At 33.4% G+C, this 72,089-nt stretch overlaps 2 protein-coding genes and 2 pseudogenes across 5 annotated transcripts; 2 read left to right on the top strand and 2 right to left on the bottom strand.

Moving 5' to 3' along the window:
* Nucleotides 1-18,065: 18,065 nt before the first annotated feature.
* Nucleotides 18,066-22,369, bottom strand: LOC143594309 (inactive poly [ADP-ribose] polymerase RCD1-like). Of its 2 annotated transcripts, XM_077073646.1 has the most exons (8): nt 22,282-22,369; nt 21,235-21,349; nt 19,489-20,604; nt 19,147-19,388; nt 18,826-18,926; nt 18,595-18,753; nt 18,395-18,507; nt 18,066-18,265 (listed from the first exon to the last, which is right to left on the bottom strand). In XM_077073646.1, the coding sequence occupies exons 3-7, from the start codon at nt 20,502-20,504 to the stop codon at nt 18,403-18,405; spliced, it is 1,623 nt and encodes a 540-aa protein (XP_076929761.1). In that variant the 5' UTR covers nt 20,505-20,604; nt 21,235-21,349; nt 22,282-22,369; the 3' UTR covers nt 18,066-18,265; nt 18,395-18,402. The 2 variants fall into 2 exon arrangements, with proteins under 2 accessions (XP_076929761.1, XP_076929760.1); XM_077073645.1 differs by lacking the exon at nt 22,282-22,369 and having other exon boundaries at nt 21,235-21,563.
* Nucleotides 22,370-38,794: 16,425 nt separating this feature from the next.
* LOC143594305 (dolichyl-diphosphooligosaccharide--protein glycosyltransferase subunit DAD1-like) lies at nt 38,795-40,178 on the top strand (annotated as a pseudogene). The gene is made up of 4 exons (XR_013146314.1): nt 38,795-38,974; nt 39,582-39,669; nt 39,764-39,807; nt 39,940-40,178. The product of XR_013146314.1 is annotated as a dolichyl-diphosphooligosaccharide--protein glycosyltransferase subunit DAD1-like (transcript).
* Nucleotides 40,179-47,184: 7,006 nt separating this feature from the next.
* LOC143594308 (cellulose synthase-like protein D3) lies at nt 47,185-52,429 on the top strand. The gene is made up of 2 exons (XM_077073644.1): nt 47,185-48,038; nt 49,897-52,429. Exons 1-2 carry the CDS (start codon nt 47,197-47,199, stop codon nt 52,427-52,429), a joined length of 3,375 nt encoding a protein of 1,124 aa, XP_076929759.1. The 5' UTR covers nt 47,185-47,196.
* Nucleotides 52,430-52,885: 456 nt separating this feature from the next.
* On the bottom strand, nt 52,886-56,240 carry LOC143594307 (heat shock factor protein HSF8 pseudogene; annotated as a pseudogene). Its single transcript, XR_013146315.1, has 2 exons — nt 56,001-56,240; nt 52,886-54,186 (listed from the first exon to the last, which is right to left on the bottom strand). The product of XR_013146315.1 is annotated as a heat shock factor protein HSF8 pseudogene (transcript).
* Nucleotides 56,241-72,089: the final 15,849 nt, after the last annotated feature.

The following is a 72,089-nucleotide window of genomic DNA, read 5'->3' as shown; positions in this document are numbered from 1 at the left end:
ATTTTGATGGATCAAGTTTGGTTAGATGAGAATCTTAGGAGATTAAAAGAGAAACTGATATATAATTCAGCATTGCAAGTTGTGAATTTGAGATGAGATGAATTCAAATTACAAAATTAAAATATTAAAGTACACGGTAAATAGTAATTGAAATATTAATGAAAATGCGAAAATGTACGTATTTAAACAAATCGTTAATGATTAAATTAGGAAGCGGATAATCCCGAATTACCGTAATAGTCCTATTCCAAATAAATCTTTAAAATTAGATATAATATAAGGTGTGTTATTGGAGTATCCACGAATTACGAGAATCTTCCTACATAATCGTTATAAATAATATAAAATAAGTAAATTGACTTATCCATGATTTATCATGGAAATTTAAGTAGATAACAAACATAAAATTAATAATGATAACAAAAATGAGATGTGAAATAATATGATAAAATAAGAAAAACGCGGATTAGAATTGCATGAACCACCATGACTATTCTAACAACTAACGAAGTAATCATCGAAACATTCAAAATTCTCAAGATGTATCGAAAATCGAAGTGGGGAGTTGAAATATTTACGAACCACTGTGTAATTTCAACTAAATAACAAAACTTAATAAAAATGGGTCATTGAGATACCCGCGAACCACCGCAAGTTTTCAACAATAATCGTGAAAATGTCAATAAATGAAATTGGTGATTGAGTTATACATAGATTTCCATGGAAATTCAATCATGGAGGAAAAAGTCAATTTAATAATAGAATTAAATTAATTGAGGGAATATATAATTTAATGGTGGAAATTAAATTCAAATGATGAAAGCTCAATTTAATAATAAAATTACAATAATTGGATTTTAATAATAAATACTTATAAGACAGAAGGTAAAGTAACATGAGATTAATGAAAGCATGAAGTACGAAAATGTTAATAGGTAAAGATTGAAAAGTGTATGATAGTTTGAGAATATGATAAAATGAAATAATTGAGAGAAGATAATTTAAATGGCATAACAAAATGATAATTGCACTAGCAAACTATGATAAGTGTGTCTGGAGGATTGTGTCGAATCCTATGAATTAAAATACTTTGATTAATTGGAGTAAAGTGAATAAATTACATCATGAAATTTTCATTAAGTAAAATCTATTAAATAAATAAATAAACAAATATCCTTCGATGGGTTAGGCTTTCCAAGGGCTTTTCATGGCATTTTATTGTCCCAACTTGTTATCATACCAAAATAAATAAATTTGTGAGTTGGGCTTTCCATGAGCTTTCCATGGCATTTTATCAGTCCAAGCATATTTCTAGGACATTTCTAACCATCTATCTTATAACATTCGGCTCTAATACCAATCTGTCACACCCCAACCCAACCTTTCCATGAGCTTTCCAAGGCATTTTATCGGCCCAATTTAAAATAACGAGTTACAAAAAAATTGAGTTGGTCGGCCCATGAGCGTTACATGACATTTTAACTGACCCAACTAAATAATGAATTATCAAATCAATGTAGTTGGCCGGCCCATGAGCGTTACATGGCATTTTAACTGAACCAACTAAATATCGAATGAACGGATTTAAATATGAGCAGTTGGAGTATCTCGTGAACCACCACGGATGATACGTTCCAACCAAAAATCAAATTAAAAACGGGTTGAGAAATGAATAGTTGGAGTGCCCATAGATTTACATGGATTTTTTACCCAACTAAACATTTAAAACAATAATAATAATAATAATAATAATAATAATAATAATAATAATAATAATAAAATATTGGACAATTTTTCCGAATTTAGCCATGAAATCACCATGAATTCGGCTTCTATAAAAAAGAATGTAACTGTCACATTGGTTACGTTGACCACTAAAGTTTTGGTCGTATGATATTTGTTTCGCTTTGGCCTATAGGATCGAGTACTGTGGTCAGGTAATCCTCCAGGTAAAGAATAGCGTCTTACCTTGAGTTCTCGCAACCATTTTTCCGAAGGCCCGACTCATAGTTCTCTCCCCCTTACGGTTACTACAAGAACATGCCATACTCCCATGCTTTAAGGTGCATGAGTAAAAAAACAAAACTAGGGCATTCTTAAGGAATTTCCAAAAATAAAATCAATCTACTAAATTTATTAAATAAAGGAATTTAAAAATATTTTGAGAGTGAGGCATAGCCTAGGAATTTGTGTGTTCACAACATTAAAATAATAAAATAAACAAATAATCAACGTAAGCTGTAAACACATAATAATAAGCATATAAGGCAATCAAGTAGGCACGTATAGGGTCCTAAGCATATTTCTAGGACATTTCTAACCATTTATCTTATAACATTCGGCTCTGATACCAATCTGTCACACTCTAACCTAAGCCGGAAATGCCGGGGTGCGAACAGTGGTTCACAGCTCACAAGTTACTATCATACAATATGAATATGACAAAATATATTTAATTTATTTATTTCAAAATTCAAATAAAGTGCACAAGTTTCAAAATATGTCAATAACAATTCCAAACAAATAACATTTAAATATTCTTTATTTTATTTTCTAAGGTCTTTCTATGCGTCCTTCACTTAGATTCAAATCAACTGTTACCTGAATATGCGTAGAAAATAAAGAGATTTGTCAAGCACATGTTGAGTGAGATGATCACCAGTTTTTATGATACAATAATAATAAATATATAATAAATAATAACCGCGCAAACAAAATAATATGAGTAATGATCAATCAAAACGTGAGCAAATAGTGTGTCAGTTGACCATGCCTCACGAACACGGGCTATGGCTACTATGACTAGCATACAAATGTGATTGCCGGTTGACCATGCCTCACGAACACGGGTTGTGGCTACTAGGACGGTGTATGATCATACTATAATGTGACTATGATGGACCTCTCCGAATATGATAGAATGCAAGCACATAAGCAAGTAACAAATAGCATTTGATTGACCACACAAGATCATTCGTTTGCTAGTTTGAATATTAGTAATAAAAAAGAAAATATTGGTACGCATATGTCCCCAAAACATTTGAAAAAATCGAGTATTAATGACAAAATCAAGCCTTGTAATCTTCGATATATAGTTAGTATATCAACTTGTAGAACAAGAAATTGACTTGATTTGGAAAACAAAAAACGTATTAATGACAAAATCGAGCCTTGTAATCTTGGATATATCGATCTAAATACAGAGAATGAACCTAGACATTATCCCCTAGTAGATTAATTAACTTGTTGCTTGAATTTCGTGATTTAGGGAAAGATTTAGCATTAAACGAGAATCGAACCCAAATTTGGCTGGTCTAAGCGCTCTTCGCGCCGCGCGAGGGGTGGGGGTTTACCAGATTTCCATTTTTGATAGTTTTAGCCCCTGAAGTTCCAAAAATGTATTTTTAAGCGATTATAAGAGTTTCTGAGGACTATTTGACATAATTGAAAGTTATGGAATTATAAAATAAGTTAAAGCAAGATATACAAGTTTTAATTAGTTTGAAAGATCCGAATTACATTCTCGAATCGGTTTAAACAATTACGAAAAATCCGAGATGTTACACAGTGTCTCAAATCTCTTGATGAGGTCACCAATAGTGTCCCCTTGTATGTGATTGAACATGTTAAATTCCTCTTTTAACATAGCCTTGCAGCTATTCCTCATCTCAGAATTTCCTTTAATCTTTTCACCAATGCATCCCACAATCCCTTGGCAGTTGTGTGTTCCCTAAGTGTCTGAGTTACTTCATTTGATAGACACACAGTCAAGGTAAGGAAAGCCCTTTCATCTTCTTGCAAGATCAGTTTATCATTCTCGTCATATGTATCAATCGGTTTTGGCTCAGGTTCTGTTATAGTTGCAACCATAGGAATGTGAGGACCAACTTCAAAAGATCTCAAAAGGCTAGCATCCGTCAACTTGATAAAGTTTTTAAACCTCCATTTAAAATCAGTAAAGTTACCTTCCAAGGTCATAAACTTTGGAGGCTAGTGGTCGTTCCAGCCTTATTATCAAGAAATAAACAACTCTTCAACAACTCAGCATCATTAGCCATGGTGTAAGTTAGTTTGTAGTAGCAAGAACTCTTCAAAAATAGAAAAAGTGCAAGTCCAGAAGAATCAGATCGCACGAGAATGCCATTGAAAATTTTTCTTCAAACGAATCACATGGACATGCGATGCGATTTGTTTGAAAAGGACATTCGATTCGGATTTCTAAAATGCGATGCAATTGGATTTTGAATGCGATGCGATTCAAAAATCCAATGCGATGCGACTAAAATTTTCAAGCGATGCGATTTCTTTTCTTGTGCAATGCGATTACTTTTTTCAATGCGAAGCGATTCAAATTTTGAAGCTATGCAATTCAAATTTAGATGCGAAGGGATTATTTTTCAATGCAATGCGATTCAAAACTGATGCGATGCGATTGAACTTTTCTGGAAACTTAACCTTTCTTGAAACTTGTTTTGTACGTTTTTACCAACTTTTGTCAGGTTTTCATAGGCAAGTCAAATACTCTTTTTTGGTGAAGCGATTAAAATACTTGAACACACTCTTTCAACCCTTAAACACACAAATCACACACAATCACCTGTGAATCTTTTAGACTTTTCAAGGAACCTGTAAACACTTGAATTTCTTTTGCAACACCCGTAAACACTTAAGATTCTTCACAAACACACTTCAAAACTCACAAAAAAGACCAAAATCCAAGGTTGTGATCGAAGAACCTCAACTAGTAGATCCGAAAGCTCTAATACCAATTGTAAGTCCCGAAACCAGATCTAACAACAACTATTCTTGGATCAATCTCTTAGTGCTAGAGGAAATCACACTAAAGTAACCGAGATCTCAGATCTTATTTGGAGTTTGTTTATTTTGGCTAGAGAGAAGATAGAGAGAAAGTTGGAGTAGTTAGAAGGATAAGGTTTTTAGCATAAGGTTGGTTTTGCATGACCATGCTTCCCTATTTATAGGAGAAGCATGGCATTCATCTAATATATTATTCACGGCCCAATGGGCTATTGTTTACAAGGCTTCGGCTCTCCATCTCTAGGAAGATTGTGTCCAGGATCTGGAAATCTAAAGCCTTGCAAAGACGATAAAATACAAATGTAAACAAGACAAAAGACTTCTAATATACAAAATAGGGCCTAACACCGACGAAAGTCAAATATTGATCGAATTTCCCGTCATTGTTTGGTCGGGTTCAAAGCTTGTTATTTCTATATTATTTTCAATGTGTTCAAGAAGTTGGATCTGTGATGTGAACTTTGAACAAATTGGATATGGATTTGGATTTAGAGAGGAATTAATAAGTTTTGTCATTCGACCATTGAAGCCGGTATTTCGAGAACAATATGTGGATATTCGAGCTCATCTCAACATATATTTCTTAAGATCCGAGAGAATACTGAAATTAGGTGGGTCATACCTTGAAGGGTGAATTGAAATGAAGAGGCTTCAGTTTATTGGGTGATTTGTGAAGATGCGAGATACGGTTTAACAAAATTTTGATATCACAAGTCAAAGAGGTGATTGTAAGGCCAATAATTTGTGACTTATGATAACAATATGGCGAAACTCGTAATATATTTATGGTCAAACTAATAATTAAAATGGGCGTGAATTCCGGATCCGAGACGAGAGCTTCGGTGCACGCGTTTAGCTTCAGCGAGGAAAAGGCTTCTAGAAGATTTGTGTTTTACTATTAATATGACATAATTTGTCATATATATGTGTGTGTTTGTATGGTGTAATCAACCACCCAAGGGGAGCTCACCTTGGGTGGAATCGGTTCGTTTCATATTATCAATCGTTTAAACCGATTGATTTCACCACACCGGTCTCGATCGCTTATCAAGAACAAAATATGTTCGTTTGTCGGATCCGGCGTTAGGGGACCTGCAAATTCTGTCACACACTTGGACATCAAAATGCGAATACAAAAACATCTCACTACGAGTATCACTCCAACGTAGAACCCCAATCATTTGAAACGATAGAAATAATATTAGCAAAACATAATAAACCTAAAGAAATTATTAAACTTTATGTAGAGTAACCCTATTAAATATCATAGTCAATGATGTAAACTAGATTATAGTTCAGGGATAATATTTAAATATTTTTATTTTGAAAAAAGAAAAAACTCTAAGTCGACTTCCACCAAGACTCGAACTCGCTTCTCACACACAACCTGCTTTGGTTGATTCATATTCCATTTCACCTGCATGTAAAGTAAATATACACAAAGAAAAAAGTTAATGGATGTCATGTAACATCCACGAGTTGGTCAACTGACTCCCTCCACCAATCAAATATAAGAACTTTAGTCTTTAGTTTTTCTTCTATCTATTGTATAATTTATACTTGATTATTAATAAGTAAATGTGTAAGAAAGTTTTCTTTTTATTTCTTTGGGAATTCATTGTGAAATAATTTTACAGAGTTAATTACATGAATAGTTGAATAGTCCATTGGTATAATCGTATTCCAATTTCTAAGTTTGATTTATTACATTCTTGGTTCTTCATTATTCACTCAAGCATAACAGGAGTGATCTTTTACACTAAAAGACGTTAAAAAGTTTATATTTATTTTATAAATAAAAATTATCTCTCTCTATAAAAAAAGTTCAAATAAACCTTAAATCCCCGTCCTTCGTTGATATGCTTTGTTACCCCACCATGTATGTTCACATGCACAACACCACAAGCACCACACACGTTAAGTTGATCTAGAGAGGAGAGTAACCTTGAAATTTGAGTCCCCATCACGCCCCACCAACGACGTTTATTTCATAATCACAAAGCCCTATCCCACGTCATCTCAGATCGCCAACCTCAATTCTAGATCGCCACCTTTCCCGTTATTATTTGTGTTAACTGTAATGCTAGTTGTTTATCGTTCCCTTTCGATTATGCCTCCTTGGCTCCTTCCTTTGTCATAAGTTTTTTTACCCACTAACTCACGCACTCTTTAAATTTACCTCACTATCTACATCTTTTGCCCATTATGCTACTCTAATCATCATCCCCATGGACAGATGCATATTTTTCATACACTTTGGTATCACTTAACTACAAGCCCGTTTTTCATACACCTTGAGTAGATTCACATTTTTCATACATCCTCATGGATAGATGCATATTTTTCATACACATTTTTCACTATCTACATCTAATTAATGATCTAATGCAAAATATATGCATGACATTACAAGGAACAAAACACCTTGTCTAAATATGAGCTAATGGAGAAGACTATATGAAGATGCTTGTTGAAAAAGTATATCAAAAAAATAATTCCTACATTCTAATTCAATGTTTATTATCCTTTTATTAATGGACTCATAAAGGTTTGTTAGGTGTTTCTCTCAATGTTTTTAAAAACTAGTTCATATTAGCCGGTTGAATCAGTAAAACCGAATTAATTCCATACAAGGGCGCGGAGATTTTTTGTAAAATACCGGTTTTAGCCTAAGAGATTTTTTACAGCTTGTAGTCCATATTTTTTAAAAAGATATCTTTTACCCTAGCGATTATAACCGAAGATGATTCCCATTCCGTCCTTCTTGATAGGCGATTGAAAGACCTATTATTAAAGTATATGAGTAAAGAAAAAGCAATCGAGTAAACAACTTTTGACGCTTCAAAAACTTTGTTTGCAAATAGATTGCTTTTGGGTTATTTTTTGTTATAGTTAACTTTGGGATTATTGTTTATTATGGAATCATGTACAGTTGGGTTATTTTTTGAGTTAAAGTTGCATTTATATGAAATTATAGGGTAAACTATTCAATCCGTTGAATTTTCCGGTACAACCTAGTTGAACCAGTTGTACCATTTTTTAGCTTAGTCGATACAAGTAAACTTAAAACATTGGTTTCTTTTGTAAAAGAACTTGGTTATTTGTTTCTTGAATATTAAACTAATACTCAAGAAAATGTAAATCAATACTTCGAAGAGTTTGCATTATAGGTTATCTAAGAACATTCCCGACAGCTTCTCTATCTCTATCTCTATAATTACACTAAAAAACACTACATTTTTTCTCTCATATACAATTAAATAATATTTTTTTACATCTTTATCATTATCTTTTCTCTCTCCTTTACTCACAGCCACTTTCAAATATAATAAAAATAAATAGAGAATGAACAGTGTTCCTCCAAATTTACTCATCTCTTTAAAAATATTTTGAAAGTGAGGCGTAAACTCGGAATTCGTGTGTGTGTGCAATACATAAATAAGATAAACAATAAAATAATTAATCTAAGCAAGCTGTAAACAATTTTTTTTAATAGCACATAAGGCAGTTCAGATAAGCACGTATAAGGTCCTAAGCATATTTCTAGGAAAATTTCTAATGAACTATCTTATAACCTTCGGCTCTAATACCAATCTGTCACACCCCAACCTAAGGCGGAAATGTCGGGGCGTGATCCGATTGCTCACAGCTCGAAGATACTATCATAATATATAAATGTGACAATATCTATTTAATAATTTTATTTCAAATGTGCACACAATATTCAAATACAACAATACAATTCAAATAAATATATACAACAATTTAAATTCATGTTTGTCTTCAATAAAACCCTAAGGTGTTTCTAAGTGTCCAAACTTCAACTCAAGCAACCTGCATATGTGTAGAAAACAGAGTTTATCAACAACACATGTTGATTGAGTTTATCACCAGTTTTGCAATAAAATAATGTTAATATAATAATTATGAGAAATAAGCAAAATGTAATAAATGCGGTAATGAAATCAAACTATGAGCAAATAAGTTGTTGATTAAACCATTGCCAAGCGAATCGGGCGCCGGTAAGTCAACCATGAGCAAATAATGATAAGACCGTTGCCAAGCGAATCGGGCGTTGGTCAACGAGAACCCTCCACAAGGGGATATGTCAAACGATTGCACATAAACATGTAAGCACGTAACAAGTATATTTGATTAATCACACACAATTAAACGTTTGCTATTATATATCTATATATATATATATAGTATAATATACGCATATGTCCCCAAAACGTTTTAGAAAACTGAGTAACATAGGGGAATGATAAAACTCACCTTAGATTAAAGGCAAGTGATTAATAATTAAGATAAACGAACAAAAGATTAAGCGAGTCGTCCAATACGCGTCGAACGAGATTAATGATCAGAACCTAAAACTTTGAGATGTGATAATATAAGTAAAAAACAAACTTAATGCCGCTAGAATCAATCCAAACGGACATCTAGAACTCCGGTTACGTTATATTTAAGATTTAAGCGAGCTGGTACTGACCAGAATCCGAACAGAGAGTCGGAACTCTGGTTATGGTCAGTAGCCTTAAAATTTCTTTACGAGAATAAAAGTCTTCTGGACCGAACGTTGAATCCGGTCAAAAGTATGAGAAAACGTAAAGTCAAACTTGTTGACTGTTTTGCCCTTTAACGGGTTTTAAGCGAATTGCCCAGTCAACACCCTTCAACCACTGAAATTGATTGAAGGCTATTGACTAGGGAATATGTATGAACGATTCCTATGTTACAACTTACCCGGAAAGTGAAAGAATCAAGAGGAACGATGAGTCAAAGGTCGATGCTTAAGCAAAGTCAAACTTCGAGTCTTGTATCTTTAACAAATAATCAAAACCGAGCAAGATGATGAAGGCCAGAGGATGATGACGGCTGGGAGATGAATATTTAGGGTTTAGGGAAGTTTGTTGCAGAAGAATATGATCCTGTTAATATAGGAAACACTAAAACAAACTATATTTAGTTACTTTACTCGTTTAGGAAACCGAATAAGCATTTAAAGACGAAATCAATATTATGTGCAGTAAATTTCATGCTTGATCAAGGGGTAATGTATATGGACATGTATCTAGGCTTTAGGGGATTTCTTAGGGCTTAATTCACTTGATTATGTCCTAAAATAAGCGATTTTTATGCCAAAAACGAACTAGGAAACGAAATCGGGTATAGGATCTGTGCAGAGGTGTCACCGCGTTGCGTGGCCAAGATGGGGAAGACCATCGCACGGCGTCCCAGTCTATGGGAGGTCAGAATTTGGTTTTTGACATAATTGGTCCCTGAAGTTTGTTTATTGGTTAATTATTGAACTTTTTATGATATAAATAAAATTTTGAACATTCTTGAAAGTATAAAGGTATAAATTAAACTTGTAATCTTTAATTCTTATAAATATTAATTTTTTGATGAATAATAAAGATCTGAAAGTGTTCCCGATTCGGGTTAAACGTAAACGAAAGTGGGTTTGAAAAATCCGAAATGTTACATATACATTTTTATAAAAATAAAAATTTTAATATTGTACTACTATACGTTGTTACAATATATTCCACAACACATTTGGTGAAATCCAAACATTAACAACAAACCAAGTTTGTTAAATATTGAAAATAGTATACTTTCAAATGTTATAATTAATATATTATACTATGTATATTGTTGAAGATTGTAAATAAAAAAAAAACTCGAATATGCTTTTATTTTATGAAGCAATTTTTTTAATCATTCAATTATAAATATATGCTTAAAAGTTGATCAATTTTTTTTAAATCAACCCATTTATCTATTCACTTTTTTGTACACTGTCATATAAATTTATAAATTATAAACATATGCTTTAAATCTATCCATTTATTTTTTTCGGTTAATTTAGTAAACTATGTATGTGTTAAAATAAAAGGATAGTATATACCAATCATTTTCATATATAATAAAATTTACCTATTTAGTTTCTTGGTTTTTTTTATCAATGATTGTTTCAGGGTTTTTGTGGAACTTAAATTTGATTGCTACGAGTCAAAACTTAGTAAATAGATTTTTTAGTACAAATTAACTATATTTGGCTCAAAATTGGTTATGGACCAAAAGGGGTTAATCTGAATATTTTTAAAAGTTTGAGAATGCAACAGATTTATCGTTTGTTACAGGTTCAAAATTTGACTTGAAAATGTCAAACAAATGAAATGTAGAATTTTAAACGTGGTTTGGGTTTCGAATTTATTTTCAAGAACATTTTTGAAAATAATCAAAAGATTCTGGATTTGACAAATTGAGTATTTTCCTCACGACTATTAAAATTGAAGAAAAGATGGCGAACACTTCCGAAATGTCATCTTCTGACCTATCAATGATTCTAACTTTTATCAAATTTGAAACATTTGTGTTAGGATTGAATTATCTTTCAATGGTGATCAAAATGTTGTATGTGAAGCATGTCATACAAAATTATGCTCAAGTGAAGCAAAACATTCACAAAATTGAACGAGTTAATGTGCTATTTTTTATTTTGTCATTCTTGCAAAGTCGAGAAGCCCTCTCAAACTTATCAAAATCTTTTTTACGGTATAGCTCACAACTATTATTGTATGAGAAGTTTTCTCTGGAATTGGTTCATAACCAAAATTCTTTCAATTATACATATATTACTGAAAATGAAATTTTCAATAGATGGAGCATTCTCGGGTACGTTTTTGCACGTTCATTACTTATTTTATTAAGTTCTTTTTTTGAAAAAAAAATCATTTCGTGATATGAATAAAAGCAATTTACGTACACATAGTATTGATATAAATATAGATGTAATACATTTTTCCATATATATTATTTAGTTATATTTGATTTATTTGTAACTTTTTTTATTTGGATCATCCCTTGTGTTCACGGGCTCTAAAGCTAGTATGTAATAAGGGAAGTTAGGAAGGAGATATATATAAATGCCCCTTAAAATAATTATGCCGAAGGCGTTATATTGTACTTCACTAATTTTATTATTATAATAAATATTAACTAACTAACTTGTGTTGTGTTGTCATATGCCAACTTCTAATGAAGTCTAAATTTTATTACTGTCTCTCAATTACTCTTATTGAATATTAATAATTTTAAATAATCAAATATTTAAAATTTATTCTAATAGTTTATTAAAACTTACTAAATCATAAGATGATTTCAATTATCATATTTAAATATAAATTTATAATTCTTAAACCTTAATATATTAATCTTAAATCTTCATTGTTTCTTTTTTTCACCAATGACAGATGACGACATACAAATCTTTTAGAAACTGCTGGTTTCGTAGGTCCTTATAATGGATCTCACAGCTAGTTCTTGGATCAATCCTGTTATAGGCGGAAATCACCTGCAACAACAACGACTCGGATCTTGTTGTGTTTGTTTATTTGCTAATTTAGGTAAGAAAAGAGTTGGTGGAAGGATAAGGTTAAATAGAGAAAGAGTTTGTGAGATTGGTTTTTCAATAGGTTAGTGTGTGCATGAGAAGCTTGCACTATTAATAGTGCAAGTCTCATGCATTTCTCTTTATTTCCATTGACCCAATGGGCTTGTTTACAAGAGGCCTCGGGACCAACATCAAGGAGGCTAAACGAAAACAAGTAAAATACAACTGATAATTAAGCTAATTAATACAACAGACTTAAACAACATAAATGGGCTCTACAATTTTTCTCTAGTCTTTATTATTATTAGCTACTTCCGTCTCTAGTCAGTCTCGTACTCGAAAGTGTTGGGGTTATCAATTAGTTGGTTTTCAACAAGATGACGAAAAAACTTGTTGAATTTCTCAACTATTTGATCATTTTTTACCCGAGCTGGGTCTTCAAGTGTAAGTAGAGGAGACTTGTACAGCTTCATGATGTCTACTCTAATGAACCGCATCAATTCATGCTCTTCAAAGAATCGGAAGGACCACATCTGCTTGCAGGGGATGACTGCTGAACTGAAATTTCGGCAACAACGGTAGTAGCAACAATAGTAGCAGCGACATTATGAGCTGCATCATCGGCCTGAACAATCTCAGCTCATGTATCTTTCATAGGATCTTGAGAAGCAATACAGATAGTCAACATCATAAGTAGAATCCAATCTTTTTTCCTTGGCAAGCGATCCTAAACCTGCATTTAAATCTACACCAAAAACATCATTAAAGTCGCTCTCCAACTCAGCATCTAGGTCCCTTGTTTCCTTAGAAGCATCACCGGTAGATGGATCATCTCGAGCAGTATCATCAACGTCACCATGTGGAGTAGATTGATTGCCTCTCCCATCACCACCACCAACACTTTAACCACTATTACCACCATCATTCGAGTCATCATCATCATCTGACTCGTCATCATCGTCTTTGATCTCACTTTCTTCCTCCTCCTCATCAATTCTTCTTCACCATCAACATCATCACCAACATCATAACCACCACCACCAGAACCACCAACATTACCAACATCGCCAGCATCACCACCACCAACTCCACTCGCACCAGCACCATCACCAGGTTGACTAAGACCAGCCGTATTAGAATGTCCAACTTTCTTCTTTTCTTCCTCTTCATCGTCGGAGTCTTCGAAACCTTTAAACACTTTCATAACTCTCCTTTTCAGATCAGCAGTTTCATGATCTGACAAGGCAATGAGTCCAGAGCGGCTTTGTACTTGGCTACCAGGTCTTCATTGATCTTGAGCTGAGCTTTCAATCCGCTTTGTTCCTTGTTCTCAGCTTTCAACCTCTCGATCTCATACCTAAGCTGGGCGCTCTCTGTCCTTACTTTGTTTTCAATGTTGTTTGAGGACACAAGATCATTCTCCAATGTCATAACCCTGAACTTGAGTCTTCCAACCTTAGTAGTTCGTTCAGTAAGTGACAAGGATTGATCATTCATCAAGACTTGTTGATTTGTCAACTTCAGCTGAAGGGATGCGATCAAGACTTCATGTCTTGCAATCTTTTCTTTGTCTTCTGCTATTTCTTTAGCAAATATCTCCATCTGTACTTTATCCTTTGCCCTCTCCTTCTCAAACAACTCCATCTACTCTTTCTGCTTTTTCCAATGCCATGATCCTTTGCAGAATTGGATCCGTGAACACTGGAGACTTTTGAGAGTTGCCTATGGACAGAGGGGTTGGGAATAGGATTTCAGGTCGGGTGGTGGAGGGTGGAGTTTCACCCATTTCTCCTAAGAACTCTAGTTTCACTTTCCCTCTCTCCAAAACTTCATGTTTTCTTTCTTTTTGTGTTTGTAAAACTAAGATCCAAGATCCGAATGTTGTTAGTGATTTCCACCAACTAACAACACAATTTGATCCGATTAAAGTTTTGAGATTCATCAAATAGGACCTACATAGTGCATATGTCATTATCATATGACTATCTCCCTGAAAGATTATTGGATTGTCATTAAACTTATTCCTTATACAGGGAAAATCATACAAATCATCTATAGAATATAATTATACTACTGCTATGATTACACAATATTTTACTGATTTATACATCATCTAGAATAATCGATCACTCCCGACCCTCACGCTGAGATTTACAATGATATTGTCCATTAAAGGAAGTCATTATACGGATGTCCCACCTCGAATACTATCATCGTGCATTGGGTATGCGGGAGTGGAGAATTTTACGCTTAAGTATGTTTGAGTGAAAGCAATCCAAGATGGATGCGTTTTGAAAGTTTTCACTAATGCGGCCAAAAATGGTATGTAAACTTATGGATGAACAATATAGATTTATGTATATAAGGCGTGCAAACTTTATGTATTTATGAAAACTTCTCACAATGGCCTTTTCATACATTAGTGTATATGATTCGACCGATCGATGATTAGAGGCTGGAATATTAAGTATTGAAATTCAAACTCAAAAACTTGGAAAAGTTTTACGCTAGAATATAATGCTACTTTGCTAAACCCACATTTCAAAACGCTTGACATGAATAACCAAAAGTTGGGGAACATATTGAATCTTTCTCAACGACTTTGTGTGAGGGATATCTCTATTTAGAGCCTACAAATCTTTGGAAACCAGCAAGTGACCCATTAGGCCATTAACTTATTTGCCTTTTGTATTAACGTTATATTCTTCAATCTAATATATTTTGTTCCAATCTTAGTAATTGTGTTTTTGTTCTCTAGCTTGATTTCACTTCTTTTTTTCAATTCCATTATGTTTCATTTCATTTAGAGTCACGAAAAAGTATATTATTTCAAGTTTAAACTGTTTTATTTTAAAGATTTGTGTAATGAAGTCATCTAAAACAAGTTGAGATGACGTTTACCATCTACCTCGAGTTAATTTTCTGTGCCTAAAAGGAAATGTCGTACTATATAGCAACGAAAGGTCATAAATATTCTACTCAAGTTGTTCAAACTATTTTAGTATATATTTACTCATCAAAGTTTATTAGAGTATTCTATATTTCTATGTTATTTGCGTTTAACTACTATATTGTCGTAGTGCCAATGCCAATATTTCAATTACATTTGAGTAAGCTCACAATGTTGATCTCATGGTAAAAAGAGAAGGCTTTTAACAACATAGAAAATATTTTCTAGCTCTTAACAAAATCATATATGAACCAAACAAAGCTCAACCTACACCTCAGTACACTAGAAGAGAAGATGACCCCTAAAGTTCATCATTCATTGTAACCAACAGGCCGAGAGAAGTTAGGGAGTGATTTTTAATAGAAAAGCTAGAAAAATAATAAGTAATAAGTAATAAATAAAACAATAATAATAATAATAATAATAATAATTGTGGTAATTTCTTATGAAGTTATCGGGGAGGTCTCTTTTGTCATGGGAGTATTGATGTAGATATACATTGTAATTAAGTGTATTGATATGGTGGTGTCGGACGGTTTTCGTGTGTGGGCTAGCTCCTTGCTAATCGGCCTCTCTTTGTACTTGTTCTTTTAATATAATACTTTTGTTGGCTGTTATTAAAAAGAGAAAAAAAAAAGACCTACGAAGTTAGAGCATTCCCAACTTATTCCTTATCACCATCTCTATAATTATATTAAAAAACACTAAATTTCTCTCTTCTGTTAATTAAATAATGTTTTTTATACTTTTACTATTACAGTTTTCTCTCTCTACCTTATAATTTACAAAAAATCATTACCTTTTCCCCAATTACAAAAAATCACAACATTTTCTCTCTCCACCCTATAAATTACACTCACCACCACTCAAAACCTCACCATATAATTTACAAACTCCCCACATATAAATTTGAGGGATAGGATGGGAATGCTATTACACTAAGGCCCTTCAAATTTATATATTACAAACTGAGTCCTTCTAGATCCTAAAGCCCATGAGCTACTGATCACTATCGGCCCAGTGCATAGTTAAGGACCAATAATTAGTATCCTCAACTAGAGGTGTACAAAACCGGTTTTAAATCCAAACCAAACCGGTTTATAAACCGAACCGGTTTGGTCAATGGCTGGTCAAAACCGGTTTGACTAAACCGGTTTGGTTTATAAACCGGTTTAGACACAAGATGAGCCGACCTGGTCACGTCGGTTCGGTTCGGTTTATAAACCGGCTAAAACCGGTTTTAACCGGTTTTAAACCGTTTTTCTCAAACCGGTTCGGTTTTAAAACCGGTTTGGTAGATCTTAAGGAGAACCGGTCCTGAAACTAGCGCTTTGGGTCGGGTTGGGAACCGGTTTGGGTAAAACCGGTTTTAAACCCAAACCGGTTCGGTTCGGTTCGGTTTGCCTAAAACCGGTCCCAAACCGGTTTTTTTGTACACCTCTATCCTCAACTACATTTAGCCCAATTAGTATTAACAAAAGCCCATAGCCCCATATGACTAATTAGGCCATCAGCCCAGCGCCACCAAGCTAGAGTTTAGAGGTGTACAAATCGGTTAATTGGCCCAATCCAACACAAAATCGTGGAACATGTGGACTTATTTCATGTACGTGAATTATCTTCGCATATTACCATCAAACGTCACTTGTACAATACCATGGCACCAAGCCACGAAATATGTGGAGTTATTCATATATCTTATTTTTATTCATTACCATCACCAAACGTCCATTCGAAATTCAACGGTGGATACGTGAAACGAGTTTGCGCGTTCGTGTAATTCCAATATGACAATTCAACCTTTTGAGTATATCAAATAGGTGTGGCAATACAGCCTTTTGGGTTAAAAGACCAAAAGTTTTATTCAACGAATAAAAAAAGTAAAAATATAAGAAACCTCATTACATTTTAAGCAAAAAGCTATTGAGTTGGTTAGTGGGTGTGGTGAAGCATACATGGAAGTCGCTTAACAATATTAAAGGTGCTATGAATCACAAGATTAATTGTTTGTGAATGATTAAGAATGTTTTGATCAACCACTCATGTGATTAGTGTGATCGATGCGGCTGTAAGAACTGCCACAGTGTAGAAAGGCATGTTACATTTGTTAATGGTCATGCGGTAGTCGTTTCAAGTGTCCGATTCACAGACGTCGATGTTCTACTAGGTATGCTATAATTTGAAATATGTGTTCGAATATCTGAAAGGGCATAATATATGTTGGTAAATAGTTTGAAGATGGATACATGATACATCTTATACGCATGCTCGTGATTACGAAATGAATGTTCAACCAAGTGTTGTCTAATTTGTACTAGGAAGGCTATATTGCTATTGGGTGACCCTTTTGTGACTTACCATATGCATGGCGTTCATATGATGACATTCTAGCCTTACCAATTTTGGTCTTAGATGTTTTTAATGTCAAGAGTTGTTGAATTGGACTATTTAAAAGAAATTGAACTAAGAATATAAAAAACTAATTACGTATCTATATTAATAATGCATTTTGAAAATTTGTCTCAATAAACCACTTTTTCATATAAATACCATTTGAGGTTATAGCTTACAACCACCACCGATACATTGGTTTTCTTTCATGTGGAACTGGAGTGTGTAGGTCCAACCAACTCCTGTCAGGTCTCCACCACTATAAGAGGGTTGATTGCAACTAATTTCTTTCAACAACAAAGAAACCAATTTAGATGGTAACAATATTCAATTGTGAAATCAAGGCTAGCCTACTCAAATACCAAATATTATCCCAAAAACATAACTCATGACAATTACTTTGCAAGATCAATATAGACATATATCCATCCTATTAAGGATAGCTGAAGAGATTGCCAGATTGATATCTCACAGTGTCACTCTTTTGGGAAAAGACTAATATGTAAATCCTTAAAAGTTGAACCTATCTAAACACAAAGCAAACTCAAAATACCATTCTAATTGGAAAACAACCCAGATTTACAAAGATGGAACGCCAAAAGCAAACCGACATCCAGAGTTCAGAATTATTTAGCACCTCAAAATACTTGAAAATACTTCTTAGCTTCTGCTGTCTTGCCAAATACTGATGATTCCAAGACCTAAAGAAAACAAAATTTACAAGGTGTATTTATTTGATTAGGGAATGTTACTAAGCTCAATATAATAGAGCATGTATAATTTTCAATAAAGAATTATCTAAAATCCAGGAGCAACAATTTTGACATTACCAATTGACTTAAGCCCTCGAGGAGTGGAGACTGGATATAGTAGACCTTAATATCTTATCCCCGACTATCGATCTCAATTTCCTAATAAACTCTTCCCTGGTTGTTTTCTTTCCCTACAAAATCACCAACAAAGGTAAGCAAACATTTTGAACACAATACACATTCATAAAAGACGTGCCAGCAGTCAGCACTCAGCATACCCTAAGAGACTCATATAAGATATGCACCAACTTCATGTCATCAGGAGCTACTTTATCCGAAATAGCTTCAAACAGCTTCGAGAAAGGCATCCAAGGGGATTTAGGAGCCTTAGAAGAGCTTGATCCAACACACGGAACATTTTCAACAGACATGTGCCCCTAAAACTCATTTTTAGCATATAATCAGGTAAAATTATGCTTTAAATTAATTACCACATGAAGAAAACTCACCAATTTGCCGGTAGAGGAATCTACTTGCACGGGTCCCTGAGGATCTTCGGTTGTTACCCTTGTTGGCAAATCCGCCTTACTTTCCTCTATAATTGGATTCCCTGTGTAATTAGGAACATGGTGATAAAAAACAGAAAATTGGAAATTAGGGTTTCTATTTCTTTGTAGCATGCTTGAATAAGTCAATTCAAAATGGTTCGGGCCAATGAACTGCCCTACCAAGTACAACTTTCCATGTGAGTAATTATGATGTTATAAAATAGGATGATAAAAGTGAGTGAAGTTGGAGTTGGATGATAGGAAGACATGAACTACTACTACCTTCGTTGATTGGGGACGTCTTGACAGTGACAGCATATTCAGGATAAATATGAGTATTCATATTCATGTTCCAAACAATATAATGATTTGGATTATCCAGATTATCAACTCCACTGTCAAAGGACTCGTCACTTGGATAAAATTGTTTAGATCCAGGTAAAACAAGTTCCATATTTCCCAATATCACTCGGCATAATATCATGCATCTTATTCCTTTTTCGTCAACATCACAAATGCTACCACTGTCATCACAGCATAAAATTAAAAACTCCACAAAAGCATATATATAAAAACTTTTAAGAATACTAAAGTTTCAAAACAACATAAAGAGCTAATTTGTACCTGTTGTAGGCAGAGCCAATAGCTGTAAGGTGGACCCCATACCCATACCTTCCAAGTTTGGGCCCGTCATGTCCGAGCCCATAAACAACAGTGCTAGAGTTTGCATCTGTAGAAGATACAAACCAAGCATATTTCACATTTGCATTTCCACGAATCTTTTGTGTAATTTCAAGTTGCTTCTGAAAAAGCTCTAGCTTTGATTCCATAACATCACCCATACATTTCTTGATATCAACTATATCAACTTTCAAGGCGGGATTAAAGTCCTTGATAAACATATTTCTGACAGTTTCCATGTTCAAATTATTGCATGAAGTTGGAGAAACATCTTCATCCATTTGTTTGCAGCTATCATTTATATTGTGTTCAGCTTTGACCCTCTTAATATTTGACCCTTGAACATTTGACTCGCCCGAGCACTCCTCAAAGTTATTGTTACTTAGTCCGTTAAGATCAATCTCGACATGCAACTTAATTTCAGGAGTCATAGAAGACTCTAATTCAACAAGTTCTAAATCATTCTGTACTTGATGACTTTCATAGCTAGAATATGATTCAGGGAAAAAGCAACTACTTTTGTCATCAATCCACGCTATAGGTTTCTGTACACCAGTTTTCAAATCTACTTCAGTCATATGTAACATATCTAACAGTAGATGACGCCCGTTAAACTTCACTTCGATTGCTGACTTCTTTGCCAAAAAATCTTCCTTGACCAAGTCAACAACATCTTGGGAAAAGTCATTCCATTGACCGTCTTGAGAGAAAAGCATATGTTTGGGTGCTCCACTTTTCATAAAATTTGAGTAGTTTTTGAGTAAAGTTTTTCTAGATGAGAAACACTTTGACTTACAGCTTTCATGTCTCTTTCTCTTCCCGGCCCTGTTCAATAGTGGGCTGGGCTTCAGAGCCAAATTCTGGTTGCTAGCTCTCACTACTTGAGATATTCTTTTCCTTTTAGGATCAACAATGATCCTACCACCATCGTCTGATACTTTCACCAACCTTGATGCCATTTCTCTACAAAGCTAAACTGTATTTACACTAAAACCTAAGAACCACCAACCGGGAGTAACCTACGATAATGAAAACAAGGGATTGAAGAAATTGCAAGTCCTGCGTAAGAATTGAAAAAAAAATAGCAATCAGATATCACCTCACGCGTTACATTCAAAATCAGATGAGAATTTCTTACAGAACATGAAAACAAAATAAAATTGACAATACCAATGTACTTTTGAGAGATGGTTCCTCGCCTGATATGATTTGAAGCAAATTCCAAATCATATAAAGCATAATAATCCCACTTCTAATCCATTAATCCTTATATTAATGAAATTCACCGACTATAAATATAATCTTTTCTTTTTATCGACAAAAATATTTACACCATGGACATATTGACCAACCAGGAGAAATCTTGCTTTACAAGAAACAGGGGTTATTAATTACAGATACAATGATAACCTTATTAAGTAAATATTTATTTCAATTCATTCCCTCTATCTAAAGATTATTATTTCCTTTTAGTTGATAACTTGCCTAAGATTAGATTACCTTCTTTATTTAAAGTAAAGTACACAGTCGTGGTTCCGGTAAATTACGGATTCCATCCTTTTAAAAGTTGAAATTGCACGAATCATTGTTTCTTTCAAAATGTGAGCCCCCAATAATCAAAAAACTTAAACTTCAGCAGGCTGAGATACAAAAACATGCTCAACAGCCATTGTAGTTCAGGGAGCATACCAATTTTAGAAACGGCTTCCCTTCTGCATATTGTGGCCATTTCCCTTCTACTGCTTGAGATTGACAAATTTCTTATCTTTATCATTAAGTAATTACAGCTCTAACGAGTACTAGGCTAAAAACAAAAAACATGTGTCAGAACTTGTAAAAAGATACAGTTAATAGAACATTGTATCTTTTCCATTAAAAATCTATATATTATCACACATGCATTACTCGTTTCCCAAGTAGTTAAAACATAAAACATTTTGCAGCTATCAAAAGCATCACTAGGGTCTAGGGCTGTAAGCGAACAGAGTCGACCAAGGCCTTGTTCATCTTCATCTATTAAGCTTCTATCTGACAAGTGAACGGTTCACGAACACCTAACCGAACGAAATTTCTTGTCGTGTTCATTCATTAAGAAAATGAATTTGTTCGTAAACGGTTCACGAACACAAATGAATAACCATAAATGAACACAAACAATCTTATATTTAATTTCGCTAACTGAGAATGATCAGTGTACTGTCAAAGATTCGATCCGGCTACCAAGTTTGTGTTCGTGTTTCTTTTAACATTTCATATTGACATGTTAACTTACATATAAGTTAATCACATAATACTTGTATATATTTGTTTTAAAGCAACAGTTTTGTTTAAAAATACATGATAAGATTAGAAAAGTCAATTAAAAAAATATTAAAAACCTTTAACGAACAACCATAAACAAACACAATTGAACGAACACGGGCTATGTTCGTGTTCGTTCATTTAGTTAATCAAACTAAACTCCTTGTTCATTTATTCCTGCCAAACAGTAACAGAAACGAAAAGAAATGAAAACTTATTAGCATAAAAGCATTAAATTCACAAATTTTAATCTTCCAAACCCTAGAAACATCTTACACAAAATCAACCACGTATTTGTTAATCAATTCGTAAAACCTAACGATTTAGTAACGGATCAAACCAGAGCGTCAACAAACGACATAATTCAACACCGATCTGTTAAAAATGAAAACCCTAGAATCGGAAAGAAACATATTATCGATGAAAGGAACTCACCAACACGAGAAGAACTGATCGGAAGCGTTCTGCTACACGATCAATAGCAATCGATTGATAAAGAGTCGTAACTAATTCGTTGATTTTGCGGAAGAAATCAAAGTTGAGGGTTGAATTTTGGGGGAGAGAGTACGAAGGACTTGTAAAGATAGTGACGTTATGAAGAATTTTGTGTGTGTGAACCGTTTGGTTGAACCCAGCCCACTATGGGGTACCGACAATGCCATCATATACTGTACCCCCATTCATCTCGCTATCAGTTACGCATCATGATTCACCTTCTCGTATTCGGTCGGGACCACACTCACTAACCTTATGGTTATTCACATCTGTAACATTCGTTAATTTTTCAAACTCAAAAACTCGACATGTTTAAATTTGAGATCTTGTAATTTCTTATTTTGATAGTTAACCTTATTTTACGTATTTTATAATTTAATCAAAGTCTGGAAGTTAAAACTGTCAATTTCTAAGCTTTCTGCGAAAACTTGTTCTTTGCGTAATCGCATGATCAAATTTAATAAATTTATCATTCATCATCTATATTATTATTTTTATTACTAGGCTATTGACCCATGTACTATACGGGTGGAAATTAGTAAAAATGTCAGGTAAACATGTATGTTTATTTATTTAAAGATATATACAAATTTGTATTAATATAAACAGATAAATTTACATATATATATATAAGTAAAATCAGTTTCTAAGTAATCATAATTTTGAAAGAATGATTAATTTATATTTATATAACTCTTAGTAAAATAAGATATTATTATACTATAAATAATGTATTTCATAAATAGTTAATAAAAAAGAAAAGTGATTCAGAATTTGAAAATAATACTAATGCAATAGAAAAGAAACAAGTCGCCATCTTTATTCAAACCACATAACTGATCCCAAACCGAATGACCAAAATTTGATTTTTTTTTTTCGTCCCATACTATTGAAAAAAAATAAACTTAGGGTTTTGATTCATAATAAAGAGACAAGTACAAATAGAAAACGGTTGGGTGAAGGGAAGCATCTGTCAATTGGGGTGTGTGCTCGAAAAAAAAGAATAAGTCGGTTTTTAAAATAGTCTAAGAAAACAAGTGTTTTAAGGCTAATAATGACAATTATTAATTAGTTTTATAAGAGAGTCAAAACTTTTTACGGTGAACTAGCAATTTAGTTCATTCCAATTTAAATTTAAATGAATGCAATACTTATTAATTACTCTTACAATTCAACTTTCTTTAATTATCTATAAATCGTAACCGTCTTATGTTTTAACTTTACTTTAATTTTCATTTAGTGATATAAATCACTTACTCTATAACAATCATCTAATATTACGAATAAGTTTCAGAATATAAAAATTATTGAATTTAACATAATTAATGTAGCATTTCGGATTTTCTAAACCCGTATTCGTTTGCGTTTAACCCAACCCGGAATATTTGGGGATCTTTATTAAAAATTAAAAATCAAATATTTATAAGACTTTAAGTATCTAATATTCACTTTAGGCCCTTCATACTTTAAATGATGTTCAATTCTTAATTTATGCATAAAAGATTCATTATTATCCAATTCTCAAACTACAAGGACTAAAAGCGTCAAAAATCAAATTCCTCTCATTTTGGCCGGAGCACCACGTGGTGGGGTTAAATGCCATGTAACGCTCATGGTCCGAACAACTCCATTGATTCGATAATTCGTTAATTAGTTGAGTCAGTTAAATGCCATATACACGCTCATGGGCTTAAAAACTCAGTTGTTTATTACACGTTATTTGAATTGGGCCATCAAAATGCCATGGAACGCTCATGGGATGCCAATTCACAAACTTTATGTTGCTTTATTTAGTTGGGCCATTCAAATTGTCATGGAAAGCTCATGGGAAGTCAACTATTTTGATATGTTTTGTTATTTTATTCTTGGAAAATTTTATAAAACATTATTTACTTAAATGCATCAAACTTATATACATTATTTTAATTCCCGACTCGTCCTCGAGTCATCACTTGGACAATTCTATTACACTTCTATACTATTCCACATCAATTCATTTCCACAACTTACCCATCATCTTATAAGGTTTCATCTTTGGTCCTCATAGAATGTCTTTCCTAGGAATCAATCATCGTAATCAACATCGTTCACCTGCTTCTCGTGATTGCTGTTCGACTACTAGAATCGACAAGGAGTTTGCTGCTGTATTTCGTTAACTAAACGACCGCCAATCTCGACAAAACCAAAAATACGCCAAACAAGAAATCTTATACTAACTCATATCTGTTAATTTATATATTATTTAACTCATTTTTTCTTATTTATATCCATATTCTCAAACTATAAATTTATAAGTGCATTTAAATCCTTACCCTCAATTTTAACTATAAATATTTTATTACTTCCTGTCCTTCCTTAACTTCATGTTAGTTTCCATAACTTACTTTCCACTTTATAAATCTTTATTATTAAAATTCAATTATGGTAAACTTTATTATTATCCTCTAAATTTAATTTTTATTTTTAAATTAAAAATCATCCATTATTTAATTTAACTTTATCATTAAATTTACTTTTTGATTAACTCTCCATAGGAATCCATTTAGTGATTAAGTTTCGTTATTTAATTGAAATTAAACGATGGTTCATAAATAGTTCAACTCCCCACTTTGATTTTTGATATATATTAAAATTTTGAACATTTTAGTGATGAATTCGTAGTTATTAGAACACTCATTGTGGTTTATGCATTTCTAGCCTCGCGTTTATTTTGTATACTTCACATCTTATTTTTGGAATCACTATTAATTTAAAATTTGTTATTTACTTGAATTAAAAAAAAACCACGAATTCCCAATTTAATCTAATTTAATATCTTCAATTACATACTTTATATTTTATCTAATTTTAAAGATTTAATTAGAATAGGACTATCTCGGTGATTCGGAAATATCCGCTTCCCAGTTTAATCAATTAACAATTTAATTCAAATATGTATATCTTCACATTTTCATTAATATTTAAATTATTAATTACTAACTATTATAATATTTTAGAATATCTTAATCGAATTAATCTAATCTCAAAACCACAAACTTGAAAAGCTATGACTTCATATTAACTTCTCAAACTAATCAAACTCGACTTATCAAAATTTTTGTTAACTATACTCTCGATCGTAAGAACTTCATTCCTAAAGAATGTGATCTTTAAAAATTCCGCATACTATTAATTATTTTAAAGATTTGTTGTAAGTTAACTTTTTTGCATTTTATCGCCTGAATAAAATTCCTTTCATCAAGGTAGACTTATTAGAATCTTGTACCTATACCTCAATTCCTTAGTTTCGATAATCACGATTCATAAATAACATTTATTTCACAAAATTTGTTTCTTTCATAAGCAAAAGATATTTTAGAACTTACCTTAATTTATTAATCAGACTCGAACATTTATTAAATATCTCTTGAATTTAAAAATTTTTCAAAACGTTTGCTTCTTTTCAAATGATGGTTTTAAATGTTTTATAAACCACATGATGTAACGGATTATGCGGACCATCCGACGATATAAGTAATTATGGGTCGACACGTAATCACCAAAGTCATCGCATGGAAATCATAATACGTACAATTGTGTGTCATGATTTAGAACCTAAGGTAGCTTGGATAATGGTACGAATGTTGAAATGATAAGGACATGGTGGATACGCCGCTGGTACATCCTATATATAAGTGCCCTTATCGGATTATCATTTGAAGCGTCGCTTCGGTTATTAAAAGTTCTATGTCATGATATTTTCGTTAAAAGTTGGAATTGTTTTCAAAACGATGATGTTTTGGTTTTCCTTAATTTCGGAATGAAATTCCCTAAAGTAGGGGAGACTGTAACATTTCGGATTTTCTAAACCCGTTTTTCGTTTGCGTTTAACCTAACCCGGAATATTTTGGGATCTTTATTAAAAAATAAAAATCAAATATTTATAATACTTTAAGTTTCTAATATTCACTTTAAGCCCTTCATACTTTAAATGATGTTCAATTCTTAATTTATGCATAAAAGATTCATTATTTATCCAATTCTCAAACTACAATGACTAAAAGCGTCAAAAATCAAATTCCTCTCATTTTGGCCGGAGCACCACGTGCTGGGGTGGCCTAGGCCCACCACGCGGCGCTATGGGGTAGCTGATCAGATCATTTAAGTTTATTTCCTTTCCTAGTTCGTTTTTTGCCCGAAATCGCTTATTTTAGGACATAATCGAGTGAATTAAGCCCCAAGAAAACTAATATAACTAAAATACATGTCCATATACATAACCCTTGATCAAGAACGGAATCTACAGCTTATTTAAACTATTTAGTCATTAAATACATATTCGGTTTCCTAAACGAGTAGATTTACTAAATATGGTTCGTTTTTGATATTCCTATATAAACAACCCCTGATCTCATGCCATAAGACTTTACATAAACCCTAGAGGAGCCTTCTCAGCCATCCTACCTCTGTTCATCATCATTCTTCTCGGTTTATGCTTATATCGTTGAAGACATACTCTTAGACGTTTGACTTTGCATGCGTGTGGACCGTTGATTCATCATACCTCCTAATTCTTTCACTTTTCGAGTAAGTTGTAAACATAGGAATCATTCATATATATTACTACTTACCTAGTCAATAACCTTCAACCAATTTCGGTGGTTGAAGGGTGTTGACTGGTCAAATCCTTTAAAACTCGTTAAAGGGCAAAATAGTCAACTAGTTTGACTTAACATTTTCTCATACTTCTGGTTGGATTCAACGTTCGGTCCAGAAGACCTTTATTCTCGTAACGAAATTTTAAGGCTACTAACCAAAACCATACTTTTAACTTGCTGTTCGGATTCTGGTCAGTACCATCTCGCTTAAATCTTAAAACAAACATAACTTAAATTCTAAACGTCCGTTTGGGTTGATTCCAGTGGAAACAAGTTCCTTTTTACTTATATTACCATATCCTAAAGTCTCAGATTCTGAATTGTTTATATCGTTTAACATGTAGTGGATGTCTCGCTTATTCGTTAGCTCACTTATTCATATTTATATTCGTTTATCTTTAATCTAAGGCGAGTTTATCATTCCCCTATTTTACCAACTTTTCTAAACGTTTTTGGGACATATGCGTATCTATCCATATTTCATACTATATATATATCAAACAAATGCATACGTATAATTGTGAGTGACTTCATCAAATATACGTGTTACATGCTTACTTGTGTTAATATTCATTCATTTGTATATTGTGTTAATATTCATTCATTCGTATATTCGGAGGGGTCCATAGTATTCCTATGTATTGGGTGCTCATGCTATTGACCAACGCCCGATTCGCTTGGCAACGGTCTACATACTTGTTTATGGTTTGATTATATTTACCGCTTTTATCACGTTATGCTTATTTATATTGACATGTAAAACTGGTGATATTCTCACTCAACTTTATGTTGACAAACTCTGTTTTCTACGCATATGCAGGTTGCTTGAAGTTGAAGTATGGACATTTAGAAAGACCTTAGGGTTTAATGAAGACATACATGGATTTAATTATTTAAACTTATTTATTTACTTGAATTGCTTTGTTTTTTATTTGGATATTGTTTGTATTCTTTAGATAAAATAATTAATTAGATATTTGGATATTGTTTGAAAAGCATATTTTCTAATTATTAGCTTATTTAACCATTTATTAGGATTTAAAAAGAATAATGATTTAAACCGTTATTAACAATCTATATATTATATTATTATGTCATAAGCACAAGTTTAAATAGCCTCTCATAAAAAAAATTTTAAGTTTACAAAATTTGAAAAAATGTTTCACTATCTAAATACTCGTATATATTTTAGGGTATTCCAAAAATCGGAATGGGTCAAAAATTGACGAATGTCACACTTTACAAAATCATACAATAAGAACATGAATTATCAATTTTATCAATTATCTCATATAAATAACAAGGGTCATGAAAATATTCGGATTAAATGGGTCATAGGTTATAAGATATAGTAAAGGGGTGTATTCAATAGAAGGTTTTTTTAATTTAATATATAATTATTTTATAGTAAGAAATTTTAAGGTTTTAGTTATTTATAGAAAATAGTCAAGTTAACCAATAGGAAAGAGCCATGTGCCCAAAAAGAGTCTTGCTTTAATATAATATATATAGATAGACATATAGATATAGATTTCTGAACTTGATTCTGAGTCGTTGCAAAAGAAATGGTTATGTGTTAAAAATAATTCAATTTAATTACTTATAATTTAGATCGTTCATAAAAAATATTAAAAATAATAAATGATGTTTTAAAGATCCACCTTGACTATATTAATGCATTTTAAGATGATTAATGCATTGACTATGATTTAAAGATAATTAATGTATTGACAATGATTTAAAAATATATCTAATGGCCATATGATATAAGTTGACATTCAATATGAATTTATAATTATTTAAATATGAATTAAATCTAGGAATGCTTGATATTTTATTTTATTTTTGAATTATTTAATCGTGAAGAAAAACAAAAAAGTGCTTGTTATAGGGTTGAACCAATAAAAAGAGGCCATGTGTCCAAAACTCTATTGTTTTAATAGTATAGTTTGATTATTATTATTAGTGAATTAAACTATTCATTTCAGGTTATTTAACATTATTTTCATATGTGCAAATACTTGAATCTATATTCAATTCATTGTTTACGTGTGTAATTGTTAATTTGACACGTTGAACCAGGTATGTTTAGATAAATATTTTAACATGTAACATAAATAATTATGATCATCTTAAATTAATTTTTATCATAAGTATTTTACTTGGCATCTTTTATTAATAGAAAAACATCTTTCTAGCATATTCCAAACATAGTTTTCTCTTTCAAGACTTACCTACTTAACCCCCTTCTAATCACAACTAAAAATACCTTTCATTTTCATCTTATTTCATTTGCTCATTCATCTCTTCTTCTCTCCCTAAAACATTCCTCCAAGTAAAGTTTTAATTTATGTTCTTCGTTTTCATCATATTTTCTTTGTTCTCTCTTATTTTTCTTTTATAATAGTTCTAAAACCATCATATAATCATGTCAAGGATCCCACATAATCCGTACACCATGGTGTGTCTAGTGTGGAGGAGATAAAGAACTAAAGATTGGCAGATGATCTTCAATGGTCACGCCTTCAAAAGTTCTTACATTCTTGAAGTTTTTGTTTTGTTTTAATTTATTTTAATTCATGAAACATAAGGATTTTGATAATACTTGACAAAACATGTAACATCCCGAAATTTCATAGGTAATATTAATTATATTACTTATAAATAGATGGAAAGTTTACTCGGGTTATCAGGAAATAAATAACAGAATAGGAGTTGGTATGAATCGGGCTAGTGTTGGGTAATGGATGCGGGTTGTGGACTTGGATTATTTGAGATGGGTTAAATGAGAATGGGATTTAAGGGATATAAATATCCCCTAAACCCAAAATATCTTCATTCTCACCCTACACCCTAAAACTCCTAACACACACATTCTAACCGATCAAGATTCGGAGCCGAGACCCGAGATTTTGTTGATAGATCTGAGTTGGTAAGGTAAGAACAAATCCAACAAAGCTAATATTACTGAAAATGGTTAGGATTGGATGGGTTAACCGGACCCGAAACCCAAACTGCCCAAATCGGACCCCTAAAACGTCGATTTTAGGCCGATTTGATGGTTGGGATTTGTAGGCGCCGATCATACGATTCCGTGGGTACCAAAATCGAGTTATTTGGCTAAGAAACGAAGGATTTATGGGCAAACAGATCTGCAGCGCGATAACTTCGCCTGCAAGATTAAGTTCGCCTGATGAACTTCGCCTTCAAGCGTAACTTCGCCTTCAAGCGTAACTTCGCCTAAGGTTTAACTTCGCCTGAAGCCAAGTTCGCCTAAGGTTTAACTTCGCCTGAAGCCAAGTTCGCCTAAGGTTTAACTTCGCCTGAAGCCAAGTTCGCCTAAGGTTTAACTTCGCCTGAAGCCAAGTTCGCCTAAGGTTTAACTTCGCCTGAAGTGAAGTTCGTTTAGAAAATAAATTAAAAGCGATAAGTTAAAGTAAGCTAATACTAGGCCACCAGATTAGATCAGACGAGTATTGATACGTGTAACTTGTACAGTCAGCCGAGCTCAGATAGAGAAGGGATTTACAGCTATCAGAAAAAGAAGCAGAGTTCAGGTGAGTTTCTAGCCCCATTTATGTGTTATGTTTTCGGGGCTGTGTGCATACTCAACATGTTTGTTAATACACTTATCCTAAGAGATAAGTGTATGCCTTATGTGGATAATGTGAAATGTATGAATGATTGCTTGATGGTACGTGAACGATCTTCGGATATTGCACGTACTGTCAGGTTGTAACGCTATGTATAAGGTAAGTATGTTATGTATGTTTATGTGTATGAACATGATAGAGATAATAGAAGAAAGAAATGATAATGTATGGTTGTATGGTAACGAAGAGGGAATCGAACCCTACTAATATTCGAGAACTAGGGAACCGAACCCTACTAATATTCGAGGAAGAAGGGTACCGAGCCCTAATAATACTCGAGGAAAGAGGGTACCGAGCCCTAATAATACTCGAGGAAGGAGGGTACCGAGCCCTAATAATACTCGAGGAAGGAGGGTACCGAGCCCTAATAATACTCGAGGAAGGAGGGTACCGAGCCCTAATAATACTCGAGGAAAGAAGGTACCGAGCCCTAATAATACTCGAGGAAGGAGGGTACCGAGCCCTAATAATACTCGAGGAAGGAGGGTACCGAGCCCTAATAATACTCGAGGAAAGAGGGTACCGAGCCCTAATAATACTCGAGGAAAGAGGGTACCGAGCCCTAATAATACTCGAGGAATGTAGGGCGTAATGCTCTTTATAACGTAAGATATGAAAGTAAGATAATACAAAAGAAAGTAAGAAAGTTTGAATGTAAGAATGAAAGAATATAACGTTATGTGAATGGTATGATTATGTGATTATCTAGAACTCACTCAGCGTAGCTGACTTTTAGTATGCACGCATGTGAGCTGATTATAGAGTTAGCATGAGGATGACACACGGCATGGATTGAACGGCTGGCATCTGAAGAAAGAAGTAAAGATGTTTTAAATATAAAGTTTTGTGTTATGGTATCAAAGAAAAGATTTAATGTTTTGTAACAAATGATTAATGTTTTATATTCCGCGAAAAGTTTTAATAAACTCTGATTTGAAGAACTGTGTTTATGAGTAAATCCGACACGAAAGTAGGGCCACCGGGTTCGGGGCCTTACAAAACATATTGTATTTATCATACCACAAGTGCTTCATGATTTTTCTTTATCAAAATTCATTACAAAGCATCAAGTTATTTATAATGTTCCAGATTTGACAGCAGAATTACTTGACAAAGGTTGAGCAATAATTTGATCATAATAAACTGGAAAGATGCAAGGCCAAAGCCTATCATTAACTTGATTAAGTTGCAATTCTAAAGACTATTTATTTGTATTTTTTGTTCTTGCGTTTGCCTTCACAATCACTATTTTAAAATCAGTGTGCGGATCTATACTCTCTTAGAAGAATGGTTGTTTTAGCTAATCTCATATTCGAACATGACTAAGCTTTCTAAATGAAAGTTGTTGCTAACACATTGATTTAGTTGGCTGAAGTTTTTTTTTATAATTTTTGGGAATAGTTTCATGTTTTTTTATAATTTATTTATTCCGGGTCAGCAAGCTGCCTAATTCTGTTATCATTTTTTCTTTTCCTTTTTCAAGTGAAAGTTATCATGTCATCATAACATTATAATCTTTAGTTAATTATTTATCAAACAAAAACTAAAACTAGCCTTATTACTTTTATCTAGGGCTTACATGTTAGGATATTCACATGCTTAACCAAGATCTTAATCTTTCACCCCACCAAATTCAAGGTGTTGCATACCCCCTTTTTTTCATCTTTTATAAATTTTAGGGGTAGCATGGATACCTTATTTACATTACTTACGCTTTTTTTACCGCATCTATTCAAAAACAATTTAATTTATGTTTATGTGTGATGATTGCATGATCTATGATTATGCTCTATGTGTTTAAGTGTTTATTTTATGTTTGGTGGTTGGTATCTCATCCTCTTCTAGTATGATTATACATTTACCCAGATACATTGATTTTGTATCAATAGAACGGATCCACATATATTTAATTGTTTACATTTTTATAGGAATTGTAATGCTCATCGTTGACATATGAATTGTGATATATATATATATATATATATATATCTAAACTTAAACTTATGTATTCTCACTAACATTTGTGTTGACAAATCTATTTTATACATGCTACAGGTTTAAGTATTTGATGTTATCAATATTAAAGATAATTAGTTTGCCTTAGGATATTATTCAAAATACAAAAGTATGATGTATTTGATTCGATTATTGTAATTGTGTACTTGTTTTATGTTAATGAATTAAATAATTTTGTCGCTTTATTTAGTGTCTTTTGAGCTACTGTCTAATCAATGTGTTACTCCCCGACGTCTTCCGCCGCCTTTGATCGGGATGTGACAACATAAGACCATATGTTATACCATCTATTCATTGTTAATATTCAGTGTCACCTTAGCATCACATTACCACAATTTTTCATCCTTTATCATTATATTTGAACATATGTTAGAACGTTGCATTTATAGTCCAAAAACAAAGGGCCAGCCTAAAATGTAAACAGGAAGGAATCAAGTAAGGGGCTGTTTGGCAAGTGCTGAATCATAAAGTGCTGAACCATTAAGAGGTCTGAATGATTAAGAGCATCTGAGCCAGTAAGTGCTGAACCAGTTAAGTCTGTTTGGTTGAGCCTCTGAATGACTATGTAAAATGACTATCTTATCCCTCTGAATTATTTTGTGCTGAATGAAATGTATCTGTTTAATTAGATCTCTTAATAAGAGTATAAAATGACCGAACTTTTATTATAACCAACTAAAATATATCTTAAAACAAACTTTCATTATAACTAATCAAAATATATCTTAAAAAACTAGTAGAAAACCCGTACGATGCAACAAGGACACGGTCGATGTCGAGTCAATTCGTTAAGATGAGAAAACCCTGAAAATAAAAATAAAGGATTCCAACCAATGCCTCAAGGATGTCTGTTATATTGTATATCCACAAACAACTCACAAGTGAGCAGCAAGTAATTCATGTTCACCATCGCGTACAGAAAAGTTTACTCACAAGTGAGCAACAAGTAATTCATGTTCACCATCGCGTACATAAAAGTTTTTAACATATTTTCAATGTGTTCACCGGTTCAGGTAACAAATATTCGATTTGTTCAGATTTGAAATACCGAACCAAATACAATTTGGTCGGTTTTGGTTAAAACCAAACAAGTTGAACTTAACTGAAAATCTGATTTTAAAGCAAACATGTACTTTAAAAAATGCATATAAATACTTTGAATCATATGTAGCTGTTGTCTAGTTGATATCAAAAAAAGCAAATATAGTTACAACAATTCATCAAAGCATGTCCAACTAAATACACACAATCTGCAACATCATGACCCACAACAACAAAATCCCTAGTACGAACTTAAAAACAACAGTTTCACACGAACACACATTTTACTTGCATTAATCAGAAATTAAAACACAACCCGAATGCCATGAGCATACATCATGCGGATTCCACCTGGGCTTAGTACCATTTAGCCAGCACTGATAATATGTACAACTACAAAAGGCAGCACAAGCTGTGGATTACTGGCCCGGGCTTCAAATTAGGCTTTAGCTTGGGCTCTGGCTTGTTTGAGATACCTGCAGGAGCTGCCAGGCAGTGCCATATATTAGCTTCTGCACAACCAATTAACAACACATCAATTTATGTATTAGATCAACTATTTAACTAAGAAGTCGAACTAAATTTACCTCTATTCCACGAGTATGGATTGAGATGAAGGCCTTTTCCATCTGTGCTCACAATGAATGATCCAATCTCATGTGTAGCTCCATATCCCACTGATGAACACCTTGGACCTGAAATACACAATGGCTTGTCACCATGATGACGGCAATTCTAAATCATTTTCATTTGTTAAGTGGCGAATTATATAAGGATGAATATTGATCTCCATCAGTAGTATACTTCCTTAACCATTATGAAAAGTTTGTGTTCCCTAACTTTACGGTTATATTACTTGCTAAATTTGAGTATTTTGATTGATCTATCATATTTCGTATGAACAATGCAATGACATACATATATACTCGATGAAGATGTTGGTTTAGATAAAAGGAAAAACGATTAACCAATAGTTATTTGCCATCAAAAGGAATGCTTTTGGGACCCAAAACCAATAAAAATGACCATAAAATGTTTTCTTAACAAGAAGCTGTTGAGACAAGATTGAAAAGGTTCTATTAAAGTCAATTTATAAGTCATAACCATAGACTTCCAAAAATTATGTGAAATAAAAAAAATGACAACTTAATCTTCAAGAGGTGCTGAAGTGGTAAACACCTAATTCAACTCTAGTATTAGGCTGACCGGGCAAGCTTGTCACAAGATCTTCAGCATTCTCGACACGTGTTTCTTTTTCATTGGACCATTGTCCATTCCTTGCAACTACAAATATATTTTTAGATAATACAAAAACAGTTATTTTCAAAATGGATATCGATTTTAGAGTGATAGCCATATATAACGAGTATTGTTAAGCTCAATTAATCAGCTTGCTATGCCAAATGACAAGAAGACCATATACCTATTTATACTAGTTGAGATACCAAATCCCACTAATCAAGCGGGCCAAAACAACTCATACTCACCTTTAAAGTCATAATAATCAAAATACAATCCAAACGGGCCAAAACGACTCATACTCGCCTTTAAAGTCATAATAATCAAAATACAATCTAAGCGGACCAAAATGGCTCATTTACTAATCTTGCTTTCTTCCTTCAATTAAAAACAACAAAAGTAGAATAATCAAGGTTTCCAAACCTACAAAGAACACATCAAATGGATAATTCATTAAAATTCATTGTTTTATTTGATTGAGGCATTTTATACAAACGCTTTATATGCATCATAAGGCTTTATCATCTTTACAACCAGGGAAGATGATCATAAGGCTAATCCTGTTGAATACAAACTCTAAGTACAAATAAGCATCAATTTGCCATCAATCATAAATAGAAATTTCATCTTTTTCATAGTCATAATTTTCTTCCTATATGTTCAATGCATACATTCATTACTAAGAAATTTACACCATTCAACATTAAAAAGTGTATAGATTTATGGTATGTGAAATAACCTAAGCCGTTTATACACGTACCAAAGTGTATGACCCGAGTAAACTGAATCGATTCAGTCCAAATAATAAAAAATGGTAAAATAGAACTCAAAAATCGATTAAATCTGACTCGATTGAGGATGGAATCGAAATCCATTGAATCAAAAATAGAAATTTTACCTTGATAGCAGCAAACATGGAATCGACGGAGCAGAAATAGAAGTGGTGTTAAGGTCCGGCGGCGGCGGTGGTCGACAATGCAGAGGAGAGGTGAAGAAGGGGAGGGGAGAAACGTGTATGTGAAGAAGGGTAAAGGGTATATGGGTCTTTTGAGATTTTGAAGCTGAATGGGTGGCTGAACCATAAAGAGGTTTTATGTTAGACGAACCAAACACAGCGATGTCTGACCGAATCACATCGAAACCTCTTAATGGTTTCATTAAGAGGTAAACAAACACCCCCTAAATATTGTTGGCAAATGGATAAGCAAACACGTGGCACTTATAGTGCAAAACAACTAAGAAATTTTCACATTTTATTAAAGTAAAACAACTCTAACAAACATATTCGTTCATCTAAGAGAAATTTTTCTAAACCTCAACTAAAAACAACCGCGCTCAAATAATTGTTTATCATAATTAGTAACTATAATCTGCATAAAAAACACGCAAATAAAAAGAAAGCGGAAAAAGAAAAAAGAAACCCCACGTAATTAAGACTTGAAGCCAGGCAAAGGCCGACCTAAAATATAACAAAAGGGAACCGTGTAATTATAGATGACAAATGAATAAACAACCCCGGGGCACTTATAGTAAAAAATAACAGCAAAAACCAAATTTAATAACACTCATTCTCGCGTCTTTCTTGTAAAAAACATGTGTTAACCACTTGACCACAAACTATACTTTGATAAAGAATGCGAAACAACTTGTATTTAAAGCTTACCATGATGTTTTGTACATAACTTGAACTTGAGTACGATCTTGGTAACAAATAATTTTACAAATGACTAATTCCTTTTATAAGTTACGTTAATATGTCATTAATGAAGCTTTGTGAGCTACATGCAACGTCAACGTTTTAAAATGAAAGGTAGGGGAGTAGGGGGTGCCTCTTGAAAATGATCGACCAAGAATATAATAAAAAGTCAAGAAACAAATGGAGACTAAGAAGCAACTTCTAGAAATCTTACACAAATTCAAAGTGCTATAAAAACTCAGTTTGAAACCATTCCAAAATATAGAACATGAAAAGTTTATTAACATTTTGTAACTTATGGCCTAATAAGTAATAACTAATATTTTATTTTCTTATCAACAAATTAGCAGCTATTTATATACGTATTAAAAAAAAAAACTGTGCATCATCCATCCATAGAGGAAATCAACGTCAATTCTATTTTACATTTTATTTTCTTAATTGTAATTGTGAGTTGACGGAAATAATGGTTTTTTTTATTGATATCTATAATATATATAAACGAAAACCCTAAAATCCGATGTGTCGCGATGTGGTCGCTCCCCTCTTTTATGGAAGCCACCAGATTTCTTGATTTTTAAATGAAGGTCTCTCATTGATTTAACCAAAATTCATGGGTATGGGTCTTACAAAAACTAGATAGCTCTTAAACGGGTTATAACATCTCATTAAATTAAAAATTAATCTTACCAATTATTTGATATGAAAGTCCTATAAAATAGGAATATACTAAAATTTAATATCCAATTTAAAAAGAAAAAGATATTATTTATAATTAATAAACAATTTTATAGTAAAAAACATAAGCGGGTCATGGGTCACCAAATCCAGATAGCTTTTAAACGGGTTATAATGTATCATTTATTTATGAAACCCTTTCATCATCAAACTCTAAGTATATCATTAACTTTCTTACAATAAAGAAAATTAAAATCCAAAAAATAAATATTAAAAAACGAAAAATGTAAAACAACCATTCTCTCAAGCCATCAGATTGTTTTATTTGTAAATGAAGGCTTCTCACATATTTTACTCGAATTCACGGGTAAAGGTCTCAGCAAACCTAGATAGCTCTTAAACGGGTTATAACATCTCATTATATTAAAAAATAATTTTATCAAATATTTGATATGAATATCGTATAAAATAGGAATATACTAAAAATTAATACCCTATTTTATTTTTAAAAAAGATATTATTTATAATTAAGAAACAATTTTATAATAAAGAAAATAAACGGTAATGGGTATCACCAAACCCAGATAGTTTTTAAACATGATTATAGCATATCATTTATTTGTGAAACCATTTTATCATCAAACCTCAAGTATATTAATTATTAACTTTCTTACAATAAATAAATTAAAATCCAAATATACATATATAAATATTGAAAAAGAATAATGTAAAACAACCCCAGTAATACGGGGGATAAAATCTAGTTTCATATAAAAATATAAAAATAAGTTACAAGTTACTTCTAACTTATTTTGTAAAACTAATACGCGTATTTTACAAAATTAATTATTCAACTCAAACTCAAACTCTTAGAGCATCCACAAATCACAGTAATAAGCCTTAAACCCGAGTTCAATTTAACACATCGTAAACTTAAAAACTAATTAAAAACATTATATTCTATTTCTCCACCATTCGATCATAAAAACCTGTTTGAGGACATTATTAACACCGTCATTGTTAACATCTGACTTTTGTTACATCAATTAATGTATGCGTTCATAACTTTAAAATATCTTCATTACTAGTCTAAAAAGTAACATCTAGCCTATAAACTCAAACAACTTTCATTTACTTCAAATTTGTTGTTCAAGTCAACAACTTCTCTTGGCCACTTAAACATCTTTTGCACCTCGACCTTTACTTCATTGTTCATCCTTGACCACAATTCAATGTTATTCATTTTAGTCCTCATTTTGAGTTTTTATTTCACTTGTGATTTTTTAAATCATATTAACAACCCAATAACAATGCTAAGTATAGTTAATTATAACTCACTTGCATATTTGTAGGGGTATGGTACTAAAACCCGGTTCTACTACCCTAAATCTATTATGTTTATTATGTTTGGCGTTATTAGCAGGACGCTCTAACCAACTGAGCTATATTAGGGTTTGTCGTTTTGATCTGTGGACTGGTTTTGTGTGAAGCAAATGGGGAAGTCGACGGCGACAACAAAGGATGATGCGCAAGCTCTGTTTCACTCTCTGCGTTCTGTTTTTCTCCATCTTTTTAGTTTTTTATTTTGTGTGTGTTCTAATTCTAAGCCAATTTCCTAATTCCAGATCATAGATCTGTACGTGCTGTTTGCTGTGTCCACCGCTCTCATTCAGGTATTCTGTTATACTTAATAATCTCTCTGCATTTTGTTGACTTTGTTTTGAATCAATAGTAACAGTAATTTGGTTGTTTTTTTAAGCTGCTATTATTATTATTATTATTATTTTTATCAATCTTGCCATTTCTCATTAAAACCAAAACGAGTACAATAAAGTGCCAGGTAAACAGGCAACAACCTGCAATTTGACTATTTCATTCACTTTCAAATGCAACCATATTAGCTTGTGGTGTTAGTGTTAGTGTTAGTGTTAGGAACATATGTCCTGTTCACTTGAAGCATCAGGTCCAAGGTTTCGGTGCAAATTTGCAATTTGTTCACAATGATGGGCTGGGAAACTTAAAATATCTTAGGCACAACTGTCAAAAATTCAAAACCCTTTCTCCCTAATATCGGTTGTGGACTTGTGTATGATTAGTTTAGGATTTTTCAGTTATTATTTTTGAGCGTGTACCATGCGTTAATGTACAAACTCTAAACGAGTCGAGCTGAACCTGAGATCGTTTAGGCTTGTTCTTGGCTCATGACTCGCCCAACTTTATTTTTAGTTATAAATAAAGTTAGTTCATGTGAGGGTTTTCACATGTTTTGGTTATTACCAGGTGGTTTACATGGCCATTGTTGGTTCCTTCCCGTTCAACTCGTTTCTCTCAGGTGTACTCTCTTGTGTAGGGACAGCTGTTCTTGCTGGTAAGATTATACATATTCAGTTATTTGGATACGTTCCGTTTCAATCAGGGTTACCATTTCTCAAAAAAACTTTTGATCATCTTTTTGGCTAAAGTTTGTCTTCGTATCCAAGTAAACAAAGAAAACAAGGAATTCAAGGTATGTTTCTTGTTTCCTATTAGCTATATACTTTCAAACATGTTGATTGAGGTCTAAAGCTTTTGAAAGTTCCGCACTTTTGATGATTTGCAATCTTCTTGCACGTTATGTTTGCTTTCAAATTTGTTGCAGGATTTACCTCCTGAGCGTGCTTTTGCGGATTTTGTTCTGTGCAATTTGGTGTTGCATTTAGTGATCATGAACTTCCTTGGATAACTTATATCTTAGGCTGTTACATCAAGATTATGACATAGATTTTGATGTTAAGAATTACCTGAATATCCCTAAGTTGTTGCTACATGATACTTGGATACATATACCGTTCAGTGTTCAGACCTTTTAATTTTAAAGTAACTTTTATGCGGTTGGTCTCCCTATTCTACTTGCAATTTATTAAGTTTTCTTCTTAACTTGATTAACACTATCGCTAACTGGCAATGTAAAAAATATGTTAAATTCATGCCAAGTAACCATTATATCGTTAATTTGAAAGTTATCACTTAGTAAGTTTCCATACCAAGGCCCAATCCAATTAAGTCTGTAGCGTCTACCAATTTTGCCATATCCCCCTATTTGAGATAAAAAATCTCATTGCGATCATCTCGTTCCCTTTTTTCTTTCTCGGAATCGTTTAATTCATTAGATAGATGCTGATTCCTGTCTCGAAAAAGCTTTGTCTATGATTTCTTGTCTATCTTCTTTCATCTTCTATAGGAGGCTCCTATTCGATCCAATCAAAAACGATTTTATCATTTCTGTATCCGCAATTCAATATATGTGGATACATACCCTATATATATGTCTCTTCCACTGATTTTACCTTGAAATTTCGACTACTTGCACGATCGATTTTTTTTTAGAATCTTTAATCGTGATAAAAAAAATTCTATATCGCTAAATTAATCGTTATGTTCTATACTAAGAAAGTTTTGAAAAATGGAATCGCCATCTACCCCCCTTCCCACCTTTCCCGTGTTTCTTCTTCTTTATTACCCTTTACAGCGGCAGGGATTAAACTTTTGCTCCTCCGTCCCGCTTTGATTCATCATCACTCGTTCACTCCTTGCTCTGGTGATGTTGATGAGCTCTTTGCGGCTCCTCTCTACCAATAACTTTAGATGGCCCGAAGACCATTTTTTTGGCTTTCTTAGACTCTCACATTCATCTGTTTGATTTATCTGAGCAACGCCATTAGCATCCTTTGCATTGAAAGGGACCATGAAGTACTTGCTTGTTTACTTATTACTTCAAATGTTTGTTCGTTATGACTTGGTCTACATGTTGTCTCCTTGATTCTCTTTATCCTTTTAGAGTAATTAGTTGTTTGTACTCGACTTTGTGCCACACCCATCTGCAGTACCCTAGTTCTACTCGAGTTATGGTTTACATGAGAGATTTCGCTTAAATCTCAAATAATATATTTTCTAATTTTCTCTTTTATTCATGTTGGTGCATGATGACCGTCGTTTGAGTCATGCAAAAACCTAATTAACCTAAGCAGTTAGGGTAAGTCAGGTATCGTATCCACCAGGAGTGTGTGGTCAGTGTGAAGTGAAATCAATTTCTAAACTTATGAAGTAATTCAATTAAAGTGCTGATCACACTAGCAAATGGTTTATATGTTATAACAAGCAAGCAAGTAATCACGTGTTCAATCAATTAACAAAGACAAATCACACCCGGGAGTCCAAGTAATTAACCTAACAGCAAACTCATGCAACTTAACAGATTAACAATCACTGATTAATACCGATTGACTAACTAGACAAACCTTAGGCATCAACGCTTACTAACACACGGCACTGGTTATCAAACAGTCCCTGCCAGTGTGACTCAACTAAGGGAAAGCGTATGCTTCATCACATTCAACTAGTCAAAACAACCCTACGAGCAATTATTATAGCAACCGGCAAACTAATCGTTCTGATCGACAAAAACCTAAACCGATTGAATGCACAGCAATACTAAACATCAATACTCATAGATTAATCAAAGATCATTACAATCAATTCATTCTAAATACATGAGAAAAACTGAAAGATACAATACTCTACATCCCGGGTATGACTCGAAGAAACTAGCCGCGCATCGGCATCTCTCAAGCCTCGGTTATGATCTGGTAGGCCATGTAGGACACTTAGAGATGATTGGGGATGATCGGGACTTGCTCTTCTGCTCTGGAAATCGCCTGGAAGGTGAAGAATGGCGTCTAGGGTCGTCAAAACGAATATAACATAAAACCCTAAATTTCCCGTCTGTGCGGACCATACCATCGCGCTACGCGATGGTAGGTAACCTCATTTTTGGATTCCTCTCGTTGAGAAACCCGAAATTCATATATTATGGATTCCGTAACTTACTTTTTAGCCCAGGATATGCTCGTTTTACTTTCTGGTCGCTTTTTGTGAACCCAACTTGTTCAGTTTTAGCATCGGCTCTAGGTTTCTCATCCAAACTCCTCCCGAATCCTTCTAACACTTCCTAAGACTTCAATTTATACTCCGGTCTTCCCAAGATATCATTCCATGCTCGTAAAAGTCTCCAATTTAGCATCTTTAACGATCAATGACCTGAAACACACAAGCACGTATGAAGTACCAAAGTTCTAACAATATACTAAACAATACTACATAATTAACACACTAACATATGTACAAAATACCCGAACATCAGCGCAACCACTCTTCGGGAGTTTTCGTTTGTCGTTTAGATACAAACTGGTGACGTCGAACTAATGTTTCCTTCTCCCTAAGTTGAAGGGGCCCTCCAGATCTAGTCTCCAGATTTGGAGTCTGTTGATGTCGTCGATTCTCAACCGTTAAATGCCCGCCATCTTCGGGACTAGGACCACCAATGGTGACTACTCCTCAGGCAAATGATGGAGTACCAGTAACATTTTGCCGAATCTGGCTCATCTCAACCAAAAACCACCACAAAAAAGCTATTCTAGACAAAACGGATGACGCCAATAAAGAAGCACGGATCCAAAGTTGTAAGTACAATTAGATCTACACTCCCACAAGTGAGGATTTGGGAATGTGGCTTGGTCAAACGAGTTCCAAGTAGATCCGGATCCTGCAAAACAAACCACCGTGAGCTCGTTACGAGAAGGACAAGATGGGGGGTTTTCTCGTAATCACCCTCTAGCGTGAGAGTCCGTCACTATTCTTAGAGAGAGAAAGTACTAAATGTGAAGTGATTGATGTATTATGGTTGTTGTGAATGAATACCTCTTGATAATTTTATAAGGGTATTTATAGCATGGGGTAGAAGGGAATCATTGGCTGGGCTGTCATTGTCAAAAAGATGTGTTCCATAGTATGGAGCAATAATTGTCCAATTTTGATAGGTTTCAACAGCTGACCATGTGCCATGTCGTTTGAGAAATGTTCTGTTGTCCCTCCCTTATTTGTTACATCTTCACGTGCTCTCTCTTGTGAAGGTAAACGTCGCTATCAAAGGATCTTTTAGTTATTTTACCCCAATGACGTGAATTTACTCTTCTTCTCGCATGCGGGTGTCTCCCACCAGCTTTTAGCAGGATTGTCTGAGCTTGTTCGTTCTTCCGCATGCGGGTGTCTCCCGCAGGCTTCGAAAAGGTTTGTATATTCTGACGAATGCCTTCCACGAGTATTATTCTTGGTAAGAATGATCTGCGGGAGCATCTAATGAACTGAGAGTTTCTGGGCATATCTCTCTATTTTATGACCCTACCTCTATATAAACGAAAAATGAAAACAGCCCCGTAATACGGGTGATAAAAGCTAGTTTTAATAATAAATAATAACTGAAATTTGATTCAAAAGCTTTTAATTAAAATTGAATTCGAAGTTGCTCAACTTCTTGTTGAACTACCAAAAGAATATTTGATTGACGCTCGATTGATAAAGTTTTGAGTGTTCAATATTATTTTTTTTGGTTTCAAATTAGCTTTTACATTGATCAAAATTAGGCGACACTGATACAACATAATAACCTATTGTTACTCCTTTGCGTGCATATAGTGTTGGGTTTTAATAAGATTATCAAAGCCATAAAAACCTCATTTTATGAAAAACGTAGCGGAAATATATAATTTAAATCTTGTTAATATGATGAATATAAAAACGATTTATACATACAAAACCCAAAACCCGGATTCATATACGAAATACATGCTTACAAAACATAAACAACCATAAAATCACACATGCATGTCAACCTTTTGAGTGCTTGTGAGATTGAAGGGGAGATGGTTGAATGACGAATCTTCAAGAGAGAAGACCTCAAGCTTGTATACCCCAAGCCTTCAACTAACACCTTGTATAGCTAGGAATCACACTTGGAAAAACCTTTCTTTCTTGCCTTTCTTCCTTGGCCGAAAAGTCAAGAGAGGAAAATGGAAAAAAGAAGTTTTATGTCTTGTGAAAAATAAGAGAGAAAGAGTGAGTCTTGAAGGCACCTCCCAAAATCACCCAACCACAAGACTTGCATGTTCTTTTTAACCAAGAAAGAAAGAGAAGATAGAAAAGAGGAGGGGGGGGGGGGGGCTCTCTCTCCTTACTCTTTCAAAATTTCAAAATTTTTAAACATACTATAACATTATGTTACATATTCAATATATATAAAAGCTACATAACATAAGTTTCATGCAAGATCAAATATGTCTTTCATATAGTTATTTTAACCATCTTTAAATAACATTATGAAATGCTCTCTCTCAAAATAAATCATCCATATAATTTATTTATATCACAAGTACAATGTATTTAGAAATCCTTTTTCAAATAACATAAGTGTTAATATTTATTTACTATGATCATATCATATATAAACAAATATTATCGGGTTTGTCTAGCTTGTTATTGGGTATGACCCGACTTGGATCATAACGTACTAGCCACATCAATTATAATATGTGTCTTGGGCAGACCGAGTCCAACATATAGATATGCCACATATACCTTAAGATTTATATTCTGATATATAAATAACTATGTAATGAGTGGATGTTGACACATACATCGTAAAACTACCTTATTCATAACTTACAGTTAAAGCATCTTTAATAGGATTGTCCAACACACAACTCCATGTCACCCTGCTTGGATTGCTCTCAAGACGCGTAAGGAGTAAGGACCCCCTCTTCTCCTCTCACACAATCCGGTTAAGGGTGTTCGTGGAGATTGACAACTTCGTTCCTTCTCTCTTTCACATTCCTAGAAATGACTCCAAAAATTCTAAGAACGATATGTTCTTATTGTTTGTGCGGATGCGACGCTCCCGAAGTATAGGTCTGGGTTACAAAGTTTCGGCCTTCGTGTTTACAAAATAACTTAATCGTCTTTACATATAAACTCTTAGTTAATAAATACAAATATACTTTCATAAAAACATCTAAAGTTATAATAACATCTAATCATATTTCCCTATAAACTCTTATATTATAAATCGAGTCCCATGGATTCATGGACAAAGCATAAAATGAAAAGATCTAACGATGTGATGAAGTAAATACATAATCAATCAACATATAAATTCATAAAATATTAAAATAATAGACAACCCAAGACTGCACACTTTTGTTGAAGTGTGTTTTAGATAAGGTTTTTTTATATCTTACTTTAAATTAAAATATTGTCACGCCTTGTAATATTGACTCTTGAATTTTTCTTCAGTGGTTACATACATGTGTAGTTAATATAAAATAAAAATTCATGCTTGTAATCTAGTTATTTTAAAATAATAAATAAACTTTAAGATGCCTGTTATAAGATAGATATCATACTCTTTTTACGTTTAAAGTACAGTTTAGTTAGTTTCTATAACTAGTGTTATACCCGGCGTGGCGCCGGACAGGTTAGTAAAACCCGAATGATGATAAATCCAAATGTTGTCGGTCCAGGTCGTTAAGGTGGTAAGTCGACGTAAATTCGGTCGGTTTCGGTTAAGTGTGCTATGATATCGGAACTAAAAACCAAAAATAAAACGAAAACATATAAAAGTTGAGGTGATCAATTGAGTGGCGTCAATCGGTAACACTCGGGCATTAGGAAGATCCGAGCATTTGTCGATCCCGGAAATTGAGGCGGCGAGTCTACGCAAATTCGGCTGATTTCTGTCACATTGGTTACGATACCGAAATTAAAACAAAATGCAGTGAGTCTACACAAATTCGTTCGATTTTCATTGTCACGATACCAGAACTAAAACAAAAAACAAAAAAAAACAAATAAAATTCAAGGACCAATACGGTATCGCCAGGTGGCTCAATCGGCATTTAGCGACACCAAAGTTCGTAATTAATAATAATAATAATAATTAATTTAAAATTAAGTTAGAATACAATTTGGCCGAAAAGAGATACTGCCGGGTCGGCAAGGTGCTACGAGTTGCCGGGATAATTGAAATACTTTTAGTGGGAAAAACTAATAACTTTTAAACGAGTGCCCTGACCCACATCGATTTTGCCCGTTGTTTTTATTTCTTAATTTCCTTTTCTATTTTCTTTTGTGTGTTTTTAATCTTAATCTTATTTACCTAGGACGCAAACGAGTCGAGTCTGTCTACGGTGAAGTCAACTTTTTTAACTTATGGTAGCGTGAAGTTTTGAACTCGAGTTTGGCTTGTTATGAGTTTTATTCTAAAGCTTGGGCTCGTTTATCATACGACTTTGTTTTTGGGCTCGCGTTTATTTATGGCCGACTCAATTCCAGATTCTAACCAAGGATTATGAGTTCAGTACCGACCAGTACCGGTCCCGAATTTCCCGATCCCGATTTTCTTGGTACTGGTACCAAAAATGTTCGTTTCGGCATCAGTCCTGTAAACAAAAATTCTATAAATACTGGTACTGAAACAAACAGTACCGATCTCGAAACATCAAATAGTTGACACTTAATCGATACTGACAATACCCTCTCGTTCCTAATTCTAACTTTGTTCGGACAGTGTTCCAGCAAAACAACCACTTGGATCATTATTCCTAAGATTCTCTCTTACTAGAATCCGGACAAGAGCTGTCAACGTCATCTCTTAAAACAATTTAACATCCTCAGGTAATTCATTTAATCTACTAAATAATAATAATAATAATAATCTTCCACTTCACACTGTTTTTTATGGCTTATTCCTTATTAATGGAGAGCCGGTATTACTGAAAGCATATATTATTTGAAGCGTTAATATGATATTATTCGAAGCTTCGTTAAGTACAGTTGTCATATCGTACATGGAATATGTCCATACATATGTTTCAGTCTTTACGTCGTTCGTTTGATTGTTTCCTCACACGCTTCTTTTTATTATTTTTTCTTATAATAATTTAATATATTTCCTAACAAATATCTAGTCATATATATGATCAGTTCTTGTGTTTACTTTCAGGTTTAACACAAACTTAACTTAAATATGCCTTCAAGATCACCCAAACAACAACAACCGCGAAGGGGCGCAATTCCATCACAAGTGACATTTGCTAGACGAACCGCTTCGGGACGATACGTTAATTATTCGAGAGAAGAATTCGATACTGAAATCGGCAGTCCTGAATTTATGAACTACACAGTTCATATACCTCCCACACCCGATAACCAACCGATGGACCCGTCCATTTCACAAAAAGTAGAAGAACAATACGTGTCGAATTCACTTTTTACTGGCGGGTTCAACAGTGTGACACGGGCTCATTTGATGGACAAAGTGATTGATTCCGAAACTAGTCATCCTCAAATGGCGGGTGCAAAAGGGTCTTGTTGTCAAGTACCGGGGTGTAACGAAAGTGTTATGAGTGATGAGAGGGGTGTGGATATTCTTCCTTGTGAATGTGATTTCAAAATATGTCGGGATTGTTATATCGACGCTGTGAAAACGGGTGATGGGAAGTGCCCGGGGTGTAAAGAGCCGTATAAACAAACGGATCTTGATGAGAACTTAAACAAGCCTTTACCTCTGCCACCGAATGCTGGATACGAGAGACGATTGTCTGCAAAGATGGAGAGGAGGTTGTCGATGATGAAGTCAAGTAAGTCGGCTTTGGTTAAGAGCCAGACAGGGGATTTTGATCATAACCGTTGGTTGTTTGAGACGAATGGGACGTACGGTTATGGGAACGCGTTTTGGCCAAAAGATGAAGGGGTAAGTGAGGATGGAACCGGCGTTACCCCGGTTGAACAACTGGAACTTCTTAACAAGCCTTGGCGGCCTCTTACTCGCAAACTTAAGATACCTGCAGCTATTATAAGTCCTTATCGGTATGTACATTGATGACATCGTGGTATTTTATTTTGCTTTGAGTCGAGCTACCGATTCTTTAACGTTTTTGGTGCATCATTTATCTTTCATTGCCTTAATTCTATGGTAAATTTATGGTTTCAGATGCTTTACAATAGGCATGTTAAACATCATTCCTTTTTTAGTTCAGTTCTTACTAGATTCTTTCAAAGGTAGGCGTGTTAACGAACCTAGCAGTCATTGAACAGTTTGTGAACCTTTTGATGGGAAGTTTGTTTATGTTAATTTATTTAACTAATGAACGAACATGAACATAAAAAGTTGTTCATTTAGTTAAATGAACGGACATGACATCATGCTATGTTCGTGAGCATTCATTTATGTTCATTTACTTTTGTTTCATCATCATCATCATCATCGTACTCAGTATATCCCACCAATAGCAATGCTATGGTAGGGTCTGAGGAGGGTAAGATGTAGACAGCCTTACCTCTATCCCATAGGGATAGAGAGGCTGCTTCCGGTGAGACCCCCGGCTCGATAGTAGTTTTGCATCAAGCCTTGGACATAAGGCACATAGCACTCAATCATCGGGACACCGGCTGATCGGTGCATGTGCCCTTGTCTTTCGGCTATCAACGCCACCACATGATGCCTGATTAACCTTCCGCCACTTTTAACGTTATTTTCACGAGATTAGTAAAATAACGTCAAAATTAGTGCAATTTTACTTTTGCCCACCCGATGGTTCACACATATATACATTATATGCGCGCACCGCAAGCAGGGCGTTCATTTACTTTTGTTTGTTTACATATATTTATTTAAATTTATACCAACACTAACTGGCCCGTCATGCATCAACCCATCACCCAATCAAATTTTAGAATCAAGCGTTCGGTAATTGGCTAACAAATTGAACAAAAAAACCAAAACAATGTTCATTTTCTTTGTTCACTTAAGTTTGTTAATGTTCGTCATTCATTTGCGTTGGACTAGAAATAAATGAACATGAACATTTTCTCAATGAACAAACATGAACAAGAAAATACGTTCATTAAAATGCTGGTGTTCGTTTGTTTGCTCGATTAAAATTAAAAAAACGAACATAAACAAGCGTTGTTCGTGTTTGTTTGGTTCGTTTACATACCTAATCAAAGATAGTATAATGGACGGGCGAGGAAAGTCAAAGCTGTAATTTTTGGGGCAGTTTGAATGAGTTAGGGTTGTTGGGGGTTGATCAAACGTGGTTTTCAAATTTTGACTTTTTTTTTATAAATATCTAGTGTCAAATGGATTTTTTAAAAGCCAACAATTCAAGGCAAAGACCACAAAAAAAGAAGGAATAGAAAATAAATAACAAATCCACTGTTGTCAAAACATTAAGTTAACATTAACTTTTGTTGATTTTATTGAGTATTCAGTTTGATCTAATTGATTTAGAAAAGGATATAATAACAATCAAAATATAAAAAACACATTTCTACCTCATCAAGCTCTATGTTTAACATATGCATTTGGGTTACTGGCTTTTGAGAAATCCTTTTGATAATTTACAAAAAAATCAAATTTTTTTTATTAGGAAATATATATTTTTTGCATAAACATTTGGAGGTTTTTATGCAAAAGTACACTTTGATTGAATTTGATCTGGTCTGCTTTAGAGTAGATTACATAATCGTCCTGGTTTGGTAGAAATGCCTTAATTTTGCTCGTTAAGTGTTACACTTGACTCGCTCATAAAGTAAATGGGTCGAAATTATCACTTATGCTTGTTATCTTTATATGGTTTCTAATTCACCAGAACTGAAACATTTTAATTATTAAAAGTTTGACAATACTTAAGGCTTTGTAATAACTTGATGACTGTGTATGCAGGCTTCTAATTTTAATTCGGCTGGTGGTTCTTGGATTCTTTCTTCACTGGAGAATCACTCACCCGAATGAAGATGCAATATGGCTTTGGTTCATGTCAATCGTCTGCGAAATCTGGTTTGCATTCTCTTGGCTTCTTGACCAACTTCCTAAACTCGCACCCATTAACCGTGCAACAGACCTCAAAGTTTTAAAAGAGAAGTTTGAATCTGATCCGTCGGGAAAGTCTGATCTCCCGGGTGTAGATGTCTTTGTTTCCACAGCAGATCCTGAAAAAGAACCGCCTTTAGTTACCGCAAACACCATTTTATCAATTCTTGCTGCTGATTACCCCGTTGATAAACTATCATGTTATGTTTCTGATGATGGTGGTGCTCTTTTAACCTTTGAAGCCATGGCAGAAGCCGCAAGCTTTGCCAATTTGTGGGTTCCGTTTTGTAGGAAGCATGATATCGAGCCGAGAAACCCTGAGTCGTATTTTAATTTGAAAAAAGACCCGTTTAAGAATAAAATGAGACAGGACTTTGTTAAGGACCGAAGGCGGGTCAAACGGGAGTATGACGAGTTTAAAGTCCGGATTAACGGGCTTCCTGATTCGATTAGGAGACGGTCTGATGCTTATAATGCTAGAGAGGAAATTAAAGCTATGAAGCTTCAAAAGGAAACTGTTGGCGATGAACTTTTGCAGCCCGTTAAGATCCCGAAAGCTACATGGATGGCGGATGCTACACATTGGCCCGGGACATGGACGATCCCGGCTCCAGATCATTCTAAAGGTGATCATGCAGGCATCATTCAGGTTATGTTGAAGCCACCAAGTGATGATCCACTTAATGGTACTGATAACGATGATGGGAGCCCGGTTGATTTCATTGAAGTTGATATCCGACTCCCACTTCTCGTTTACGTGTCTCGTGAAAAACGTCCTGGTTATGATCATAACAAGAAGGCTGGAGCCATGAATGCTTTGGTTCGGGCCTCGGCTATTATGTCTAACGGACCGTTCATGCTTAACCTTGACTGTGATCATTATATCTACAACTCACAAGCCATAAGAGAAGGAATGTGTTTCATGATGGACCGAGGTGGGGACCGCATCTGTTACGTGCAGTTCCCACAACGGTTTGAAGGTATTGACCCTTCGGACCGTTATGCAAATCACAACACCGTTTTCTTTGATGGAAACATGCGGGCTCTTGATGGTCTTCAAGGCCCGGTTTATGTCGGGACCGGAACGCTCTTTCGTCGAACCGCGCTTTACGGGTTTGACCCGCCCCGGTTCAAAGAGTATCACTCGGGTTGTTGTAGTTGTTTCCCTCGGCGCAAACAAACGGTTGAAAACCGAGCTTTAAGAATGGGAGATTCGGATGATGAGGATGTGAATCTTTCGTTGTTCCCAAAAAAGTTCGGTAATTCGAGTTTATTAATCGACACAATCCCAATAGCTGAGTTCCAAGGTCGACCGCTCGCTGACCACCCTGCGGTTAAAAACGGGCGACCACCCGGTGCGCTCATGATTCCTAAAGAGCTCTTAGATGCATCCACTGTTGCGGAAGCGATTAGTGTGATTTCGTGTTGGTACGAGGATAAAACCGAATGGGGAAACCGAGTGGGATGGATTTACGGATCAGTGACCGAAGATGTGGTCACGGGTTACCGTATGCATAATCGGGGATGGAGGTCAATATATTGCGTGACTAAACGAGACGCCTTTCGTGGGACCGCCCCAATCAACCTGACCGACCGGCTCCACCAGGTGCTTCGGTGGGCCACGGGTTCAGTTGAAATATTCTTCTCCAAAAACAATGCACTTTTAGCGAGCCCGAAAATGAACATCTTTCAACGAATCGCATACTTAAACGTTGGAATCTACCCGTTCACCTCGGTTTTCCTAATCGTATACTGTTTCCTCCCGGCTCTTTCATTATTCTCGGGTGAATTCATCGTTCAAACCCTTAATGTCACCTTTCTTGTATACCTTCTTTCAATCACCATAACACTTTCCCTACTAGCCATTCTCGAGATCAAATGGTCGGGCATCGAACTAGAAGAATGGTGGCGAAACGAACAGTTTTGGTTGATAGGAGGCACAAGTGCACATCTTGCTGCAGTACTTCAAGGCCTACTAAAAGTAGTGGCCGGTATCGAAATCTCGTTCACTTTGACATCAAAATCCGGTGGTGACGACAACGACGACGAGTTTGCAGATCTTTATATCCTCAAATGGACATCTTTGATGATACCACCTATTGTGATCATGATGACAAATCTCATAGCTATTGCTGTTGGAGTGAGCAGAACAATATATAGTGACATACCACAATGGAGCAGGTTATTGGGTGGGGTGTTTTTTAGCTTTTGGGTTTTGGCCCATTTGTATCCTTTTGCTAAAGGGCTAATGGGCCGGAGAGGGAGGACACCCACTATTGTTTTTGTTTGGTCTGGGCTGATAGCAATCACCATTTCTCTTCTTTGGGTTGCCATTAATCCACCTGCTGGTGCTAGTGAAATTGGAGGTTCTTTCCAGTTTCCTTAAAAGTTCACATTATTATTTTTGTGAATTAGGATATTTTGTATAATTGTTTGTACACACATTATTCATTTGTTTGTATTCTTCATAGACAATCGTGGTAAAGAGTTGTTTTTTCAACTTGTTTTTATTTGTGGTTTTGATTTGATTTACTATAAAATATTCAAACTTAAATACTTAAAATGCTATACTTAGTGATCTTAATGTGACAAATGTGAGAAGTGGATCCAACCATGGTGGTGCTACTCGGATCTTTTTAACCTCTGTGTAACTGCGTGCTCGAGTTCAAGTTCAAAATGATTTGTGTGTTATGTACTTATGTCTGTAGGATGTGCCTTATTTGAGTATGGGAAATGCAGACAAAGATCTGATGCCACACGAGCCATGGTGTTGACCGAGATCTAGTGTCACACGAGCCATGTTGTTGACCAAGATCTAATACCACACAGAGCCATGGTGTAATGTCTAGTGGCATACAAACAATTTTAATGTCACAATGATGAAATTACTTTTAATGGTCTACCTCCAATAAATAATATTCAAGGGTGAAAGACAATAAGATTTATATATGTTATATTCTTCTCAAAAAAGACTAAATGCATGTCTAAAATTTAATTGTTTACCTTCAACAATGTGGAACAAATTTGTATATAATGTTCCAACCACAATCAAGGTTTTCTGGTATTTGAAGAAAGAAGCCCCATTTGTTCAGTAAGCTGCTGCATTTGAGACCCCGAAGACTCAGTTTCTGAAGGCTTGCTTTCACTCCCCATGATGACATCATCATCCACCGGGCCTGAGTTTTCATCATTCGTGTTTGCCTCCATCTCCGGGCTCTGCTCAAGAAACTGCTCCCATGACGGGTCGTATGCAGTCAGATACTTCTCCATTTCTGTTAATAAATTACTATCCCATTCCACATCAGGATCAGGAGAAAAACTTCCAATTTCTAACGCGAGTTTTTCCTCATCCAAATTCGGGTCCATGAGGGTTTGATTCTGTGGTTCAGGGTTCAGGTAATTGTCTACACTAACGTCTGACACCAGTTCTTGCAGCTGTGAGAGATCAGAGAGATCAGACACATCGGGCAGATCTTGACCATCGATTATCGGGCTTGTATCTGGTAAATAAGATACACTAGAAGCTGGTGGTGTGACCTCGTGTAGAGTAACAACCGAGCTAAAATTATTTAAACGAGGTGAAGAATTATCTAATTTCACAAGTTGTTTAATCATTGCTTGAGCTGCATCATTCATTCTGGGCTGGTACTTAACAATCCGCCCATAGAGAGAATGTTCGTTTGTAATAGCGCCGTCTTCTTTATACCTTCGTTTTTTATTCCGTTCAGTTATCAAGCGTGTGCTCTCGTTTTGCTGTTGTACAAACTGAGCCAAGAACCCGGGGCTGTTAACTGCTTTTGCTAAAAATGACATCATTTGTTGTTGTCTTTGTTCCATACCCTGAAGACGTTGCACCATAGACTGCATTTGGTTATCGGTTGTTTGTTGTTGTCTTAGCCTCACAAGTTCTTGCATTAGAATGTTTTTGTCTCGCTTTAATCTCTCGACTTCTTCTTCCAGACCAAATTTTCCAACTTCAACACACGCGCCCACTAAGGAGGTTTGTTGGTGAGGTTGTTGAGGCGGTTGGGTGTGTCCGGAAGCTGATTTCCGGCGGACAATATTTTTGAGCAGGTGTTTTTGGCCTCTTAGAAATCCCTCGTTTGCGAATTCCCAACGGTCTGGATCGACTTTTCTAAATCCCTGCTTATATTAACACCTCAAAATAATCAGATGAGAATCCAATTAGCAGGTGTTTTAAAACTGATAATTTAGCAAACATAAGCATTTAAACCTGACATTAGAAGTGAAAAGTTTTATAACTTTAAATAACAGATGGCAAGATAACATGAATAAGTTTTACAAAATCAACTAACACTACAAATGCCAATGAGAGTAAAGTATAAGGTTAAATAAAGAAAAACAGGCAAAGAAATAAAGTATCCAATCAACAGTAAACATAATACAGGACAAAAACATTTTGAGTACAAATAAAGAAAAATAAATTGAGGAACTGTTCAAGCTCCCAATTAGCTCAAATTCATGTCCATTAACTGGTGTTTTGAGAAGAGAACACAAAGAGTCAAAAAGTTTTATTTGACACACATTTATGAAACAGAGATTGTCACTTTCAGAACATTATATACAGTTATAGCAAAACTAGAATACAATACTCCCAGTCCCGACACAATGACTCAAAAAATCAGCATAAGTTGTCGCTATATCCAAGTTTTAGCTTCTATCCACCTGATTTTCTCTACGGCTCTGGAACAGATGCAATCACCATAATATCATGTGTGAAATCAGGTCTGCTGAATTTTTTCACAAAATCATTAACAACTTCTTTTCCAACTTCTTCATAATCTTCTTTTCGATTCATAATCTCCTATTATGAACACAATTCTGCAGCAAGTGATCGGAGTACTTCTATACATAAAACTTCTCATTTAAGGAAGGGTGTCAGCCTAGCAAAAGTATATGTAAGACCTAGTTTTATTTAAGGAACGGTGTGAGCCTAGCAAAAGTGTATGCAAGATCAAGCTGTAGTCTTAATGTCTTATAAAGGATCATGGTCAGTTATATAAATTGCTTCTTACAGACATCTGTAATGCTTTAGAGCTGCTAAATGAATTGGTTATATATAAATTGCTTCTTACCGATATGATTCCAACTATAAAAAAGGTGATCTAAAAGGACGGAGCTCAGTTGCCAAGTATGATGAGAAATTTCAACCTCAGTTATTTCCCAATCCGTGGGCAAAGCAGCCAACAACTGGTAAGACAAAAATCCACCATGGATACCAGATACGCAGCATTAAAACTCAAAAATACAATCTGCCAACAAGAAAGATCAATTTTGAATCAAGAACTGTGGTTCACATTTCACAGGTTCTCATTCCTATAATCTACCTCATCAGAACGAAGAGACTGTTCTGTTAGCATGATGTGTATTTTGCTTAACTAAAACGATAAGCATCATCATTACATAGGGGAAATCATTCTGATTTCTATTTTAAACTCTACAATCAGAAATAAAATGAAGGTCAAACATGCCGCCTACAAAAGCTCTGCAAATGAAGATAAACACCTATGCAGCGGAAAAAATATAATATCGGTCAAGGACCGCTATTTGAGATATCGGTAATTTTAATATCATGCTGAATTTATATGCATATATAGCAATTTAACACTAACAATTCAGTATACTCTCCTACCATTAACAAATTAAACTTTTCTAGCTTACAAAACACTAACAATTGTAGCAAGTAGGAACTGATTAAGATTTAAAACACTAACATTAAACACTAAAATTGACAATCAAGACTTAATAAACTGATATCAGGAATCGGTGATATATCGGCCCAATATGCCAATATATCGGACCGATAACCGATAAAAACTTAATATACTTGAAAATCACAAACATACCAAATCAGTCACATATAAAAACAACAATCTGAGAATCAATGAATGAATCAGTAAGTTAATATTGAATTAGCAAGGGAAGCAGAAGAGTACATAAGTATTAAGCTGGCGAACAAAGCTGGAGAAATTATTATGCTTGAAGTACTTGGGCAGCAGATCTCTGGCAAACTCCGGCGGGTCCCACACCACGAAACTATTATTGGAAGTGCTCCAGGAGACAACCTTATCAGTGGCAGGATCATCCACCATATCATAAGTTTTGACCAGAAACGGCGGCGGAGCATTGACGGTGGAGACCGGAAGCGGCGCCGGCGGTGGAGTAGAAGCTTCCATGGCGGTGGTTGAATTAGGGTAGTGAGAACGCCATTAATTAAAAGCCCTAGAAAGTGAAATGAAATGGGATTTAAGTGGAAGTATGGAGAAAGCTTTGGAAGAAGAAAATGGTGATTATTAGATATTATTATGACGAAAGGAAAGGGGGTTTTGTTTGTTTTATAATATCTTTTGTATGGTATAAATAGTAAGGACTGTCAGGTGATTGGAAATTGAGGCACCTATTTTAAGAAGGAAAAATTGAAATAACTAAATTTCATGAATACATGTTTAATTGTTAGATTTAAAAGAGAAAATCCTCAAAATAACTAACTAAATGGGATTCTAACTTTGTCCCTTAAACTTAATATTTTTAAAAATGATCCTTTCTAACTCATTTTTAATGTTAACATGTCGTCAAAGACACATTAGATTTCCTAACACATGGTTAAAGAGGCCAACACGTTGTCAAAGACGCGTTAAATTTCCTAGCACATGGTTAAAGATGAGTTAGGCCTCCAAACACTTAGTCAAAGATATGTTAGCATTAAACGCGTGGTTGAAAATATGTTAGCTTTTTTTTTTGTTTTTTTAATATATTTTTATAACTAGTTTTACTTGTATTTGTTTTTCTTTTATAACTTTTAATATATAAAATTTTATATTATTTTGAATATACCGACGAGAAATGTTTACTTTTATCTGCGGACCGACATAAATTTTATTTAAAACTAAGCGAGGTCAAATTTTATTGAATATTTCGATATTAATTTGGCACGACTCGAGTTTGAGTTAGTTTATGTCGGTCAGTAGGTAAAAGTAAGCATGTCTCGTCGGTATATTCGAAATAATATAAAATTTTATATATTAAAAGTTATAAAAGAAAAACAAATATAAGTAAAACTAGTTATAAAAATATAATATTAAAAAGACAAACAAAAAAGCTAACATATCTTCGACTACGCGTTTGATGCTAACATATCTTTGACTAAGTGTTTGGAGGCCTACCTCATCTTTAACCATGTGTTAGGAAATCTAACGCGTCTTTGACGACGTGTTAGCATCTTTAACCATGTGTTAGGAAATCCAACGCGTCTTTGACGACGTGTTATGCTAACACGTCGTCAAAGACGCGTTAGATTTCCTAATACATGGTCAAAGATGAGTTAGAGAGGGCCATTTTTGGAAATATTAAGTTTAGGGGACAAAGTTGGAATCTTATTTTATAGATGGGCTATTTTAGGGATTTTCCCGATTTAAAATCTTTTGACACTAATGAATATGAGGGAATGTTGGTTTAAAAATTAATATGAGAAAAATTTTAAAATGGACTTTTTTCTTAGAGAGAGAAATGACCCTTAAATTTTAATTATTTTATTAATGTTATAGGAAATTTGGACTGGGGCGTCATTTAGGGAAGCGTTCCGACGAGAATCCTCTCAAATTAAAAATTAACACGTGTAAAGTTTCAGATAAGGCCGAACAAAAACTTGAAAAGTTAAAGGAGTTGGCCACTAATAATTCAATATACTCTCCTACTATTAACAAATTATCCTCTTGTAACTTGCAAAACACTAACAATTGTAGCAAGTATGAACTAATTAAGACTCAAAACACTAACATTAAAACACTAAAAGTTGAAAATTAAGACTTAAAACACTTGTATCGGGATATCAATGATATATCGGGGAAATATCAGTTAATATCGTCGATATTATCGGTACTGATATTCTGACCCATATCTTGATTGATAATTCACTGAAGGACCAATAACCGATATCCCACCTATATTAACTGAATAGACTATGTGTAGGTTGATTTATGGTTTTGGTTTCATAAGTGTTCTTGAGTTAAAATGTTTCTTACACCAAATTGATGTGATATAATATATATATAGGGGATGGTTCAAGAGAGAAATGAGATTACTACGAGAAATGAATATGGGCCACTAGTTTTATTTTAGGTTTTAAATGCTTAAAAATAAATGAAGAAGGTATTAATGCATGCTCTCTTCTCAATTACTATAACTAATAAATATAATAGTTATCTAGGGTAAAGTTAAAAAACAAAGGACATAAAAAATGAGAATGGTGAGAAGGAATCTAATCCATTGATCTTAGATTTGAATGGTGGAGATTAATTTAAGAAAAAGAATTGATGAGAAGAACATAAAGGTAATAACCCACTTTTGTTGACTTTCTCTTTCCAAATGCAAGGCACATGCGAATTCCCCCAATCATTTTAAAACGTCCATAACTTTTTCATGCAACATTATTTTTTAAAAAAAAATTCACCATAATAACAAACGTTTTTTATCTTTAATATGATTATCATATTGTTATATAAAAAAAATTAGTGGGTGTTTTATATTGTGTTATTGGTTGTTCATTATGATTTTTAATTAGGTTTTTCTATGCATTGTATTATAGATTTTGGCCATTGTATTATCAATTGATACTCATATTAAATATAACAATTAAAACAAAGATTACGTCATTGTGTCTTTTTATTTGTTATTGTGTCTTTGTGCTCATCATTTGTCTTTCTACTTAGCATTGTGTTTTAGTCATTGTATATTACGTTCATGTCATTGCGTAATATGTAGTTTCCATTGTGTTTTACGTTTCAGGTCATTATGTTATATGCATTCACCATTGTGTATTATGTTTCAAGTCATTGCGTTATATGTATTCATCATTGTATTTTACATTTCATGTAATTGTATAATATGTATTCATCATTGTGTTTTATGTATTAGATAATTTGTTGTTATTTTATAGTTGTATTTACCTATTATTATTACACAACCGTATTATTAGCATTTAAAAAAACACAATGATGATTTGAAAGACACAATGACGAAAAAAACACAATGACAAACAGAAAGACACAAAAACACAATGACGTAATTTTTTTTTTAATTTTTATATAACAAAGTCATACTCATATTAAAGATAAAAAAACGCATGTTGTTATGGTGACATTTATTTAGAAAAATAATGTTGCATGAAAAAGTTATGGACGATTTAAAATGATGAGAGAATTGACATGTGACTTACATGTGGAGAGATAAAATATGTACTACTGCTTTTATACCCTTTTACCTTTGGTCCTCACTTGACACATGTCAATCAACTATGGCTTTTCACACTTCTCATTTTTGTTGGCCTTTGTAGAATAACTCAACCCTAGTTATCTATTCAATTAATATAACTAATCAAATTATTATAATTGGAAACTATTAAGAATTCACTTATTGTCTCTCTCTTGAATTTTTATCCTACACAAGTACAATTTATTTATACATTAAAATTTGACAAAACATCAAAACTCGTCCTTTATGTTTACACGTTTTTTCAGTGGCTGTCCTTTCGCAAACTTAATGGCAGAAACCATCATTTATGCTTAAAAACCATATTACGTTACGTCATTTGGCACTAACCCCGTTATTTTTTCTTGTTAAATCTGGTCATGTGCAAGACACATGAGGGTAGTTTGGTAATTTTACAACTTATGTAATCATTAGAACAAAAAATATATTTATAAAAAACATATAAACTCTCTCTCTATCCTCTCTCCCTCTCCCCCTGTTACACTCCGGCAGCCACCGCCACACCACTCCGGCAGCCACCGCCATTTTCGCCACTCCCTTCCCTTCTGATGGTAGCACCAAACTTGTTTCAGATCTGGATTTTGAAAATCAGGTCTGAGTTTGACCGACGAGAGATCTGAGTTTGACCGGCAACATTAAACCTTGTTTCAAATCCATCAAATCAACAGCCGCAAAACACCAAAACTGCCCAACAAACCCAAATTGAGGTGAATCCATACCTGAAGTGAATCCGATTATGCTAATTAGGTTTTTTTTCTCTCTCCACAATCTCTTTCTGTCAGTGTGAAGGCCACAACCACCGCCATCGGATTGCCACCATCGCCACCATCTAATACATCGCCGCCATCGAAATCGCACAAATTAGCCCCAAAACACCTAGAAACGATGACAAAGGCTTTACAATTTTCGGAGACATAGATGCATAGATGAAAAATGGAGCCCCGGTCTTCAATTTCACACCAAATCAGACTTGTAAGACTTAATAAAACCATAGAAAATCACACACCCACCAGAAAAAAAATCCCAAATAGTGTCGAAGATCTGTCACGCGTGCACCAACGGCCCAACTTTGGGGTTTCTTCTTACAGATCTGAACCTTCCGGTTGAGGATGCTAAAAATGGTGGAGTGTCTATAGTTGATTTTGCGGTCAGTTTAGCGTTTAGAAGATGATGGTGCTCGTTTTCTTTGACGGGATTGGTGGTGCTCGGAGGTAGTGGTGAAATGGTGGATGTGGTGATGGTTGAAGTTGATGACATTGGATGTGGTGCAATGGTGGATGGTGGTGATGAATCACAGTGGTGGTTGTGGTGTGGTGGTGGTGGGTGGTGTCGGGAAGGAATGAAGGAAAAAGGAAGAGAGAGAGAGATAGGGTGTGTTTATGTATATGTGTGTGTGTTTGTGTGTGTGTGTGTAATATTATTTGATTTTAATTTTTCAAGAGTAAAATGACTAATATACCCTTAGTGCATTGCACATGACTATATTTAACGAAAAAATTTAACCGGGTTAGAGCCAAAGGACCTAACGTGATATAATTTTTTAACAAAAAGGATGGTTTCTGCTATTAAGTTTGCGAAAGGACAACCACAGAAAAAATGTGCAAACATAAAGGAGTATTTTTGATGTTTTGTCTTAAAATTTATTTCTATCCAAAACCAATTTCTTCCGGCTCAATATATTAATATCCATCAACACGTAGTTACATTGTGATGAATAGTATAAAATACTATCTTACACGTGTTTACATTAAATATCAACAAAAGAGTACACAACCTACACAAAAACATATAACCTACACTTGTTCTAAGAATTAGAAAACATATAACCTACACACGAAAAACATATAACTGACACACAAAATTCAGCATCAACAAACTACATACGCACACGAAAACGTATAACCTACACACGAAAAACATATAATCTACACTCGAAAATTTTATCCTACACAAATACAATTTATTCATACATTAAATTTTTTTTCTATCCAAAACCAATTTCTTTCAACTCAATATATCAATATCCATCAACACATAGGTACATTGTGATGAATAATACAAAAAAAAAAACTATCTTACATATGTTAACATTAAATGCTAATAAAAAATATACAACATACACAAAAATATATAACATACACTTGTTTTAAGAATAAGAAAACATATAACCTACATATGTATAGGATGTGTGTATCTTGTCTAGTTTATATAATTGTTAATGTCGAATTACATATGTAAATTGTATCATTTTTTGTATGTTGTACGTTTTTAATTTTTATTGCTCAAAACAAGTGTAGGTTATATAATTTTGTGTAGGTTGTATATTTATTATTTTTATTTAATGGACACATTTGGCACTCTAACCAATTAAACTAGACATCATTAGCACTACACAGATTGTTAGTTCTTCTTTTTTTTTCTAACTACACGTGACTTATATTTTCGTAGACATAAAAAATATATATACTATAAACACGTGATTTGTAACTTTCCAAGAAAAGATCGATTAAAAACAATTTAACAATTTATATAAGAGTATCATATATATCCACATATATATATATATATGCTAAGTATAAAATGAAAACCCACTTGAGTTGTGAAAATTCTGTAAACCCATTCTCAACCACATGTTTTTAATTAATGTTTAAATCTTGTGGTTCACAATTAAAGTGAATAAAAATGTAAATATAAATATAATTTTTTCTCTCTCCTGAAAACATATATAAAAATTAGTAAAAAAATAGCAAAACATTTTTTTTGATGTTTTGATATTTTGTATTAAATATTACAACATGTATTGCATGTAACAAAAAAAAACCGATGTTACATAGGGTTTTCGCGGGTTTTCACAACTCAGATGGGTTTTCATTTTAACCTTACCCTATATATATATATATATATATATATATATATATATATATATATATATATATATATATATATATATAACGAAACACCTAAAATCCTATGTGTTGTGATGTGGTCGCTCTCTCCTTTTATGGAAGCCACCAGATTGTTTGATTTTTAAATGGAGGCCTATCATTGATTTAATCCAAATTCATGGGTATGGGTCTTACCAAAACCAGATAGCTCTTAAACGGGTTATGACATCTCATTAAATTAAAAATTAATCTTACCAATTATTTGATATGAAAATCCTATAAAATAGGGATATACTAAAATTTAATATCTATTTATAATTAATAAACAATTTTATAGTAAAAAACATAAGCGGGTAATGGGTCACTAAATCTAAATAGCTTTTAAACGGGTTATAACATATCATTTATTTATGAAACCCTTTCATCATCAAATCCTAAGTATATTATTAACTTTCTTACAATAAAGAAAATTAAAATCCAAAAACTAAATATTAAAAAACAAAAAATGTGAAACAACCATTCTCTCAAGCCATCAGATTGCTTTATTTGTAAATGAAGGCTTCTCAAGCATTTGACCCGAATTCACGGGTAAAGGTCTCACCAAACCCAGATAGCTCTTAAACGAGTTATAACATCTCTTTATATTAAAATTTAATATCATCAAATAGTTGATATGAAAATCCTATAAAATAGGGATATCCTAAAAATTAATATCATATTTTATTTAATAAAAGATATTATCTATAATTACAAAACAATTTTATAATAAAGAAAATAAACGGGTAATGGGTATCACCAAACCCAGATAGCTTTTAAACCGGATTATAACATATCATTTATTTATGAAACTATTTCATCATCAAATCTCAAGTATATTAATTATTAACTCTCTTACAATAAATAAAATTAAAATCCAAATATACATATATAAATATTAAAAATGAATAATGTAAAACAACTCCCGTAAACGAGGGATAAAATCTAGTATATCTATCTACTATAATAAAAGAATACCAATTTGTGCCACTTGTCACTCACAATCCTCATCAACTTTTTAAAACCCATTTTCATTGTATGGTTCATTTTCGGATCCCACGTGCATCACTACCTGACCCAGACGTTGTATTTCGGATCTATATATTGTTATAACCAATTTTTCATTCAACACAACTATAACCCTCTCCAATTACAAACCCTTGATAACGGCTCTTCAGACGAAACATCAAAACTCTTCAATAACACACTTTCCATTGATTTTGTTTGGTGATTCAGTTGATTTACAAACATTTTAGTACAACGAACCCTAACCTCGAAATCAGTGTTGTAAAATTCAGATTCCAAGGCCTTGGAATCAGCGATTCCAAGGTCCTCGGACATCAACCTTGCCGCCTTTTCCCAGCTCGGCCACCATTACTCGTGAAGGTCCAACTCGGTTAAAAGTCGGAGTAATCGGGATTATTCGGCCTCCAAGGTCAACTCGGCCACCAATTTGTTTTTTTAACAAAAATTAAAAATAATAACAAAACATGAATTTTTTGAATTATGTTTTTTTTTTCATATGAATTATGCTTATGTGAATTATGCATGTCTTAACATATATACAATATCCACTAACTATTTTATGTTATATTTATCATGTATGAGTACAAGCCGAGTACTCATTACATGGGGGTCAGCCGCCTAGGGACCGCCTAGCAAGTTTTACAACATTGCTCTAAATATTAGGGGCTTTGAAGGGTTCGTTTTGATTAAGTAATAATCGATTTTAGCAACTTATGGTTTTTCTTCAATGATAGGCAATAAATCGATTTAATTTTGTATTTCTTTTAAGAAACGTAAACCCTAAATATATATATATATATATATATTTGTTTGTTGTTTCCTTTGGTGATTGAGGTGGTTGCATTGGATCCTTGTGATGATTTTTTTTTTTTTGGTATTTCATTTAAAAAGTTCTTAATCATCCCTGTTATGTGAACCCTCCATCCTGAATTTTAGTATATTTTGTCAATTAAATGTACAATTTCAATTAAATTGTACAGTAAACTATCAACCAACTATGTTCAATCTGTGTTGTAATGCATATACATTTTCGTACTATTTCAGATTTTGTTTAATAGATCCGAATTTACTTTCAAACTTTCATTATATATAAAATCTTGATGATATTTTATTTGCAACAAAATGGCACCGAAAGAGTTATATTGATCACTTTTCTCTACCAGTCAATTTCTTGTTTTGAAAAGTTAGGCATTATTTTCCTATAGTATGTAGCTTTCATATTTTTATATATATCTTGCATATTTTTCTTTTTTCATATAAAAATATGTAATCTTTTGGGCGACTAATTTAATGGCAACGTATACAGAATGGGAATTTGCAAGAATCAAGAGAGTCGGGTAGGGATGGGTTGGTATAATCTGGCTCTATAGCATCGTGTAAAGCTTTCCATCTCAACCTTATGACCATTCATTATATTCTTAGTAGGAAAACACAAAACAACTTGCTTGAAAAAATGGTACATTTCATAATTTTTGTAAAAGTTAACAATTTATAATTATGGAGAATAAGGTTTACACTAAGCTTGCAAATTTGTTTCACAACCAAGATGGAATAATCTTATTGATGACCGTTCTAAATGAACTTATGATGACAGCTTCAGGAGGTTATTAAGAGAGATGGAATTTTCATAAAGATTGTAAGGCGCCTATTTCAACAATCTGGACTTATGTAGCATCATTTAGCATTGTTTTTAGTTTAAATTGATGTTTAGTTTAATTATTATTATATTAAAGTATTCAATTATTGAGACTCAATCTGGATCGTAATAAGTAGGTCTTTCATCATCCATTCCCTTCGGTATTTTTCAAAATCTCTGGCAGATTGCATTTTTTTTTTTGGTTTATTACTCATGTTTCGGGTGAGATTTTATATTTGTATTTTCTCTCGCTTGCTTAACACTTGATTTTTATGTTTAAATTTGCATCCTTTAGCTGCACCTGTGTAGTAATCTTTAGTTGCACCTGTGTAGCAGTCTTTAGCCAATTTTGAAGCTTTTTCTGTTGAAAATTTAATGAGAATTTTTTGGTGATTCAGATTTCAAGTGTTTGGATGAACATGCCGGTGTTGCAAAGATTACGGTAAGGGGCTGTGGGATTTGATTGATTGGGTGAGTCTGCAGGGTGTTCATAGAATGGTTCCTTGGATATTTCCTATAAGTTGGGGGCGAATACGTCTTTCTTGCTGGACTTAAGTAGGTTTTGGTTTATTACAGGAATTTAAATCAATAAGTTGGGAAGAAAATGTATTATGTGAACAATAATTGCTAGACTCAAGTATTATTTATATTATTAGTTTTAATTTAACTTTATTGTCAGCCCGTGTATTGCACGAGTTCTAACCTTGTGGGCTAAAATTTCCTCTCCAATTCCTTAATCTCTAATATTATTTATCCTATCTATCAATGGGTCATGGGTCAAAATAATTTTGATAAATGGGTTATAATTTCCTTTCTAACTCTTTAATTTCTCATCTAATTTATCCTACATATCCATGGGTTATGAGCCAAAACAATTTTGAAAAATGGGATATAATTCACTTCTAATTCTCTAATCTATCATCTCATTCATCATAGCTATCAATGGGTAACGGGTCATCACAATATTAATAAATGTTGTATATAAAGAGATTTTTTTTGAATTTGTAAATTTGAGATTCTAGACTTCTTATTATTTGTACTATATATTTTATTTTTCTTTTATCTTTAATTTTGTTCATGTCTTTTAAATAACGGGCATTATTTATTTTTATTATTTGACAAATCCCGTGTAATACACGGGTTCAAAAGCTTTTGTGTGTGTGTGTGTATATATATATATATATATATTAACAAAAGTCATGGACTTTATGCTTGACTTTTAGTGGTACGCTTAACATTAAATAAAAAAAATTATTTTGAGTTTTATTTAAGTTTACTTCATTCTATCTTTGGATAGATTGTAAAAATAATAAAAGACCTGTAGAATAGGTAGTTTGAAAATTTTTTCTTAAAAAACAATAAATATTTAATGCACTCATTGAATAAATATTGTTAACTATCATAGAGCCCACGCGATACACGAACGACTATAAAAATAAACAAAAAAGTTAACTTTAATAATATACATAATAACATATTTTGTGAATCTACACAAATTAAAAAAAAAGATAAGGTTAACATCAATTAATTATAGTTGAGTTGGTAAGCTACAAGCATTTTAAAAGTAAGACATTGAGTTTGATTCCCACCAACAACATATTTTTATTTTATCATTCATTAAGTGAAAATTGTAAAAATAAAAACTTGTGTGTAAATTATAATTTTGGAAATTGTTGAGATGGAATCCTATATGGATACTTTAATTAAAAGCCATGTGGATATGCATTGCTTTAATGCAACGTTTTGAAACCCGGACCGGACCGGCCTGTCCGACCGGTTCGACCGGGACCCGCTTACCTTACCGATCCGGTTCGCACACACAACCCGTTTTCTAAAAACCCGGCCGGTTTTGTCGGTTTCCGGTTGGACCGGACCCGGTGAACTGGTAAATGCAGTTTTTTCGCCTTAATTCGCATTCAAAATAGATGCCGCTCTCTGCCTTCTCCTTAATACGCATTCAAAACAGATACCATCTCAATAGTCGTTCATATTGTAGGAAACCGTTCATAAAATAAACTAAAAGTGAAAATTTTATTAATAATAATTCATGTAGCATTACAAGAACAAGAACAAGAAAAGAAAATTACAATACAGAAACCAAATTACAAACATATTAGAAAGAAATAACAAAGCGAGAAACAAGATGACTGAGGCACGCGTAAAACACGTTTCTCTTAAAACAGATTTTCGGGTCACCCAGGTGAACCCGTCTGTTTCCCAAGGTACAACAGCCTAAGCAGATTGTACTGCCGGAATTAGCCTAGCACCTGATGTTATACCTGAAACAAGAGTGCGTAAAGCAGAGAAATCTAGAAATTCCTTTGGAGTTGTGTGTAGTGTATTGTTCTGTTCATAAGGTTTTTTTTCTAATGTTTATCAAAAACACAAACCTCTATCTATATGGTTTCCAAAGCCATGTAAAGAGTCTAAACTAATTCAATACATAATTGAATTTCTTATTCAATGTAATTGAATTGCAAACATTTAAATGGTTTTGTCATGTAGAAATCTTAAGAGTCTCTTCTAGATTATTCCTACACCATTTAAGTTTTACCATACAAACTTAAATATTTGATCTCTCATTTCTCTACACTTTATTATTAAATAACAATTATATTAATGATACATATAATTATATTTAATAATTTCCAACACATATGTCTCATACTGTCGTCTTCGTCACCATTGCACATCCTCAGGTCGTCACTGTCGTACCTCGTCAAGTTGTCTCCATCATTTTTTACTTCTCTGTTTATGGAGGATTTCAAATTGAGATGCAATAGAGAGTAGAAGTAGATGGAAAACTCTTTTATTTCATTGCATAAAAAGCCAAATGGTGAGGCCTTGATATGTGGTTATACATAACACTCAAACATGTGGTTATACATAGGCCACGTATTGTACTAACATAAAAAGAGAACTTTGATAAACTACAAGATAGAAGGACAATTAATAACATAATTAAATAAATTATAATTAACAATATATATATATATATGTTAAGTATAAAATAAAAACCCACTTGAATTGTAAAAATTCTAGAAACTCATTCTCAACAACATGTTGTTAATTATGTTTAAATCCTATGATCCACAATTAAAGTGAATAAAAAATGTAAATATAAATATAACTTTTTATTTTTTCTGAAAACATAATAAAAATTAGTAAAAAAATATTAAAAAATAGCAAAACATTTTTTTTATGTTTCGATGTTTTGTATTAAATGTTATAACATATATTACATGTAACAAAAAAAAACGATGTTACATAGGGTTTTCACAACTCAAGTGGATTTTCATTTTAACTTTACCCCTATATATATATATGATTCATGACGTCATCCGGGTCAAACACCGGTCCGCCCTTGCGGGTCGGTCCGACCTTTGACCCGGTAAGACGTCCGGGTCGACGTCCGAGCCGGGTCTGAAAACATTGCTTTAATGTAGTAGTTAGAAGTTAGATTCACTGATTGAGTAAAGTATTGTTATAATATGATGTCAATAGATGTAATGTGGTATAATATTGTGTTAACCATGCTATAAATATTGTGTCAAACTATTAGGTTCTAGTATAGTTTCTAATAATCTTCATACTTTCTAAAGATTAATTTTGTAATGGATAAAAGTATCATGTAGGTTCTCTTTTTTTACCCGTTAGTTTCAAGTCTTCATATGGGAATTGCTACCCCGGCAGAAGAGTGCAAAAAATTTGGTAATACTTCTTTAGTCTCGTTTTATTCAAATATAATTCTCGTATATTTTGATATATTTTTTTTGTCTGAAAACCATAAATTATGAAAAGCAAATAAATCATCAATATATAAATATAATTGTCATACCAATAATTTTTAGTTTTGTGGTTGTCTTGCAGATGATGGTGTATGTTCTTGTTATCTTGATTTGGCACCAACATGCACATTTAAACATTGTGGGGAAACTTGTGGATTTATCACACCTATCAACTCAACAATGATATCAAGCTTTTGTCGTGATCCCCTTTGCATTTGTTGCGCAATTGCGAACAATTGTTAATTTGACAACTATTTTAGTAGTTCTTCAATGCGAAATCAAAATTAAATAAAATGACGTTTTTTTCATTATAGGTCGGCTAAGTGTATATACTCAATTATATGTATCTAAGAGTAACACTAAACGTACACCCTCACCCCACACACACCCCTCTCTCTTTTTGCTTGTCATGTCCATCATTTGAAAATTCACATCAAAACTTGTCATACCTAGTGATATACCGAGTGCACATATCGTATTAGAGAAAACATTTTTTATTTGTTATCATAAACTACAATGAATATGGGTATTCTACCAATATCATGCCGCTACCATATCAAACTGAATCAGTTATGACCTTACAACAATTGTATCGGTGCATATGCTAGTTTTATAAGGTTTTCGATTTTGCTAAAAAGATTAAAATTGAATATCAGTGTTAATAAAATTAACATATGAAATATATGTGTGTGTGTATACACGTAATCGAGGGAGCACAATAATATATATGCGTATATTGCTGTGATCAAGAGAAAACTCTTTTTAAAAAGAGAATCCATGACTAATAAAAAAAATTATAATTAACTTTCTTTTAAAAAATGTTTTATAATATTTTTTTCTTTTATCTTTCTAACTAGTTTTAGTGTCCGTGTTACACACAATATAATTCAAATTATAAAATTATAAGTAAAACAAATAATTACATAGCGTATATGAAAAATGTATTACATCTATCCCTATATCTATACAATGTGTACATAAATTGATTTTATTTATATCACAAAATAATTTATTTAAATGAACTTAATAAAAAAAAATGTCCATACAAAATCGTACCCGAGAATGCTTCTTTCTATTGAAAAATTCATTCTTGGTGTCATATATGTATAATTGAAAGAATTTTGGTTATGAACCAATTTCGAAAATAAGACTTCTCATGCGATAGTAGTTCTAACCACTCAACCTAAATACAAAAGAGGCGTTATTTTTATTGATATATTTATCAATTTACCACCCATCAAAGGAAAGCAGGATATTAAATTGTAGCAATATATGTTCTTCAAGAACTATGCATTTCTGAGCTACACCATAAAAAAGATTTTGATAAGTTTCAGAGGGCTTCTCGACTTTGTCATAATGACAACACAAAAAAATAACATTTTAACTCATTCAATTTTGTGAATATCTTGTTTCATTTAAGCATAGTTTTGCATGGCATGCTTCCCATACAACGTTCTGATCACCATTGAAGAAAAAATTAATGTTGACATAAATATTTCAAATTTGATAAAAGTTAGAAGCATTGATAGGCATGGGGGTGGCATGTCGAAAGTGTTCGTAATCTTTTCATAAATTTTAATAGTTGAGGGAAACATAGTCAATTTGCCAAATCCCGAACCTTTTAATTATTTCAAAAAATGCCCTTAAAAATAACCTTGAAACCCGAATCATGTTTAAAATTCTAACTTTCATACTTTTGACATTTTAAAGTCAACACTTTGAACTCATAACAAATTTGACGATAAATCTATTTTGCATTCTCAAACTTTTAAAAATACTCAAAAATTTCATTTTTGACCCGTAACAAATTTTGACCTAAATGTAGTTAACTTGTACCAAACAATCTATTTACCAACCTATGACCCATAAAATCAAATTTAACTTCTACAAGAAACCCAAAACAATTTTCATTTGAGAAACATGATTTGTTGTTAATTTTTTGGAATTTACCAAGTATTTTGAAATATATAGTAAAATAATATGTTAATATTTATATTTATAAAATATATAGATATTATATAAATATAGTGTAAAAGGAAAGTGAATAATTATTGATTTATTACATATATCAGAGTATATTAGTTTTGAAGAGAAAAAATTGTGAGAACTAATCAAAATATGACAAGTGTCCGCATTTATTTTACTTTATTAGAATAGGTAGATATGTTGGTATTTTAAAAAAAAAATAAAATAATAATAAAAAAATTCGAGAGAGTACATACAATAGTGTTGCTTTATTTGTGTTATACAATGCTGTTGCATATATGTATTACATCGATTTTTTTAATTTATTTTTATTTTCAAAATTTGTTGTTTTAAGAAAATAACAACATACAGGAAGGATGAAATAAAAAAATACAAATACTTTTTTTTAAGTTATAAATATTTTTTTTTAGTTCTCAAGTTTTCTCATTAAGAAGAAGGATAAAACACAATAACGGGTTATCATACAAAAGGTACGCGACCAAATAAAACATTGATTTTGAGAAAACGCGCGAGCAACTCTAAATCACAAATAAACTCCTTTGCCAGCGATATCCCTCAAGCCATCACCGCAACTAATCCACCAATCGCCAGCATCAAAGCTCCTTCATCTCCATCACAATCGTCAACGACCTACAACTCGCTTAAAAAATGCTTGAACCCCACTTCCAAAGTGAAGTCAAAGATTGAAGTAACAATATAAATATATATTAAGTTATTATTATTATTTTTGTTTATTTATTAAAATATTTTTTAATTTAATAGGTAAAATGACCAATTTGCCCTCATTTGTAAGGCACATGACCTGACTTAACGAGAAAAATTAACTAGGTTAGGGCTAAAGGACAAACGCTGTTGGATTTATAAACGTAAAGGATAAAACAGATCAATTTAGAAGATAAAGGACCACAAGTGAAATTTGTGGTAATGAATAAAGGGCAATTTCTGTAGTTCTGTCTTAAATAAAAAAAAAGTTAGAAAATAGAGAATGATTGAAAATGAAGCAAGTGATGTATACCCTATGTTGAAAGGTGTGACTCGAGGGGTTATGTGAGTGATGGAAGAAAAGCTTATATGACACAGACATGACGAGTTAGAGAAATGGTATTGAAGGAAGCGTTATAACTTTTTATATTATAAAATATATATAATTTAGAAGTTTGGTGCCGCAAGTGCCCAAATAGGGTACTTGACAGCACCGTATTAGTCCATGATTTTTCTTTTTTGTGTGTTTTGTTTGGTTCAGCTACTATAACGAAAGTAAGGGAAACCGAGCGCAAATGTCAATTTTTTTTGTTCTTTTAGTTCCGATACCATAATGAAGTTGACGGAAACTGACCAAATTCGAGTAGACTCGCCGCCTCAAAGCCTGTGACTAACAATACTCGAGTTTTACCAACGCGC

The sequence above is a fragment of the Bidens hawaiensis genome, unplaced genomic scaffold (genome assembly GCF_021521415.1).
Source record: "Bidens hawaiensis isolate Kalapana, Puna unplaced genomic scaffold, B.hawaiensis_p1.1 tig00043457_1, whole genome shotgun sequence".
Lineage (NCBI taxonomy): Eukaryota > Viridiplantae > Streptophyta > Magnoliopsida > Asterales > Asteraceae > Bidens > Bidens hawaiensis.
The sequence above is the reverse complement of the archived record's forward strand: the minus strand, read 5'-3'. Positions and strand labels throughout refer to the sequence as shown.

Excerpts from the sequence above, each read along its gene's own strand:
- LOC143594309 (XM_077073646.1), bottom strand. The coding sequence starts at position 20,504 with ATGGCATCAAGGTTGGTGAAAGTATCAGACGATGGTGGTAGGATCATT. Across the intron at positions 18,754-18,825 it reads ATTCCTCTACCGGCAAATTG|GGGCACATGTCTGTTGAAAA; the intron begins GTGAGTTTTCTT and ends AATGAGTTTTAG. Across the intron at positions 18,508-18,594 it reads TCTTATATGAGTCTCTTAGG|GGAAAGAAAACAACCAGGGA; the intron begins GTATGCTGAGTG and ends GTGATTTTGTAG.
- LOC143594308 (XM_077073644.1), top strand. The coding sequence starts at position 47,197 with ATGCCTTCAAGATCACCCAAACAACAACAACCGCGAAGGGGCGCAATT. Across the intron at positions 48,039-49,896 it reads GCTATTATAAGTCCTTATCG|GCTTCTAATTTTAATTCGGC; the intron begins GTATGTACATTG and ends CTGTGTATGCAG.